Source organism: Anoplophora glabripennis, unplaced genomic scaffold (genome assembly GCF_000390285.2).
Source record: "Anoplophora glabripennis isolate ALB-LARVAE unplaced genomic scaffold, Agla_2.0 scaffold167, whole genome shotgun sequence".
NCBI classification, from domain to species: Eukaryota; Metazoa; Arthropoda; class Insecta; order Coleoptera; family Cerambycidae; genus Anoplophora; species Anoplophora glabripennis.
This window is the reverse complement of record NW_019416283.1, coordinates 668,312-740,400: the sequence shown is the minus strand read 5'-3', so window position 1 is coordinate 740,400 and position 72,089 is coordinate 668,312. Positions and strand designations below refer to the sequence as shown.

The following is a 72,089-nucleotide window of genomic DNA, read 5'->3' as shown; positions in this document are numbered from 1 at the left end:
ATTTTTCAACAGGACGGTGCTCCTCCGCATTATGCGTTAATTGTCCGTCAGTATTTGGACCAACGTTTTCTACGGAATTGGATTGGGAGAAGAGGCAGCATTGAGTGGCCTCCACGATCACCGGATTTATCGCCCCTTGATTTCTTTTTGTGGGGATACCTAAAAAGTAAAATCTATAAAACACAGCCAGCGTCGCTAGAAGATTTGCGTCAAAGAATCGTCGACGAATGCCGTCGAATCACTCCGGAAATGCTTCGGAATGTGCGCGAACGTTTCGAACAAAATCTTTATTCTTGTATGGAAGTGGGCGGTCATCAGTTTGAACATTTAATCAACTAAGTAAGTAAGCAACTAAACATAATTTAAATTTTAAAATGTAATTTTTTTTCAAAGTATTGGGCGGAATTATAAAATTTAAAGTCTGCTTTATAGAGAATAGTAAGAGCTTTCAAAAGAAATATTACTCAACCCCCAATGCCATTTAAATATTTTGGGGTGATGCTTACCCTTGCTTGGGGGTAAAAGTGACGAAGTCAAAAATACCAGCAAAGAATGTCCCCCTTTATTCTAAAATCGATGGGTCTGAGCGTTTTTCTACAATTTTGACGCTGTTCCAGAAAATGGCTCTGTTTCGTTTTCATTTGGCCACCCTGTACAACTAACCTACAAATTATAGTTGTTGCCATTTTTTGCCTATTATCAATAGGATTGGTTCGTTTTTGGTCATTTATTCTGAATTCCAGTATTCTTGCAATTTTGTATTCAGGACGCAAGTAATTATGGATACTTTTTCTCTATTCAAACCTAACCCTAGCTAATTATTCATCAAAAAATATAACTTTGAGGTTATGTAGTTCGAATATTATCGAAACAGTGCCATAGAAAATAGTACCATTATTTTTACGAGAGAAATCGCGCAATTTAGAAGTTCCGACGCCTATGGAGACACCGCGTCTCGCAGAGACACCGCACTTGGCGATCGCGAGCGGGACTCGTCGACCCGTCCGCGCCCAGCCCGCGACTGCCTGCTGCGTTCACTCTCTTTTACAATGAAGCAAACTAGTAACGGTGACTTGACGAGAACTCACCGAGGCCGGCACCGAGCCGAACCGAGATAGCGGGCACTCAGCGGTGGGTGGGCACGAACAGAGCGGAGCGGGAGCCCGCGCGATATCGCCGTGCAATTATCATGTCGCTGACGGAAAGCCTGATAGAATGTGTAAAAACTCGGCCGATCTTATACGATTTAAATCATCCGGAATATAAAAATGTCAGGAAGAAAGAGAACGTGTGGAACGACATTGGAAGAGAACTGAACCAAAATGGTAAGCAAAATGTATCCTTCTTTATTATGTGATTATTTATTGTTTTTCGTTTTTATGTACAATTAATTAGTAGACCCCGGATGTCGTGTCCGATATGATGTAAATAACAGAGTCGTACTTAATAGATCGAAGATAAAAGCATGTAATTCAATTTTAACTTTAATTGAATTATTTTTTTATACACAAACAGTAGTACGGTTTGCAGCAAAAGATATAAATGAAGTTTTTTATGAGCGACCAAGTGGACAAGTCCACGAACGCAAGAAGCATTTTCCTTGATTTAGAAGTGTTATTTTTTCTAGCGATACATAATCGTACATTCAATTTAATTTAGAATGAACTATAACATATTTGTTTAGTTGTTCTACTCAACACTACATGCGTTTTAGCCAAAATTGCCGCTTCTGCATAGAATATATTATATTTTAGTTTTTTAAATATTTTTTTTGTTGGTACCCTATTTTGCTTATTTAAAGCACGCCCCAGAGTGTTTAAATCCAACTTTAAAAAAAGCGCGCGTTTTAAAGTTACCATGGCAACATCAAGAACCCGAGAAACGTCAAGTCTAAATGTCACCTTTTTAATTATCACAGCCACACAGAAAAAAAAATTGGGTATACTTTTTATGCGACATATATTTTTCGTAGTAATTTGGCCTCCTGAACACGAATCTGGGGTCAGAATTGGCCCATCACGTCACAATTTTTTCCTAACCTCAAAAAACTTGTGAAAAATAGTGAAAATTGATGAAAATTTACTGGGAAAATTTGGAAAAAAATTTATTTCCACATCAAATAGTACATTTTTATGTAAAAGACTCTGCTGAATTCAAATCCACTGTCAGAATTGAGCTAGAACGTGTGGTTTTTTTTCTAACCTCAAAAAACCGAGCAGGAATCGCTATTTTCAAATTCTGAGCGGATTTTGACCAGATTTTGTATAAAGGGGTTTTTTGGGTCGCTGATTACGAATATGAATTCACATTGTAAAAATTCAAGATGGCTGATCCAATATGGCGGGTGTACTTTTTTGAAATCCACCGATTTCAGTAAAATTTGGCATCATAAGGATTGCTGGTTGATCTCACCTTCATTAATCACACATCTGGAGCCAGATTTTCATAAATCAAGGTAAAAGATGTAGGCAGAGTCATAATTTTAGGCCGAGTAGGCGGCATTTTTTCGGCAAAGTCACATTTTTAGATTGAAGGCATAAGCAGATGCAGTGATGTGCTGTGTGGCAGTAATGTGTCCTTTTCCTTGAACTTTAAAATTATTAAGAAATAAAAGCATCTAAATGCCATAGGAAAACTGCATAGTAGTTAAAAAAATCTGATTGGAAAACCATAAGCCCATGCACGACTAAATAAATGAAAGAATAAAGTAGAAACTTTTTTGTCTTGTCCCATGGAAACAAGCACATCACACTACACATCATTACATGTGTAGAGTCCTTAAGTCATTTTTTTAAGCGAAGTCACATTTTTAGACGGAGTGGAATCTTTTACCTTGATTTATGAAAATCTGGCTCCAGATGTGTGATTAATGAAGGTGAGATCAACCAGCAATCCTTATGATGCCAAATTTTACTGAAATCGGTGGATTTCAAAAAAGTACACCCGCCATATTGGATTAGCCATCTTGAATTTTTACAATGTGAATTCATATTCGTAATCAGCGACCCAAAAAACCCCTTTATACAAAATCTGGTCAAAATCCGCTCAGAATTTGAAAATAGCGATTCCTGCTCGGTTTTTTGAGGTTAGAAAAAAAACCACACGTTCTAGCTCAATTCTGACAGTGGATTTGAATTCAGCAGAGTCTTTTACATAAAAATGTACTATTTGATGTGGAAATAAATTTTTTTCCAAATTTTCCCAGTAAATTTTCATCAATTTTCACTATTTTTCACAAGTTTTTTGAGGTTAGGAAAAAATTGTGACGCGATGGGCCAATTCTGACCCCAGATTCGTGTTCAGGAGGCCAAATTACTACGAAAAATATATGTCGCATAAAAAGTATACCCAACTTTTTTTTTTCTGTGTGGCTGTGTTATTGATCTGAGAGAAGTACCTTGTAACGTCAAATAAAATATTGCTAACAAATGTTTCAAAAGCTTTATTCAACACTTAACATCTTAATCATTTAAATGAATGTGAAATGTGCAGTTGGTATTGTTTGAAATTTTAATATTCGGTTTTTTAAATCAAATGAAATGCTGTTCAAATTAATACAGCTAACATTTTCGGAAGTCGATGATGTTGCAGTGGTTGCACTTCCATTAATGGCACTCCCAATAATGTTTGAAACATTTTTCTTATTGCTAATGCTCTTCAACGTAACCAGTCGCCACAGCTGCCGATTTCCGCCCTACTTGTCGTTGGATTTGATCTATTGTCATGCCACTATTCGCCATAATGGTAGCTGACGTACGACGAAACGCGTGTCGCGTGTATTTCTCAGGATTGTCCAATTTAAGATAACGTGCAATTTGCAAGGGACATGATCCAAATGTATTAATACCGACCACTTGATTGGTGCACTTCCCCTTATCATTCTGTAAGAAAACTCGGTCTGTACTTACATTTTGGGGACGCAATGATAAATATTGCTTCATCAAACGCACGTAACCAATTGCTTCACTGTCGGCAACAGTAAATCGTCGAGCTTTCACTGTCTTAGGTGGTCGGATAGTAATAAGCAATATGCTTCCTTCTTCCTTGCTGGTATGTAAGCGTAAGTCGCACAATTCACATCTTCTACAAGAGCCAAAAATACCGCAAATGGATACCACCTTCAAAAATAAATACGCAATATCCGGTGCATACGTGAAAAACTTCCTCAAATCATATTCCTTGAATACATATGCCTTCTTCGCTACGTCATTCTTGCTAATTGCATGCACTTTTGTAAATGATTTTAAATCGACTCCTTTGTTTATCCTCAACATACTTTGTAATTTCGAATGGATAGCCCACATAGTCGACGCTTTGTACTGCTCTGACATTTTCTGAAAATAAGCAAGCACAACTCGTTCATCTGTATTTGTTACGTTTTGCTCTTCCATCCATTTGATGAACTTGTCGTATTCTTTTCTATAAGCGTTTTCCGACTTTTGCGGTGGTATTAATCGCGATTCTGCTTTACTATTTAAGTAATCAATGTTAGAAGTCATTTTTAAACAATATACAACTAGTAATAACTGTGGTGACAGCAATTAATCTTATGTGACAGTACAGTTACAAATTAATTTTTGTTTTCTCGTTTTCATGACAACGAAAGGTATACTGATGTAACATCACAAATTCAACCATTTGACATTATTCTTATTCTTATTTCCATTTTTTGTAGTATTAATACAATATTTATGATTTCAACGTGTACCAATAAATAGCGTAAAGTATTCGTGGATAACAGGTCTAGCTCTATTTCGAGCATATCCACTTACTATTTACGCATATATACGTATAAAATATGTTTCGTTGAAACTATGTTAACTGGTAGCAAAGTTCGTGCAAAGAAGGGTGTCAATTTTGGGCCCAATACGTCCATCTTAGAAAAGTGTACTTTTCTACGTTTTTTAGTATGCTGAGTGGAGCTAAACTGAGATCAGATTTGGGTTTGCGGACCAAAATACATGGAACTACAATGCATTATTCTGCATGATTTTTTTCATTTGTGGATCAGTGTAATTTTTAAACCTCAAAAGTTTTGAAAACAAATATCTTAGAAATCGCTCAAGTTTGGGGGTTACGGCCATTGCCTTTTTTCCTAGACCAGGTACTACAACTTTCCAAAGGAAATTATGGAAAATGGCTTTCGGCTAATTTTCTTGAAATTTTGCGGGTTGATAGTTCTCAATCTGTAGATCAAAAGTCTCAATGGGCACGAAGCCCTATAACCCCTCCTTCATCCCAAAAATCCACCCCCAAGGGGCTAGGGAGACATAACTAATTTCTGAGTCTTAAATCCATCCTCAAGGGGTTTGCTGGTCGGTGGTGGTGGGAGGGGAGGGGTTAGATGGTTTGTGGTTGAAGGGTCACAGGGGTGGTTGGTTGTGGTAGCCGTTGGCTGGACTGCAAGAACAAAAATAATTTCACATTCAGAAATCAGTTACATCCCCCTAGCCGCTTGGGGGTAATTTTTTGGAGGGAAGGAGGGGTTATAAGGCTTCGTGCCCATTAAGACTTCTGAGAATCTACATATTGAGAACTATCAACCTACAAAATTTCAAGAAAATTAGCCCAAAGCCATTTTCCATAAAAAAAAGTGCGAGGTCCTTTGGACTAAAGTCCCATAAGACTTTGACACCCTTCTTTAGTTAGTGTAATATTTAATTCTGAAAATTATAAAACACCTCGCACTAACCTACTGGAACTTGGTTCCAGTTCAAATTAGCAGAAATTCTACTATATTGTTCTTTTTTGGTGTTCTGGTCACCAGGTCTGAATATGACTATGACCTGATTAACTAAGCTAGATGTACTAAAGTCATAAAACAAATCAACTTAGTTGAAATGAGTCCAGTTGAGTTGAGTTGGATTGAGATGAATTGGATCGATTTGAGTTGGGTTGTGTTGTTCTAGTAACAAACAGTTACTCGTGATTACCAATATTGACTGGAAATAAGGAACAATGGCCGGAAGTAAGCAACAATAACTGGAGTTAACAGGGTTGACGACTAATAAATTATAATTATTAATTATTGTGAATATTGACCACTACACCACACTGTAAACAAATCGGTGTGAGTGGAAGCAATAAAGGTTCGCAGTGAATCCACTGACTGAAATTATTGAGTACATTTTCAATCATTATTGGGCATTTCGATCATTCAAAAGTCAACTCTAAATTAATTTTATATACTCAGAATAGAGTCAAAAGTCACTCAATTGATAGTTAGCAGTAACTCGGATTTGAGTAAAATTCACTAATTTCTGATGCAATAGTTTCACTCAGTTGTACTCATACTAATACAGTGAAAATTGAACTCAATCGGGTGTGGAAAGAAATTGATACATTATTGAGTAAAATTGAGTGAAATTTGTGTGAATTTTTTACAGTGTAATAACTGATAATGACCGGTGTCAACCAGATTTGACGTCTAATAAGTAATAATTACCAATATTGATCACTAAATCGGTGATATAATAATAATATTTACGTTTCATACACCTACCACATTTGACTACTAAGTTTGTTTCATGACTTTAAAACGCTAGCCTAGTGAATCAGGAGATAGCCACATTCCGAAACTTTTACACTCTTTATCTCGAAATATATTGAATATACTAGAGTTTTTGTTTATTGAACAAATTGTACAACACAAACCACCATTATTTTCATTGTTCGGAAATTTCAAATCAATGTTACCAATATTATTAGTAGATTAAGTTTATTCCAAACGTGGAGTCTTATGGATCAGACCAGTGCATTCTATAGTACCTACTTTATCCCACTGAACTGGAATCTGAAGTCATATTTTCCCGATCAGTTCGTATTTTGAGCCTAACCTACTTACCGTAAGACACTTCTCTAGAAATCGGTTTTAATAATAATATACCCCTCATTCTAATCGCAAGGATTAACCCAGAAGTTGGAGACTTGTGCGGAAGAGGGGGCGGTATATTATTACTCAATAGACCGCATATACGCCCAGCAACGACTTATGTTAGTAAGGCATAACCATCATTCAGAGTATTCAGTGCAGGAATGAGGGGAAGAAAAACATCATCAATCTCTCACACTGACCCAAGAAAACCAATATGTGTTGTATTTTACTGATATCGAAGCGACACAGAATAGTAGATCCAAAGCAACAAGGGCTTTAGTAGTTTTAACAGTCCTTCAAAGTGTGGCAAAAGAATATTTTTGTTGTGGACTTTCTTGATGCCTTGAATTTTACACCATTCATCCAACATGTTATGTCTTATCGTACCTCAGTATTACCTTTTCTGGATGAAGTGAAGCAACAACATTTTTGGTGGCTGCGAAATTCTTGTTCAAAAATAATTAATTTTGTAAATGTTTCATTATTATTTAACAACTTACAATCATCACAACATTTTCTTATTGTAATGTTGTATTGTAATATTGTAATTTAACATAATCAGCATTCTAATTAAAAATTCTTAATATGAAGAGCTCAATACTCAATAAAAGATATTGTTTCTGACCCACCAACCAGGAGCGCTTAAATTTTTAAACAAATCAATACATATATTATTTTTATGTTAGATTCATAAAACTTCCAAATGTCACCATATGGTATTCAGTTATTCTAATTTGCAGTCATCAACTTTAACAATTTATAAAATGTTACGTGTCATTATAGTCACCTATAAAATATTGAAAAATAACCTACGTACATATAACTCTAAATACGTTTCTGCTGTTCACGTCATAACTAACCTAAGGACATCACGGCTCTAGTTATAGATGTATCCACAAGGGTTACCTTGAATGATAATGGCAGATGAATCATCCGATGTAAAGTGAATTCTTTCTGAAATCATTTTATTGCATTGAAAGTGAAATATTACTATTCGGCTACACTTTCCCGTAAAACTTTGTCTTCTAAAACTGTAACTTCGTATTATTCTGCTTTGTTACTCCAAAGGGCTGCTTGTTTCTGGAGCAATGTTAAAATTTTTAGTAGATGATCACATTTCCACTTAAAAATGTTCCTTAAAATAGTATTAATTTCACAAAGACAGAAACTTTGTTTTACATTTAATACAGTCATCCAATCGTTGCAATGATATTTAATCAAGATAGTTCCACCTACAATCCATTGTGCACAATTATATGCGTTACTTCCTGTATTTACATTTATTTTAAAGTTACTAATACCATAAAAAATTTGTTCATTGTTGCACCTGCATTATCCTGAAGGCACTGATATAATATTGTTTTCCTGATTGCAGGGGACGACCTAAAGAAGAAATGGAAGAACATCAAGGACTGTTACCAGAAATACCTCAGAACCGTGAATACCAAAAGCGGCCAAGTTGTCAAACGTAGCTACAAGAACTGGCAGTGGGCGCAACTAATGGAATTTTTAAGACCACAAGCCGAATCGACTATAAACGATATAGATAATTGCAAAAACGAAACTGTGCATTCCCTAAACGAAGACAGCGAGAGCCTCGAAGAAAATTCCTTACAAGATAGTACACCTTGCAATCGGAATAGTCGGAAGAGAGTGGCAAGGGAAATTCCAGCCGCTCCATCTATGGATTACCTCCAGTCAAAGAAGCAACAAGTAACTTCGTCCGACGCTACCGATTTAATTTTCTTAGGTTACTCGAACACTGTTAAAACTTTCTCGCCCATGAGGCAAGCCATTGTGAAAATGAGGATCGCGCAGATCATAATGGAAGAGGAACTTAATAATTTGGAAGAAACCACGCAAGCGACAGCCTCTAGCAAATCTTCCCCGGTGCCACAAGAAACTGCTGCTTATGACAACCAACCCTGCTCTTCAACTACGTTTTCCATGAAGATAGAAGAACCTGAACCATACTAAAGAACTTGTTTCTTAATTTTGGAACAGGGAAACTTGTGTAAATTTTTTTCTGTATTAGGTATAGTGAAATTAAAATATTTTTTTAAAATGCTGTTTTTAAATTTCCCTTAACATTAATTTAACACGAATTGAAGCTTCCGATATAATACATAGTAACATTTTTAATTAAGAATCACATATGGCTGTAGTTAATTTTAAAATTACCTAAACTAAATATTAAAAAAGGTTTTCCAAAAACTCGATATGTTAGAACCAAGTTTAACATACATTTAGCCCAAACATTCATTCTGTTGCGGCCTAATCTTAAATTTGCAGAAATTGTTACCTGGAAAAAAATATGACTGCAAATTAAATTTTAAATTGAATGGCCAAAAAAATTAACATATTTGCAAAAAAAGGTTTTTCTTAAATAACTAAAAAAACTATAGCTCCGATCAGAAATGAGGAAGTTATCCGCGGTCAGAATTCTAACCTAAAAAAACGGATCAATTAAGGTGAGATAAACAGATTCTCGCCAAATTTGGTATACGGGGGTTTTTGGGGTCGCTAATCACGGATCCGAGGTCAGTTTTACAAAATTCAAGATGGCTGATCCAAGATGACAGACCAAATTTTCAAAAAATAACACATTCGCGCCAAATTTAGTATACGCGAGTTTTTGGGATCCAACTGTCAATGCCGCGTTAATTTGTGACGTCATTTAGTGCGATCAAGAATCAAAAAGAATGTCAGATACATTGCAGCATTTAAAAAAATATTTTTAAACACTGTTAGTTGTTGTCGGCTACAGACGCATCAATTTAAGAGTGACTAATATGACATTACACAGAGCAACGTAAGTTTTAGATCAATTACTTTCGTAATTGGTCTTCCACAAAATTCGACCGAATGAACTGAAATTTTGTTATGAGTGGTTTCTGGGGATGCTGAATGCTCTGTAGTTATTAATTTTTGGCTATATCATACAGGGTGTTCAGTACAGTACTCCGCGGGAACATTTTAGGTCCTAAATTTTTTGAGGTTAATCTTTTTGCCCCTTTTGTCACTTACTGTTATGGAAAATTTTATTCTAAACAAAAAAGGTGCTCTTGTAAGAAGTGCTAAAATTTGCCCGTTTTCGAGAAAAACCAGGCATTGACCGCCAAAGTTCATCAGCTAGTGTCCCAAATTGTTGTTTTTTATTTCAAGTAGGCTTTGGCACCTAGTTACTATTATTATTAGTTCCATTAATAAAACTCAGAATCAAAGTTATTATTTTAATGGTAATGATAAAAATAGTTTATTTCTGGAAATGTTAACACATACTGATACAATTGAAAAAAGGAAAACAACAAGAATAGCTAATTATTATTAACAGAAAATTAAATTTTAATCAGAATAAGTGTTCAAAATGTCCTTCATTTTCACGAATACAAAAACGAATTCTTTTCTGCAATGAAAACAATGTATTTTTCAAAGATTCTGAATCGTCTTTTAGATGGTTGAAAACATCAACAATCTTTTGTCTCAGATGTTCTGCTAAATTTATTTCTGTTTCATATACTTTTTGTTTGGCATAGCTCCAAACTATATAATCAAGAGGATTAAGGTCTGGTGACCATGGAGGCCAGTGAATTGGAGCATATGCACGTCGACCAATCCATCGCTCAAGAAAATTGTTATGAACCCACTCTCTGCATACTCGAGTAAAATGTGGTGGAGCGGCATCATGCATGAAATAATTATTATTTCTTGCTAATAGTGGAATATCATCTTCAATAATTTTGAACAGACTATTTCTTAAAAAATCTATATATTTGGTGCCATTTAAATTACCATCCAGAATGCGGTATCCTATTACAAGCCTACTTGAAATAAAAAACAATAATTTGGGACACTATCTGCTTGACTTTGGCGCACTATGCCTGGTTTTTCTCGAAAACTGTCAAATTTTAGCACTTCTTACAAGAGTACCTTTTTTGTTTAGAATAAAATTTGCCATAACATCAAGTGACAGAAGAGGCAAAAAGATTAACCTCAAAAAACCTAAAATGTTTCCCCGGAGTACTGCACTAAACACCCTGTATGATATAGCCAAAAATTAATAACTCTAGAGCATTTAGCATCCCCAGAAATCCCACATAACAAAATTTCAGTTCATTCGGTCAAATTTTGTGGAAGATAGGACCCTGAATTTATGTCAGTGTTTTTCAGAACACCCCGTAGACAACCCTTTTTTTGATATTTTATTGACTTTGAGAAAAATCTCCGTTCCTTCCTACGTACTTCGGCATTGTTGTGACTCTTCTTATTTTAATCCCAGGATTATAGAACAAAATACGGAAATATGTTTTTTAGAATTACCCTAAAATTAAAACATCGCACCTACACCTCTGCGTACAGTCTGATCTAGTTACTTAATTAAATATTTTTTATTTGTTTTCCCAGCCGGCATTTCCTTAATTAAAAAACACACGCGTAAATATTTGGAATGAAACGGCCATAAAGTGATGCAACCGGTACAACATATTTCCGAAAAATATAAATAAAAACAAATAACCCTATATCTCATCCTATTTTACGCGTGTTAACGTCCTCCTTAACGCCGTGATTGGGACATGTGTGAGGTGATTATTTAGTTTATTGTATAATTAACTCGGCTGGAATTAGACATAAACGTGGGACCAGTGCTCCCCTAGTGTCTATTAAGTGCAGTGGGATCCTGCAATTTCGATGCACACATGCAGGCATCTAATAAGTTTATTCAAAACATTGTAAGATTATTAGTTTTTATACTCCTAAGAACAAGAATAATAGTAATTATTCAAGTTATCGAAATCGCATCAGGAAACTTTTTGTGAAAATGGGATTTTGGTGGATCAAAATTAGAAACAACCCAAACTTCGTTGGAGGAACCCGAAATCTGATTCAGTCGCTCCGTCAGATTCGATACTTGATACACAGCGCCACAAAAAAAAGTACCTGGTTCGAAAGACGAGACCATGATGTCTTTGAAGCCGATGATTCCGAATATGCAATCTGTTTAACCCAATCAGATCAGGGTCAAGGTAAATCCAAGGTCATATCGCGAAAAAAAATTAATGCAAGTTAATGTGTCTGATTGCCATGCCACCATATAAAATTGTTAAACGCTGTTAGCTGTTAACTTCTGTCAATAGTAGTCATAACTATATTTCTTAATTTTTGCGCTGCGTTTGTGCCATATCATATATATTTTAGGTATTGTCATATTTGTATTATTTTGTTTAGAAATTAAAGCAAATTGTTCTCTTATTGCGTTCAGCAACAAACTACCACATCTGTGTAGCGCATGAGCTCCCCTTCTCCACTGAGTACTAGCGATGAATACCTTGTTACCTTCCCTAGATGGTTACAATTTAGTAGATTTGTTCCGTTTTTTTTCTTTTTTTTTTTTGTCTTTTCTCTTCGGAGGGTGACAATATATTCACCTATAATTGATAAAAACAAAGAAACGAAGGAAGCAAGTACCAGCAATTTTACGTAAAGAAAGGAAGTAGACGATAGTTTAGAAAAAATGAAATAATTTTTTAATAAATGAGTCAGTGAAAGACAATAGTCAGAATGAAAGTATCGTTGACAGTTCAAGCAATACTAGGACGACGACTACATTCCTTATAGTAATAATAACAATATCCCAAGAAAAAGTAAATGATTTCGTTGGGTTTACCAAAAGACGGCTCGGAATTCCTTGCAGCATGGCTAAACAAAATATTAAGCAGGCTGGTAGAGTACTATCGTGATAGAGATAAGGAATTTTGAAAATATTTCTCTTTCGTAATGATATTACTAGTTTAATGAATCACATGAAAAACAGATGTTATAAATCTGAAGAGTGGAGGTTACTTATTGATTCATCAAATAGTAGTTTAAAACCTGTTCTACTGCATAATACAAGTGTTTATGCAGCTATTTCTATATCAGATTCGGTATTAATGAAAGACTTCTGGATCTAAAATATAATAACCGAGCCCCTAATTAGCCCTCATTAAAAGTCCTTTTTCCGCCACTTCATATCAAGTGAAGCAATGGGTGAAAGCTCTAAAGAATGCTTTAAATATTTGGGAGAGCAGTTTTCACAATTGAGTGGAAAGAATTTTTGATGGGCCTCAAATCCGTAAGATGTTGAGAGATCCTGTTTTTGTTACAAAAATGAATTACAGCGAGAAAGCAGCTTGGTTTTGTTTCAAGGATATCATCGAAAATTTTCTAGGAAATAACAAGAGTCCAAACTATAAAGAAATAGTGTCAAATTTGGTAGAAAGTTTTAAGAACCTAAGTAGGTAGTTTAATGAATCTTAAATTACATTTTTTACATTCTCATGTGGACTATTTCCCAGAGAATTTGGGATATTGCAGTGAGGAGCAGGGAGAAAGACTTCATCAAGACATTAAGGAAATTGTGCGTAGATACCAAAGCAGATGGGATATAAATATGATGGCCGATTACTTCTGGAATTAAAAAGAGATTTATCCGCTAAATCAAATAAACGTTAGAGGAATCCAATCCGTAGATCTTTTGATAATAAAATTGTTCGACATCATACAAGTGAGGTTGTAATGAGGATTTACATCCAGTAGGCCCACAAACGTATAAGGATCGTCTCTTTCTCCGCTCACGCGGTTTTTCTCTATTTAACCTTGAAATGGTCTTAAAACTGACGTGATAGAGTGAAAAAGTCATCGGATTCGAGATCAGTAACCCCAAAAATTCTTTTAACCATAAAATCTTTTTGTAATAACTGTATTCGTTGCAAGCATAAAACAAAAAAATACCTGTAATAGAATCATATTCGATGCAAAGTAATAAATCATTGCCTGTCAAGGGATCCAGTGCAATACGGTTTTAAGGGGTTTAGAAATTGAATAATTTCTAAACCTCTTAAAACAATTCGTTGAGCTTATAGTATTTCATACAGTTGTATGAAAACAAGGATAATAATTAAAATATCAACATTATATGACAGTTTTCGAGAAAGGTAATTTTCATTAATTCCAGAAATAAAGCGGCTATAAAACAAATGTATTCAAAATCACTTATATAGAAAAAAGCTATTATATTTGATGTTGCCAGTACAGAGGATGAAGATTCTTTATAGTGGTGTAGAACTGATTATACGTCCAAATTGTACATTTATTTCTCTTTGTGGTAAGTATTACTATTGCTATCATCGCCATCAGCTCCTTTGGAACTCAAGTTTACCGTTTCCCAGTTATATTTCCATCTCATTGTTATTTCCGCCGCGTGGCAGAGTTGAAAAAGCAAGGCCGCGAGAGGCGCGGAGTTAATCATTCAGTCTTCCCGAACAATTTCCTCGCCGGGAATATTTTCCTTTATGAAACCTCAAGCGAATTCCCAATTACCACCGGATACAATTAAATTTTAATAAACCCTCTTCCCTGCTCCCCGAGCATTGATTGAAATGGGCTGTTAATAAGACTTCGTCCCCCGAACCCTCGCCGCCGGGCCCTTTCAACACCAGGCAACAAATTATAGAATCTAACACAATCGTCCGATCCGAACTCTATTATTCAATGTATTAGATTGAAATTTCTAGTTGGGATTCGGAGCGACTCGGTTCGGGGCATTCCTGGGGCGGCCGGTCTCTGACTGCTCGGTATTTGGCTTTAATTAATAATGTATCAAACGGGGCGGCGGGCTTTGATAAGCGAAAGTTGCTAGGTTTCATCCCTTGTATCAATAAATGAATAGTTCCGGGTGCCCTTTACGGAAAATTGCTTATGGAACTGCGAAAGCAGCGGAAGTAGGGAGCATAATTTCCTGCCAATCCTTGTTCACCTCCAAATTTTCTTCAAGAATGACTAGCAATTTTTTCTAAAGAATAAGGATGTCAGTATCGCATCTCGTCCTCTCCATTGATCCTTCTCCTAGTAGTAGTCGCTACTGCGGATTCCTTCAAGTTGTTTAGTATTAGTAGACTTTCATTCAAACTAGCATAAATGATAAAGTTACACAAAGTTACAGTACAAAGTTATGCAAATGCAGAAGGACACTGGCTAAAAATTCAAAAGAAACAAAATTTAAACACAAAAGTGATAAAATATACGGAATAAACATGTTATAAGTTCTCAGTTAGTTCATATACCGAGAAATCCAGAATGTTTGATGACGTTTGATCTGCTTACAAATATTTTGTGTGCCGCTCTGCTATTATTTTCACTCTTCGTAGTTGGCAACACTAACCGTGATTTACTTCGTTCAGTGGCGGGTTCAGTGCAGTGGCAATAGGGTCACATATTCATTTTAATCACAAAAATACAACACAAAAAACAGAATGTTGGCATTCATTAATTTAAAGGGTTTACTAATTTGTTAAAGAAATGGATTAAATAAAAATGACTTGGATATTATTGTTATTAACCTCAAAACTAACATAAGAATCGATTTTTAACAATTATTTATCTATCTTGTTTTTTTACGTGAACTTTAAAATAAAAGCAACAATTTTTAAATGAATTTAGGTTTACTTTCCTCATTTAGAAATGCAAATAAAAACGATTTAAAATTTCTTAAATTCTAACTTAAAAAGAACATGTTGTTATCTAGGTATAAGAAAATTTAAAATAATAGTTGATTTATTGGTTTAAAGTTAAAAAAGAGTGAATATGTACTTTTAATTTTGACCAAAATCATGTCCCTATCAGTAATAATAATATTTGTAATTAATTTGTTACAATTGCTAACAACTATGCAATCCTAAGGAACCAAAAGTCGCCAAAAACGTCTCAGGATCGAACCATATCATCTCTAGAGTTGCAGCAAAAACTAGAAACGAGGTAGTGAAATACCTGTGAAAGCCGACGAAAAGTAAATTCGGGTTCTTACTTTTGCTCGAAAGTCTCATATTGGTAAGGTTTTAATCAGCTTAAAGTCGTATTATTACCTTGATATTTAGAGAGTATGAAAACTTTTTACTGAGGCTTTCTGTTGAGTCTTTTTGCACCGTTTTTTTAGTTCTATTTGCTTTTTGTATTCTTTCATGTCTTTGTTTTGGGTTAATACTAAATGAAGCCTGAAAGATTTGTGCGCTATAAAGTTCTAGTTCTTTGCCTGAGCCTGAGCTGAGAGCAATTTGATACTTTATGTAAAAAGTTTAATTGGTATAATTGATAATCAGGATATTTGATACTTGGTCGTGGCACATACATACCTAAGATTTGGTTACATGCAGTAGGACACCTATAATGAAAATAGTGAATGAGGAGTTTTTATAAATTGCCGTGGTTAATTAACAGCAGAAAACCAAAGTAGACCTCTTGATAACATTGAACTCTGTGAACATCACCTGCTTTGGTTAATGTGCCTGTTCCTCAGACAGCTTCAGCGGTTGGATTTGAAACATCGATGAAAACGAATTGATCAATACTGGGTGACTGTGTGACGAGCTATTTTGCTAAAGTGCTTTTTTACGCTTTACGGACGATATACATACAAAAAAATTACCGTTACATAAAAACTTAAGCTGTAAGCTCACCTGCAAAAACAGTATGGGCGAAGGTGAGGATTATAAATGTATATAAATTTATCAGGACCATTATAGATTTTTGACACATTATTAAGAAAAATGCACTGCAATATTTGTCTACTACATTTTTTGCAAAATTAATAAAAATGAATATGCAGAACAATAAACTTGATAGAAACAACTGGATAGAAGCAAAGTGTATTGCTCTTAGGTATTTTATTATTTAATTTTCAATTTTAGTCTGTAAATATGTTTTAAATTTTATTCTGTTCAAAATATACAGTGTGTCCAAGATAAGAATGGGGTTCTAGGAAACGGTAAGAGATGCCTCAAATTAGAAAAAAGTTGTGTTTTTTTATACTTAACAATATATCGTTTAGAAAATTTTAAAATTCCGGGTAGTTAAAGAGATATTCGGAAAAATCCGAACTTTTCCAAAAAAATTGTTTTTTTTTCAGGTTTTATTTGAAATTTTAATAATAATATTAGTAAAATAATTCTGAAATTGCAATTTTAATTAATATTTCGTTTAACAATAATTTTTGCGACATTTTTGTAAATTAAAAACAATTAAGTATAAAAGATGCATTTTTGTGGGGTTCAGGGCTATTCTACGAATTTGTAAATATGCCCATTGTTATTTTTTCGTCGAGCTGTCCCAGTTTAAAAAAAAATAATTTTCTACGACGAATAGAAGCCAAGATATTGCAAAATTTACAGCGCGCATCAATTTGAACATTTTCAATGCAATTCACGGGAAATCGTAGTGTAAACTTTATTTTGCGAAAAATCCAAGTCTTAATATTTATAAACAATTGCGCTACAATTTTTTTTTTAATTCTTTTCTTGGCTTCTGTTGGTCGTAGAGGGTGCTTTTTTTTTAAATTTGTATTTTTTGCCAGCTATCCATTGTATCTATTTTCGGTGAGGTAGCATAAATAGCAACAATTTTATTAAATTTGTTTATAAGCGAAAAACGCACGGTTTTTTAATGCACAATTTGAGAATGTTAATGTCAAAAAAACGGTGATATTTTTTAATAGGTCGCTTAATTACGTCTTTAAGATTACAATGACGCTTTCAGAATCATGTTTGGTTGAAAATTAACGCCTGTACAGAGGCTTAAAGTTCATAACTTTTGGAGCCTCCGTTATAAACAAATTGAATTGTGCGAAAACTATTGCACCTACAGCGCCCACTTTTGGCACACTTTTAAAGTATGACAAAACCCTCAACTTGTCATAGGTTTTATAAAATTTTAACAATAAATGCGATAGTTATAAACAAATTAAAAAATGGGCACTTTTCTTGTTTTTTTGCAATAACTTTTTTGTTTATTAACCGATTTTAATTTAACAAGTCTCATTTTGTAGATAATTGATGGTTTTCCCTGCAAAGTGAAAAAACTGTTTTCCTCACTTATTTGTTTAAATAGAAAAGTTAACTAATAAAAGTTTTTGACTCACGAGATGAGAGATGTCTTGTATTATGTTCCTTTAGACAATTTTACAATAATCTCACGGATAGGATTTTTCCGAGTTTCTCTTTTATTTTCGATAATTTTCCTGGTACTTACCTAATCGCTTAAAAGGATTTTAGCTTGTTTTAGCTATCATTTAAAATTTTTCTTCAGTACGTCTCTGAACGCTTCCAAAATATCTAATGGAGGAAGTCATAATAGTATAAAAGTCAATACAGCACAAAACATCCAACTTTTTTTTTCGATAATTTAAAAAAGTTGTACCTAATAAAAAAAATAACACGAATTTATGAAATGTTTTATTATTTCTAATTAGTATTGCAAATAGTAGTAAAAAAATGTTGGATATTTTGTGTGTATTTAGTTTTATACTGTTGTGACGTCCTTCAATAGATATTTTGAAAGCGTTCAGAGCCGTACAGTGACTCGAGATAATGTAATTACTTATTATTCCTTGATTTAATGAACAAGATACATTTTGTATACATTTTAGTTGGATAGTTTCATTAATACAACTTCCCAGGTAACTTATTTTATTAATAAAATTTAAGTAGGTATCTAAATAATTAATAAAAAAATATACCACAAAAAATTATTTAATATTTACTTTATATTCATGAACGCTTTCAGGAAAAGCGGTGTATTCAGTTTTGTTCGGGAAATTCCCCGTTTTTAACGCATAGAAAGATTACCCTGGGCCAACCCTCCTGAGAATCCTCCCTCGCTGTATACATGAGAGATACAATAAAACTCTTATAAAAATATATTTCTTCGCCGAAAACCGTGACTTAAATTATTACCGACATCAGCGAGAAAACGAGGGGAACAAGCAGTGTTGGATTATGTCATCGCGACACCAGAACATTTCTCATAGGGTGTAGGGGTAAATAGTTGTCATTTGTTAATATTTATTACAACAGTACTGAGGATATTTTTTATCTCGAGCGGGCTAAACACTGATGTCATAAGATAGGATTTTAATAAACTTTAATCGGTTTTCGTTCTTGCAAAACATCCACTAGAATTAACTAGAAAAACAGGAATTGGTTCTTCGCATCGATCAATTTATTCGGTACGTATCTAGCGGCACCATAATGCCTGCCCTGTCGTCCTAGTATACCTTTGAAAAGTGCTATGCCTACTGATAATACATTTGGCATGGTAAACATATTAAATCTTTTTTTTTCACACTATTTTAAATTAAACTGTGTTAAACATTTTATTTTTTAAGTCGGAGCAATAATTGTGTTTTTTATGTATTTCTTTAATGTCGCAAGAAAATTTGCTACAACTTTCAACCTTACCATTTTTTTTTTTTTAGAGAGAGAGAGAGAGATAAAAAAGTATCCCCTATACAAAGATATTGTGATGTCTGACAGCAGTATATTGCACCGTATTTTGATAATATACTTGAGCGCTTTAAGGATGAATTTGATTTGATGTACTTAAAATTGATTCTAACAAATCCGCCTCTGCCAAGCCAGTAGTCTGATATTACTCGTTACACGGGCCCCTCACGTCACTGTCGAAGACTTGCACTCACCAGAGACTCCACGTAGTGCAGACCGGCGCTCCAGGGGACCTAAATGGAACTTTTATCCTCTCCTCGCGCTCTGGAAGCTGCCACTTGTGTTCGATAATAATTCTTTTCCGATTTCAAGTTTTTCAAGTGAGTCGGGAACTTTTCCCGTCGAGCGTCTGAATAATGGATGTCTCTAATTGCTTCTGCTTTATTATTTATAGAAACTGCCGCTAATGGGTCGGTTAAGGAGTGGTCCGTCTAACAGTAACCGAGTCGGAGATTGTTAGTAACGGGGAGAATTTTTTAATTTATGTGCATAATTGTTTGAGAGCTGCGCGAGTCTTTCCATCGTAGGAGATTTAAGGACGTGTTGGGCACTCGTCTTTGTGTAAATTAATTTATGTGTCGGACGTCGGACGTAATTTACAGTGGTGTTGTAAATCTAACAAGGCAATCGGTACAATCACGATCATTTGGTTACTTTGAGGTCTTATTAATTAATTGAACGGTTAATTTTCTAAAATAGCTCTTAAATTCTGGGGGTTTTGGTGTATCCACAGTAAATCTGGTGAAAGTCTACATCTACATTTTTTTTATAGTACATATACAGGGTGGTCGCGATGTAATGGGCCGAAATTCATGACTAGATTCCTGACGTGAAAATATTGCGATTTAGACAAACTCACGTTATTCCAAAAGTTGATACTTACAGAGATACAGGGTGTTTAATGCAAAATATTATTTTAGTTTTTTCTTATTTATTTCATAATAAATGCTCATATCGAGATGAAATTTTGGTGTTAGGGGTTTTCTGGGGCGAGAGATTGAAATATATCCATGGTTTGCTTGTAGCTCATAGAGAGCGCCACCTGCGCTAGGTCGAATGCGTTGAAAACGACAGAACTTTTTTATCTTTCAAAAATCTAATTCTCAGGTAGCAAATTCTGATTTTACAACTTCTTTTACACAAAAAAGCTATACTTTTTGATAGTCGCTATCTGGCACCGTTCTCGTAAAATTTGCCATTGAAAATTCCAATGTATTTGCATTCAATTACAAATCGGCAAAAATTTTCAAGTAGGCTTATGTTAAAATCCAATTTTGACATTTTCCACTTATCTTAGTGCTGTCAGTAATATTACAGTATTATTCGTGCCTTATTAAAAGTATTCTTTACTTTATGATCTAAATCGTAGTGCGAGATAACATGCCACGCCATAATTTATTTTCAAATGGAGAAATGCGCGATATGGTTTGCGTTTATGCGCAATCAGATTATGTTGGACGTCGAGCGCTTCGTCGGTATTCAGAGTTGTATCCGAATAGAAGGCAACCAAATCGGAAACTATTTCAAGAACTTTTTAATAGACTTGGAGAAACTGGTAGTTTTCGTCCTAAAAGAGACAACGCAGGGCGTACTGTTACAGTTCACCAAGAAGAAGAAATTTTAGTAAGAGTGGNTTTTTTCACGAAATTTGGTGAAAACTTACCTATTTATGTCCCAAACACGCTGTAATTTTTTTGATTTGAAATATTTATTTTTTCACCTTATTTTTACTTAATATCGAAAAAGCACCCTAATTTTCAATCGAAAATTCTCACGTCAAAATATCTGCTTTTTTAAAAACGTCGGTGGGCTTTTTCTTCGTTGAAATCTCTACTTTCTGACGGTGTAAAAAAAATATATACATTACTATGGTAAGTTTTCTCAGGAAATGCAAAGGGTTGAGGTTATGTGAAAAAAGTGTAAATACAAAAGTTAACTTTGCTATTTAATTAATTTTATTTTATTTAGATAAACCGTTTTTTACCCTTAAAAACTCACCCCCTTCCCCTTCCCGACCTCAGATCGCCCGTAAATTATTTTTCTTTTCATTTCTGTTATATTCTCTTCCTTTTCCAATGGGTTTCATCCTACTATAATTTTTTTTCACTTTTTACCATTTTTGAAGGCTTAAGCACTGGTCTAATATTGTAATAAATTCTTGTGAGATGAATATTTTCATACCTTTATTTGCTTATACTGCTTTGCTTCTTCTTTGTATTCTATTTTTTGTTTGGGAGCCAGCTCACATTAGCATATGGTTGTAATTTAGTTTAAATTGTATTTGCTAGATTTATAAAGTCTGTTAAAAAAAAATTAAATTAATATACAAGCAAATTTTTTTTAACAGGAGCAATCTTACCTCAGGGTGATGTTCTGAGGAGGTTTGTATTTTAATTTTAAAATATTATATTGACCAACAAATTTAGATAATTGATCTTGAGAACGAAAAAAAAAATTGTATTCGAATTTTAATTGACCACAGTTATTTTATTTCTGGTAAAAAGAATTTCTAACTCATTTAACTACTCTGATCCACTATATTTTAAATTAAAATAAAAAAAAAATATGTGATTAGCCAACACTTAATTTATTTTCTATTATTCCAACACCAAAATTTGTTAATCTTCTGTAAATATAAGTATCCTTGACCTACCCTACGCCAATTCTTATCCTATAACTTAAAATTAAACAATAATCTCCAAAATATGGATATTCAATATTAAATTTTTCACAAGTCTGTATAACTTTAGTTGGTTGTTCCTTGGTCTCCTCTAGTTCTTTTAGGTATCCTCTAGCACAAATACTGTTCCTTACTTGACATCTGTCATATTCTTCCTTGTTGTTTTGTCTTTTTCATTATACCGCCAATCCCTGCTAGTGATTTGGGTTAGTATAATCTAAAAAATATTGGCAGACGGTAAATTTTTATTTATAAATTAGAACAGTCCTTAAATATGTCCTGTCTGTATAAGAAATTGATAAAAATCCAGAGAAAATCGGGTTGGGACCTACAGATTGTTATTAATTCCAAATCCAAACTGGAAGGAAACAAATTGAAAATATTAAATTAAAATGCAATTTCCCCTTAAAATTTTTCTAAGTTATAAAAATAGAAATTGGCCTAGTTTCCGTCTAATCTTGTTATTGGATATAGGTATTTGGTAAATAATATAAATCATCTCAAAATAACTAAATGTAAGCAATGTTATTGATTAGATCTCTATCAGAAATATGGTTACTGGTTGTTTCATGTTAAAAAAACATTAGCCTAAAAATATTTCTTGTGTTGGTTAGCAATATTTCGTAATTTATTTTTAGTGAGATTTTCCCTCATATGGCACAAATTAAAAGGTAATATTTATTAAATAATTATAATCGACACCATTATAATAGTATAAGAAGGAGAGAAATAAATTGATAACTTAAATACAGGCTGTCTACTATAAGAGGGCCGCTCCTATGTATCTCGCTTAATATACGACGCACGTCAAAAATCTTTATATGTTTTTTGTTCCATTTTTTGAGACCTTTATGTTCATAAAAACAAATTTGAGATCCATGGCCAACTTTGTGAGTAATCATAAAAAAATCGGAAAATTACCGAAAGTTTAGGGTCGTCTAACTTTTTTATTTTAAGATATAGAGAAAACTTATTTTAATAAAATTTCATGGCAAAATTGATATCTTTCACCTGGAATACAGATTTTGGAACTATAGTCTGTAAATTGCAGCGCCCTCTACGCGGGCAAAAAAAAATGTCATCGAAGTAGGCTATATGTCCACAAAATAATTGCTTGTTCTTTCCTCTTTCATGCGATATACTACATGTCGCCTTTATCTTTTGTATTTATTATATTTTTTATAATTTTCATATCAAAAAATTTAAAAATTTTCGTGTTGCTTATGTTAATGTAAAAATTTGTGTTAAACATAATAACTACAAAAGAATTAATAAATATAATGTACTTCTTTTAAGCGAAATATAGATTTTCTTATTACTTTATTATAGTATTGGTTTCTGCCGAGGTTTCTGCATTAGAGAGAATTAAGCCTTCAACATTGTTCTTTCACAGAGAAAGTAGCTTACGCTAAATCTGGCAAGCTGTAAAAATAAATGTGTTACCCCTTTGACCCCATTGAATATTTGGCAAATTGTTTATTGTTATAGTTTATACATAACTGTTGGCTTGAAAACTGTTACAGTTTATTTTTATTTGAAAAACCATCATTTTGAAGGTATTATAAAATAAAAAAGTGTATGTTTGAGGAAGAGGAAACCTCTAATTCTGTAAGTAGTTGTAATTATTATTTTTTTTATATTTGGCGCGTTTAAAACAATTTCTACATTAACATAAGCAGCACGAAAATTTTTATATTTTTTATATCAAAATTATAAAAAATGTTATAAATATAAAAGATAAAGGCGACATGTAGTATATCGCATGAAAGAGGAAAGAACAAGCAATTATTTTGTGGACGTAGCCTACTTCGATGACAATTTTTTTTCTGCCCCGCGTAGAGGGCGCTGCAATTTACAGACGATAGTTCAAAAATCTGTTTATACCAGGTGAAAGATATCAATTTTGCCATGAAATTTTATTAAAATAAGTTTTCTCTATCTCTTAAAATAAAAAAGTTAGACGACCTTAAACTTTCGGTACTTTTCCGTTTATTTTATGGTTACTCACAAAGTTGGCTATGGATCTCAAATTTGTTTGTTATGAGCATAAAGGTCTCAAAAAATGGAACAAAAAACATACAAAGATTTTTGACGTGCGTCGTATATTAAGCGAGATATATAGGAGGGGCCCTCTTATAGTAGACAGCCTGTATATTTTTTAATTATTTCGAGTTAAAGAATGAAAGATCAAAATATTTTAAATAACGTTGTAATCTTTCTCTTACAATTTCAAATTATTAAGATCTCTTCAGCAGACTTTGTTAGTATCAAACCACACAAACTTTTCATTAAAATTTCCTTTGAAATAATGAACGATATTTCCACAAAAAAATTATTTTAATCAATGAACGCGCAAAATTATTTATTGACATAATTAAGTGTGCCATGAATTTGATGCATCGTTGAAAAAATAGAAGGGATACTGAATTGTATCGAGAAAAAATTGATTAAAAAAAAAATCTTGTGTGTAGTTTGACACTTCGAAGTGCAAGTCAATTGTTTCTTTATCTTTACGATTTTTTCCTAGTGTAAAAAAACATAGGGGAAGAATAAAATGCTAAAATCCATGCTAATATTACACACCTATTAAATATATTTCTATCGCAGTATCTTTATCCTAATAAAAGGTTTTTAGTTCGTATGCTTTTATTTCGTATTATTGTAATTATTCCATAGTTGTTAAACAAAATATGAATTTCATTAACTACTAGGTATAGTGTGTAGAAGCCATAATCACAACCATTTTCGAAACAAAAAAAAAAGCAAATATTGGCTTTCTGCACCTAGATACACCGACCTAGGCGAATAACAATTTTAAATATCACACCTCTAATGGAAATAATGAACTGAATAATATTTAATTTAAAAGTTGGGTACACAGCAGAATTAGCACCGGTTTTAAAGCTTAAGACAGCCATTATTCACTCGGGCGACTGTATTTGTGTACGTAAACAAGTTCCAGTGGCGTATCAGATATACCGTGTATTCTTAAAAGAGCAATATATCGCTACAGAACATAAAGTCTCTGATACTTATTTTGGATTCTATGAGAAAGTAAATAAATATTACATATGATTTTAGCAACATAAACTATACGTTTTCATTACTTTGGAACGTGTATTTTCCTTCTGTTCTTCATTTGTTTTGTTGTTGTTTTAAAAGTGATAAAAGTAATTATAGTCCAATATCTTTGCTCTCTATAACAGATAAATTGTTGGCAGTGATTATATGTTAAATAATTCTGCTTCAATTTACGTCAAAGTTACATCAGGTATACCTCAGGGATCTCATTTGGGACCTTTACTCTTTCCTTGGCAGGGTTGAATATCTTCTTCGAGTATTGCAACTGCAATAGATTGTTTTTAAATATAAATAAATACAACTTTACTAAATTAACACGTCGGAGAAACAATTTTCATTATGCATGTTGTGTCAATACTGTTCCTTTAAAAAACATGGAATATATCAAAGATTTACGAGTACATTTTTTCGAGGTTTCTGAGTTAAATTGTCATTTAAAAGTGAAATAAATTATATTGCAGGAAAAGCTCTACTTAACTTGAGAATTGTGCTACGTATTTCCAAATATATTGATCGCATTTAGAAAATTAAGAAAAAATTTGCTCAACAACTTAATTATTATCGATTCAATCAAACCATACAATTTCAAAGTTATAATAGAAGACTTAACAACGATAATGTGAAAAACAGTCAAGATACCTTTTCTCTTTCAAATTTAACAAGGAATTGAAAAATAATTTTTATTTTAAGAAAAATCAGTGACGTATAATTTTTTTCTTTAAAAATATCCATAGACGGGCCTGTGCGCACGCCACTGATGAAACTAAAAACAATATTTTTATCGTAAAACATGCATTGTTGTTAATTGTTAAAGTTTGTAAAATTTCATTAAAATATTCTGAGCCGTTTCCGCAATATTTATAAATTTGCATTTTTTTATTAAAACTTTATCATCCTGTAGATCAGAAAACAAGCGTTTTCGGAATATGGTATATTAAGGAAATATATCACAAATCACTTGTACTATAACCTCCTGCAAGGAATGCATCCACTTACCAAACACCCTGTATGTATTCTTAATCTTAATGTCTTTATATTTTGTAAAAAAAACTTTTCTTGTAATCAATAATTGTTTATCTCCAGATATTTTTTGCTGCAAAGCACTCTATGTAAAATTAATTGAATTAATTATAGATCGACACAAATAAGCTTGCGTCTGAGATAGCTCCGCCCACCATTGTCAAACGCGTTCATTCACAATCTGTGCAGCTCTGTGTAAGGCAGAAACTTATTTCTGTCGGTTTATACTTACTTTTTAGCCTTAATGTAGCTTAAAATTTTGCTATTCATGACCACTATTTTTTAATACTATATCTTTTATATTGCATATTGTTTGTAAGCATTATGTTGTGTTGTTGTGCTACGGCAAGAGAATTAAGCTTTTTATTTCTCTGTTTGTTGCAATCAAGTAAAGTAGCATCATACCCTTAATTTTTTTTAACTTTCTAAATTCCTTTTGAGCACCTAAAAATTCCGGACGAAAACAGTAAACAGAGTTTTTACCGTACTTCCGCAATTTAAAAAATTGTGTGGGACAAGCCCAATCCACTTAAAAATTGCTGCATTGACGTACCAATGAATTTTTCATAACTCTTGAAATAAACAAGATACTGGAAAGTTATTTCAATATTGTATTTACATGTGTATATTTTTGCCATGGCCTAGATAACAGCGCCTACTACAAGGTACATGCACAAAAAATAAACGAGTCAACCCCTTACCGTTAGGAAAAAATTAAAAACAATTTTTTCGACTACCAAGACCGCGCTCCGCATTCTATCGAATTTAGAACCTAATCGGGAATTCATTCTGCTTGATAAGTCAATAAATCCAGCATACCAGCAAGACCTCCGATTCCCTTATAGCTCAAGCACGAATAAAGAATATTAATTCGTTTATACATTAGTAATTCATTTTTCCAGCACGTTTCACACGACATCCGTCACTCAGCTGTGTTTCGTTGGAGCCGCTGACAAGTAACAACAATCGTAAAACACGGAGCCAGGTCTGTGTTTACCTTTAGAAGACCGAGCAGCGCTCGAGGAGGAAGGCGAGTCTAATAAATAGACCGGGAGGGTGACAGGGCACGGTCTCTGGATCTCCCGCTGAGATGGAGATTGGAGATAGAAGGAGAGGGACCATGGGCGGGTGCCTCAGATGTTTTCTAGTTCTTTTAGGGTAAAGGACCAGTGATAATTGTAAAAAAAATGACACAAATTATCTTAGAACGCAAAGTGTTCGATGTGTTTATAGTGTAACATTCACTATCTGTATAGTGTGAATGTCACTATTTATTTTAACTATATTTCAACAATTAAACAGCTTCTTGAGATCTTGATATAAAATTCAACTTTGTTATTACTATTAGTTAGTTTTGTTTCCACCTGTATACTGCTGTATTGTTGTTACATCATATAAATCTTTTTCATACCCTGCAATTAGTTATAGAACACCAATGTAATAAACTATGTGCAATAAATGTTTACTATTTACCTGTTATTAACATGGAGAATTCTGTTGTATGAATTGTAATAGTTCTGTTATTGTATAATTTTAACTGTACCGTTTTTTATTTGTATTATTTCCTTTTAGTATTGTTATTTGTAAACCGAACCTGGAGCCACAACAATTAGGTTACTCGGTTGTCATACATTGAAGGTTATTGTATTTAGTTCTATCACCATCGACCCAAAGACACACAGAGTGGACTGGATAGTTTGTGTTTGGACATAGGCTATGGTCAGTCGTAGAACCCGTTCAGTGGTGATTAAATAGCAGTTGCCCAGTCTGAAATGTATTTCGTTTAACCGGCCAATCACGTCGATTGAGTTTTTTTAGATTTGAATCAATAAAACGTTTGCCGGAGCGATTTAAAGCCTCTTTCATTTTTGCTACTGGTAAAAGCAACTAGCTCGCGTGTGATTTATAATTAAACCGATTAGTTTAACTTAGATTAATCACCAGTGAACGTCGAAGTACATCAAAGATAATTAATTAAATATTAAATTTCTAGTTTTCTCTTAAATTCGATCCAGCAGATTTTAGCCTAGTTAACCATTAGGATTTTGCTCATGTTTTTTGTATGACCTTCAATGCTGTGCAACCACGTGCTAATTGAAATTTGTTTCTTCCTTTTTCTCTCACCAAAGCTTACCAGAAAAGTTTTAAGAAAAGTTTTATAAGTTTTAAGTTTTATGTTTCAATTTAAAAAAGTTTAACGTAGCTTGAAAAGTTTAACGTTGCTTGAAAAGTTTTAAAGTTTTGAAAGGTCTAAAAGGTTCTTTGTTTTTTTTAGAAAAGTCTCAAATTCTTAAGTTCGTTAAAGTTTGACGAATATTGATTAAGATTTATGGTAACTAGCCTCCTAGTTATTCACGTAAAGTGATAATTTAGCGAAAACTCAGTAGCTAAGAAATTACTATAGTCACTATAATTTTAAGTCACGCAATTAAACTAACTTTATGATAAACCTAGAAGAGATTAGGTCAACCTTGGGCTCCAGATTTGAGTCTTCAGTCCGGGACACCAGGACATCTGTAGACCTTGTATTCCGCCGAACATGCGATAAAAGCCAGAACTAGTGTGAGAAATATATTAGTGAATTTTACTTGTGCCATTTTTATTTTTTCTGCAAATCCCTACCTACAGGGTGAGGAAATCGTTACGGAGTTGTTTTAGCTTCTTTATTTGTAGGTTGGCGCCCTTTTAACATCTTTATTGTCCCCCCATAACGTTTTCCTCATGCTGGCAAATTTATATGCTGTAATCACAAAAATTAGAACCGACCCATTTCTTCTGCCGCCGCTATAAGAGTTGCCATTCGCATTTGTCATTTGAACTCTTTTAAAATAAACTTATCAAAGTTATTGACGCGACAATAGTAAATTGTACATAAATAAACGTATCAAAGTTATTGACGCGACAATAGTAAATTGTACATACATACTTAACAAATTTATCTAAACTTGACTTTAATATATCTAAATGAAACTTTAAAAAAAATTTAAACAGTATTTTAGATTATCTACAAACTGTGATCACGAAGTGATTCGCATGGTAAGTAAGTATACAAAACTATGATGCACTTCTGTGAATACAAATATTGCTTATAAGACTTAAGCGTTTAAAGCGATTGCATTTAGGAAAGTATAATACAATGGGGTCATACAGCAAATTTTCAAAAACGTTCTTATTTTATATACACAACATATTGCTCATGATTAGGCAATCCTGAAAATTTCAACTCAATCCGTTGAGCGTGTTTCAAATATTTATTTCAACCGTGGCATTTGCAATGACTTCACCGCATGGAACTATCAGCCGGCTTGGCGCTACTTCCAGATGAATTTCTGCATCTATAAAATGTTTAGCGTTTATGCATATTAAATTTAAAAAATTTAAGCAAATTTCGTAAATGCAGATTCTTCTAATTTGCCAGAAGTTTTGTTGCTTTCAAAATAAATCATTTTGACTATTGATTTTAGATCCACACGACAAAATTATGGACACATTATTATTTTCTTAGGCGTCTTCACACTAGTGCTCACACACTGGGGAACAATATAATATTTGTAATTTTTTTCTGTTCTGTGTCTTCCATATTGCTAACAAAATTCGGTATCTTAATGTACTCAATCGAAACTTAACAGGCAACTAAAACCCGACTACCCGACTGACTGACAACACACGCAAGCATGCGGTATCGGTTTCCCATGCGGTGACGTCACACCCGTCAGTTCAGGGGATACTAAACGCGCCAGTTTATGATTTTTTTTTGGATAACTTCGACAATATAAAATTCAAATTTTTTGCAGAGAATTGCAATATCTTTTTTTTTTTTAAAATAATTGCAGAATGAGCCCATTCGATATATGTAGTATTATACTATGATACAATGTTAATGCCATCCAAGATATTCTAATAAATATACTGAAATTATTGGAATATTAATTTAAAATTAAAAATGTCATAATTTATCAGATTGCATAAGATTGTTATATGCGCTGTGTTTTTTACTTCTTGTATTGAAAGTTTATCGTACTTTATAAATAACCAAAAATTTCAAAAAACATACTTCTTTTGAAAATTTCCCCTTTTATTTTAATATTCCAAATAACATTACACATTGCAACAAAACTGAATTACACAAATAACCGCAAGTTGAATGTAATTTATTTCTAACATTATTAACATCTAGACGCTCCAGATGTGTTTTGTTCTTTTCTAATTGTAAGAGATGAAAAGACAAAGAGATATATCTAGAGCATCTAGGTGTCAATACCGAACTTGCCTATACTCTATTGCACTGTTACCGTAAAGCCAGGTCCAGCCGTTAGGTTTTGCACGTTTTACTTGCGCAGTCTCAAAACGGAATGAAAACGTGGCAAATCAAGAGTGTCCACACAGTGCAGATATGTCTATTTGAAAATAATATTCACAGAATTTCATTAGGCATTGCAAAAATAATATATAATACGAAATACACTGCATTTTTTTGTTGCACCCGACCCTTCTTTAATATTTTAAGCAAATCTTTTAAAAATGATTGTACATAATGAAAAGAAATATAAGCTACGAAATATCACTGACGTCCAGCCGTATCTGGCATTAATTTAGAAAGTATCCAGATTCATACCTACTGTGTAAATATTATCGAAATACATACTCATAGCTAAAAGCCGGAACAGCGAACTTTTCCATGATCAAGCCAGTCAAATACCATAGAAAAGTCCATGTAGATAACATTCGTTTCTAATTATGTATCAATAGACCCAGCAATAATATTCTATGACAGATAATAAATTAGACACCGCTGATCGATCTTTCGTGAATCGTTTGTCGATATGTTGAAACTTTACCACTGACATTATAATGGATGGTGTCGTGCAGTCGTGACTACTGAAATTATATAAAATAGTACTTGATAATTAATTAAAAAGCAGCCAGTAATCAAATGCGAGAAATACGCGCCGGTAGTTAATTAGGAAAATATTTCGTGAAAAATGCACGCAAGGGGCTTCCGTTACTGGAGGAATTTATAAAAGTGAAAATAAAAAAGTTACGTGTAAGTATCGTGCCTGCAAATTGCTTCATTATGAAAAAGCCATATTGTTCTGTAAAAACAGTATACAGTTAAGGCTTTTGAGTTAAACATTCGGATACCATATTACGAGGACAACATAAATTAAAAGTACATATACGAAATGGAAGTACATAATTGTTTATTAGGATCGTAGACGATGGAAAATTGAAACACAGGAAATATTCCCCTGGCATTTAATTTAAAAGTGAGGAGTATTAAAGGGAACAAGCCGAATTTAATTTATAATCTACCACAATCCATTGAGCGCCCGGAAATTTTGTAGTTAAATAAAAAGAGTTCCTATCAGGAGCACGAAAATAAGGAATTCTTCGTCATTCACTGTGTTCTTAAAAACAGTTTCCAATAAACACACGCAATCGCAATTTGATTCTGAACAATGAATTTTGAACCGTCTGGACTGTTTTAGATTGCTCTAGAAATAAAGTTATTATTAAGAGGACAGCGAAAGCGAATGTTTATGAAACCTTCAACTATTAAAAAGATGTGTAAAATTTATAAGTACGGTACTGTATAAGAAATATAAGTGGTATGTAATAAAATACTAATTATATAATAACGAAATAATCTTAAATTGGAATATAGCAAAGAATCAACGACATGACGAAATGGGTATAAATCTGATTTTATTTTATTTTTTTTATGGTAACAAAATAAGAGGTAAAATATGGCAGTTGTATAAAACAGGCATATAAAAAAGTTTTTTTTCATATAGTGTTTAACAGAGTATAATATCTCTGTATTTTGAAAACTATGGAGCCATCAGAAATACTCCATCACATCAGAATTTTTTCCTAACAATAGCTCCAGCTCCTAGCTAATAGCTCCAGGAATGTCCATATTTGAAAATTAGTGCTTGTTAATTGGACCAAAATAAAAACTTTTTATTCTTGAACTTTTTTCTCTAAAATGTACCCTTCAAAAGCTGCAAGCATTTTAATAATGCTCAAAACTGGTTGAAAATAGTTGTAACCACACAAGGAAACATATTAGAGAAAAAAATGCAGGAATACAAGTTTTTGTTTTGACTCTATGTACTTTAATTTCAAAATCTTAAGTATTACGAAAAATCGAAATTTCCACTGATTTTGAGCTATTTTTGAGGCTAGAGAAAAATCCTGATGCGATGGAACATTTCTGATGGCTCCATCGTCTTCAGCGGGTCAAAGTACAGGGGGTATCATACTCTGTTAAAAAGTATATATGAAGAAAGTTATTATGAAAAAGATGCAAAAATAAAGTAGAGGTGGTGTGCTCTATGGGCAATTTGGAAATCTAAAACTGCTATCCTATTCCAAGCGCGCTCTGGTGCGTTAGCTATTTTGTCTGTGGAAGGTCGGGTAAGATGGGGCAGGATTAACAGTCAATTATTCATAGGGTTTAGTAGTTTTAGAATCGTCGTTATTCTTATTCAGTCATTTTATTATCAGCCATTAATAATTACATGAAATCAGGAACGTTTAACCATTACATTGATAATTAAATAACAATATTTAGAAAATTAGATAATACTGGTGGTGGTGTTAGTGAACCACTGGTGTGGTCAAGATGGGGTACACTCATCTTCTTTTTGTGAATATAGTAGTCTGGGCCCCAATTGTACCTTAGGGTTCTCTATTTCATTACTGTTTTCACGAGCCTTTATTACTTTTCTCTCTAATGTGGTTTGTGGGACTGAAGAGGACTTAACAGGTAATAAACGGTCCAAAACATCTTCTACCGCCTTTTTCGTTGCCTCTCTACGATTTTCTTTTATAATTATACAGGGTGTTTGAAAATGTTGGTATAAAATTTAAGGAGGTGAACGCTTTGGATATTAAAAAAAAAAAATTTGTAACTTTCTTTCTGATTAAGATAATGGAATGAAAATTGTAGGTAAAAATCACACCATTAAGGTCTTTAACTACTTCAAAATCTGTTATAAATAAGGATAGTTTTCTAACTTCCCTTAACAGAAATGTTTAGAATTTTTTTTATTCCTTTGAATTGTCAAGCAAATAATATTATTTTTTAATGAATTTCTTTTTTTGCGTGTATAAGAAATATAAGAGGTATGTAGTAAAAAATTAATTATACTAAAAGGAAATAATCTGAAATCAGCATAAAGTAGATAATCAACGCTACCTGTGAAATTAATTTAAGCATTGTACTAGAAATTCAGAAAATAGAGAAAGTATTATCACAAACAAATTTTTTTGTTTCAACTGCTTTATACAACCCAAATCAACAGATCAAGTACTAAATTATTACTTTGTTATTATTTATGCATATGCAACTTATTTTTCGTTTTCAGTTTCATTTGAATTAATATGAGCAATTAACCATTATCATTTCCAGAAATTTCTGTACTTGGAAAACAACTTTTTCCATGTAATAAACGTACAGACACTTTTCTTCGATAATTCTTTCTCGCTACTAAATCTTCTATACAGGCTTCTGGTACTGAAAATGACTTCCTTCTCTCTATATGCTTGACTGGTATCAGATCAGCACCAAAGCATCGTGGATGAAGAGGGGAGCAAATATGTCTTAAACATCTCATGACATTAATTGGTTTTCCGAGACCTTCGAGATTTTAAGTTTGTAACCAATAAGTTAAATTCTTAAGCAGTGTAATCAATTAGTCAGTTTGTTGTATCTGAAAACATTAAGAAGCGTTACTTGATGGAGACGGTAACTGTATTTTTTAATGTTTTTATTTTAAAAATTCAATGACAGAAACTTTTCGCTCGTCGATAAAAGAATATTTATTATGAAAAGTTTTAATTCCGTCTACAGTCTAGTACAATAAATAACTATGAAAAAATACATGTCATTGCTATTTTCTTGTAAAATGAAGTAAAAACATTTCTTTTATTTATTAAGAAAATTAGGATTAGGAGTGTATAAATGCGAGTACCTACTTTTGTACGCTAATGAACTTTCTTTTGCGCGTGCAAAGATAAAGTTTGCTTGGCCACACAGTAAGTAACACTGGGGATCGAGTTTCTCCAAAATTATTCTCGGTTTATTTTAAATACTTACTTTTGCTTTGAACTGGCGACCACCCGCACGCTTCAAGAACAATAAACTTTTTTATGGTTCTACACCAAACTTGTAACCGTATATCAAACTGCGGGTACATGCACTTTGGTATATTTTAAGACGTTGGCCTTTACAATGGAGAATATATGTATTATCTACTCGATCACCCCGAATAACTGTTGCAGGATAACCTTCAACTGAACAATTTTCAGAACAAAATAGTAAGTTTTAAAAAGGCCATACGATAAGACAAACTTTGAGGTCGTTTGGAAGTCAACTTCTGCATTTCAAATGGAAACCCCAGTTGTTTTATCCAGAAATGGGAAGAGTTGGAAATTCTACGTTCAGACATGTATATTTGATCTTGGGTCAGATTGACCCCTAGGGGCCATCTGAAGGTCAAATCAACCGCATCAAAAATTGCGAATTCCATTTTAACATGAACCATCCTATATTATATTATCTTCTAATCCTTAAAATAAAGGTGTAGAGTGATGACACATCTGACTGATGACTTATCTAATTAAAGGTAAAAATCCACTAGATCCGTATATGAATCTCCAAGAAACCTAGAAATTCGACGCCACTGTATATTCAGGAAATTCGAATACTACTTTTAATTTACGTTACGGCCAGTTTTACAGTCGTTGGTTATCTCCTTGACCCAAGAATTAACTTGTGGTTAAAAAATTCAACTGGTTCACAAAAGCTATTACGTCTTCAAGTAAGCCAACCTGGGGTTAAGCTAATTTTTAGTGTTATTACGAATTTATTCCAATGGACAAGTGACAAAATTTAGAAGAAGAGGAAGAAATAGCCTGTAGTGTCAAATTTTGTGACTTATTTCTGTGAGAAAGTAAGTTTTCAGGCTTGTCGAATTTGATTGATTTCTTCACCTTCTGGCATTTTTATATATTGTGGTCACAAGCCTGCTATTGCTAAACTTACTCTTTTCACCACCTTATTTGCTGTAGCTATATTAACTCCACATAAATCTGCAGAGGTTTTTAGAAAACCACCATTGACAAAGAAATATAATGCCAAAAATAGCTGTTCTCTGTTATTTCTACATAAGAAAGTAATAATTGTTTCCAAAATTTCAACCAATACTTGTGTAACTTTGATCATTAGAAACATTTTTCGCGATCCATCTGAATTTTGTTCATGTCCCTAACATGGCCTGCCTGTCCCTGTTATACAGGGTGATTCATTAACAATAAATAATACTCAAATAAACATTCACTGTGTGTTAAATTGACAACAATAAACTGGTGACAAATTAGGTGCTTTTTTTGAAGTTCCACTAAAAATTTCACAGCCATCCTCCATCCATAGGTTTAGAGAATCATTATACCATTCGAAAGAGAACAAAATTGTTCATCAGGTTGTACAAAAATATACAGGGTGTTCCATTAAAAAAAAAATAAGTTAAGATGGTTTAAAGTTGACTAAATTCGGCATTAAATTTCTACCACCCTGTATGAAACGAAGTCATTTTGAAATTATGGCAGGGAAGCTTAGAGTTTTAGTTATGTCCCCTATAAATTTTATCGCTATTTTTTTAACTTTATTATTGTAAACTACACATCTTTCTGAATAAGGCAGTGCTTTTTTAATTTTTTAAATAAAAATTAAATATACCGGGTGATTCAGTTTGGTATTCAGTTTTGTATCTCTGTTAATTTAACGAATAGCTATAACAAACCCTAAATATTTTCAAATCGCCTTTCAAACTCTATCAAATGACATTATTAGATCGTCTCCATGGTAACATATGTCAAAATTGCTATAGTCAACTGTTTTTGTTCAAATAGCAAACTATATATTTTTTTATCAATTCTGGAAAATATTTTTTTTCTGCGTCCAACTATGTAAGGAAGTCTATAGTTTCATTAGAAATATTGCTAGAAAAACAGCAAAAAAGATGTACCCTACTTTTCATAGCTTTATTATGAAAAATGATAACCAGCTGCGAAAACAAGTTACTATGTTTTTTAAAGTAACATATTTTATTTTTAATGCGATAATAAGATAACAATTTAAAAGAATACTTATTTCAAATGTTCAAAATGACCCCCATTTGCATCCAAACACAGAATAGCTCTGTTTATCACTCCCTCTCTACAAACACATTCTAGTGTTTCTTCATTTAATCTCCGACATTCTACTCTTATTCTGTTTTTAAGGTCGTCAATATCATTTAAAGGCGAAGAGTAAACTTTTTCTTTTAGGTAAGGCCAAAGAAAGAAATCTATAGGAATGAGATCCGGAGATCTATAGCANCAAGCTTTTTTAGTTCACTTACCATGTTTGTTTCTACGACAGTAGGATGCGCTTACTGGTTGCTAAGGCTAACAAAACGGTAAGTAATTCACTTACCGTTCTAGAACGGTAAGTGAATAACTGTCAAAATAGACATTTTCAACATCGCATTGATTTGGAATGAGTTTTCTAGAATTCAGTTTTAAATGTGGGTAATTGATATAAAAGAAAGATGTATTTTAAATCTATTTATTAATGTTGAAATTAAATGTACAGTTTGTACAATTGCTTACAGAAATTGGAGCAGTACATGTTTTTTCAATTTCTATTCTATTCTAGAACTGTCAATTTCGTCAATTAAGAAAGCCGTGACAACAATAAACATCAGTAGATTTAAAAAAACCTGCTTCGCAAATTTATTCAGAAACGTCATTTTTGACGTTACATAAAAAAATAAATACGTATATATAATTCCGTTTTCATTTATTGCGATCGTGCAAAAAATAATATAAGCATCACGAACGTTCAGAGTTATACCGTTCTCAGACAAAATTGGAGGCTTCGCTTCGCTCAGCCTCCAAACATTGTCTTCGAACGGTAAATTACCCTTACCGTTCTTAATGCTTAATATACTATATCGAATGTTCTTCATCTCTTACTCTTCTGAGTTTGAAAACTCTTCTTTTCTGTTGAAAACCAACTGCTGCCAAATTCCTGGCTAACTTTCCGAAAATTTTATCTAATGGAAGTTGTCTCTGCGGAAAACGATGTTGGTATACATGCCTGACAGCTTTAGCGTTCTTTTAGCACTCTCCATAAATTAAAATCATATCTAGTTTTTCTTGGTTATTATAAGTAATAATAATTAATAGATAGAATAGGTAGGTACAAAATGTCAATTACTTTGAATAACCGTTATTTAGAAACGTCACAATTCAGTTGTTTCCGCAGCTGCCTATCATTTTTCAGAATAAAGCTACTGAAAGTAGGGTTCATCTTTTTTGCTGTTTTTCTAGCAGTATTTCTAATGAAACTATATACTTCTTTATATAGCTGAATGCTGAAAAAAAAATATCTTCCAGAATTGATAAAAAAATATATAGTGTGGCATTTGACAGTTGACTATAGCAATTTTAACATATGTTACTATGGAGATGGCAAACATAATCCTTATCCCAAAACCCAACAAAGATCACACCATCCCATCCAACTACCGGCCCATTAGCCTGCTCCCGGCTATGAGCAAAGTGGTAGAAAAAATTATCCTAACCCGTCTAAGAACCCACTCCCAAGAACTGCAAGTCATTCCAGACGAGCAGTTCGCCTTCCGACCCAATCACTCCACTGAACTCCAAATCCTTCGCCTTACCGAGCACATCACGGCGGCCTTCAACAGGGGACAGTACACTGGTGCTGTCTTCCTGGACGTCGCAAAGGCCTTCGATACGGTTTGGCATGAAGGCCTACTGATGAAAATGCTCACCAACCAATATCCCATATCCTTTACCAAACTCATAAAATCCTACCTACACCACCGAAAATTCCGCATCCAAATCCAAGATTCCCTTTCCACCACCCGTCCCATGGAGGCCGGTGTCCCCCAGGGCACCGTCCTGTCCCNAATCCTACATAAAAAATAGACTTCCCAAATTTTTCGCTTTGTGCTTTAACTTACACAAAATAAAATTTCAAATGAAAGTAAAAAAATTACTGATTTCCGTTTTCCTTGCACTTGAAGAAAACTACCCCATTATTAAAAAATAATACTCTACACTCTTCTAGAAAAATGCTATTACTTCAGCCATCATGCATTTACAAGACACAAGCGGCAAAAAACATACAAGGAGTGATTGTGGTTCCGATTTGTGACCATTTTATTTTCAACACTAATCACAGAGTAAGCATTACTATGTATTGTGTATTAATGATCATAGTAATTGTATTTATTAGTGTAAATTAGAGGATTGTCTCAAAAAATACTTAACACCCACTGACAGTGGTGTGCTGTCACCATCACTTCAGTATTTTAGCCATAACATGTTCTCAACGATCATTGCAGTGTGTAACAAAATTACTGCAAATTACAATTAAACTTTCTACAAAACGTACTAATAAATGTATAATCTCTATCGATTACTTTCCTTACATTTTCTGATATAACTAATACATGGATATTTTATTATAGAAATAACAAAAATTCAGCAAATGGGAAGGCCACCAGCAAAGGAGCAAAAGTATGTGGATATTTACAGAGAAAAGCCTATTAAAGTCACAGTTAAAGTACTGGTACCTGTTCGGGAACACCCCAAGGTAATGTTATCAAAAATTGATAATTCTGTCTGTATATATGTAATTAGAGAATACATGACCTTAACTTCATTTGCGATTTATTATTTAGAAAACAAATTTTTAGTTCAATTTTGTTGGGAAACTTCTGGGTCCAAAAGGCAACTCCATGAAGCGACTTCAGGAGGAGACCATGTGCAAGATGGCTGTTCTCGGAAGAGGTTCGATGAAAGACCGTCAAAAAGAGGAAGAGTGCCGCAATTCCCTCGACCCGAAATACAGTCACTTATCCGATGACCTGCACGTTGAAATTTCCGCTTTAGGCCCACCAGCTGAGGCACACGCTCGAGTCGCGTATGCCCTCGCCGAAGTGAGGAAATATTTGATCCCAGTCAACAACGATAATATCAGACAGGAACAAATGAGAGAGATGGAGATTAGAGATGAGGCAGGATAAAGAGGGATAATCCCCCTCGATCCCAAATCATTGAGGCCAATTTCTAGCCATGGAATAATGGCGCACTATGGAGACGATCTAACAATGTCATTTGATAGAGTTTGAGCGGCGATTTAAAAATATATAGGGTTTGTCATAACTATTTGGTAAAACAAAAGAGATACGAGGCCGCAAATATCAAACTGAATCACGCGGTATATATATCAAAACTTTAAGAATTAAACCTTTATGAAAGTTCACCTAAAAATTGACGTAGAATGCAACATTGCATTAATATACAGGGTGTTCCAATTAAAATAACGAAGATGATGCTAACTTTCGGTATAACCGGAAGCGTTAGGTGGACGCCATTATTTTAGTTGAGAAGGACATGTCCGAAAACACTATTGCCCAAATTTTCATTAAAATCGAACTAGTCTCTGAAATATATCTAATGTTTCGTGACCGTGGGACACTCTGTATATAAATATCCATCGTATCTAAGAGAACGAATAGGAAACAGTTAAACCCACAAGCGTTCGTTTGTTTATGTCGGCTCGGACTGGGCAAAGGGATTTCTGGAAAAACGTTATCAGTCAAAATGATAAAAGCTGTATGCAGTTCCGAACGCGACGTGAGTTCACTGACCGCGAAATCATAAAAATAAACCGCGGACCATTTAATCTTACACGCTAGATTAAATGTGACCCATATTCAGCCGGAATACAGTGAAATAAATAACCTTTTTGATACGGTGATGCCGTGATAGGTCGGTGGAAATGAGATATTCGCGTAATGCTGATTTGAAGTAGTATAGTTGAATTGAAATCTTATTAAAGCTTTCCACCTTTACTTTTATTGAAAAATTATTTATTCTTCTATTATCAGGCATAAATTTGTTGCAAACTATGAGTTATGGATTCTTACGGCTTCAAGCAGCGACCGACCCTGGCGTAGTTTATCGTTGTTTGGGTTAAGCTGGAATCCGCTGACTCAATTCGAGGACCATCATGTGGGGTTATTCGATTCATATACATTCGTAGTTTTGCTCGCAAAGGAGCGTTACCTTTTGTACCCGGTGTATTCAACTAATTGTAAAATAAAATCATTGTAAAATTTGAGTTTGTGATTTGTTTACAACAAATTTATGTTTTTTTTTGTAAAACTAAAATATTTACATTTTTTTAAATCACTGATAAAAATAATTGTGGAAATTCACATTAGATTTTTACATATTTGTAATGATTTTTATATACAAAAAATGTACGAGTATATGAACTTAACATACATGATACATTGTGTAGAATTAGACGTTTGAGTATATACACAGGGTGTCCGGAAAGGTCATGTCAAAAATGAAGGGGTATACAGGGCAGCTCAAAATAGTTGTAGTACTTCATAAAAAATGTTTTCCTGTCGGGCTTCGTTGCGGAGTTATTCGCTTTCAAAGAAAGAAGTTTGTAAAACAAATTCCAATAGGGTTGTCCACTATAAAAACAAACCATCTACAAATTGTTGTTGAGTCAAAGATTTTATATAAAAGAACCTGCTTGTATAGTCAAATTTTAAATATATGACAAATTAGTGGTAGAAATCATTTATGAATTTTTGCCTTACTTAAAAACTAGTCTAACGTCATAAGGGGCAATTGAACAAGAAGCTAGTAGCGATCCTATTGCATAATTTTGAAGAAGAAGAAAATATGTCAAAATTGTTCATCAAACCCTGCTGCCCTGTTTCCTGTTTTTTAAATAAAAGTGACACTAGTGACAGCAGTCTATCAATTAAGAGTATTTGTGATAGTTATTATTAATTTACTGATTGTAATGGATTCAACAAAATTTAAGTGGTGTTTTGTTCCACATTCCACATTCCACATAGCCAATTGCATTATCTCCATAAGACTCCCGAACTGCACTATAAATTTCCATAAATAAATAGGTATTTTATATAAATAAACACAATAATATCATTCGTTATATATGTTGATCCTTACCTGACTGCTTTTATACCTCTGATTTCGCCAATAATAAAACGCTCGTCTCTTTTTAAAAATTCGATTCATGATCATAAAAATATCAATTTTCGGTAAAGGTTTCGAAGTACCTTTCACAAATCCCGATTCACACAATCTGTTTTAATTATATGGGAAACTATTAAATGATTATTACTAAATAATAATTTTACTTAATAAAGGAATTTGAAGATTAAGGAAAATAACTCAGAAACTTGAAAATATTTTATACGACAGTGTCAGTGACAGCGTGACACTACTGACAGTGTTGACAGAGCGTCTTCTTCCAATTTTTTTCCTTTACGCAATCATTTACATATAATTTCACTACAAGGTGCCCCTTATGACGTCACAGCCGTTTTGAAATGTTATAAAAAAATCAGTTTTAAATAATTATTTTAAAACTGTTCTGACGCATTTCTCAATCTCTAATTGCGTATACATTAGTTAGTACGTGCAGAATTATATTATCTACTTTTTGAAATTTGGTCAACAACCCTATTATAACTTCTAAGTCGTTACCACGATAACAATGAAATTTGGGCAATATAAGTAACTCATGGTAATGTTCATGTCCATAAACTGATATTCAATATGCCTGGATTATCCAGGAGCAGGCAAAATTGTTCATTTAAACTTATACATCTTTGACAGCGTTGGTATTTTTCTTTCATAGTTCGATTCCTCTCTCACTTTGCTACAAAAATGTATACCGTATATCAGTCGATATCTGGTACCGTCGAATCGTATCGAATTTTATTAACAACATACATGTATTGTATCAAAAATACGATATTAACATTTTTGCAAAAATCTTGGAAATTGAGATGACTGTCACCAAGTATGTATAATTAACAGTTAGATATTTGTCATTAATCATTTTGACACCCTTTGTTAATTCAATAACATGGAGGATTTTAGCTATGAACAATTTGCAGATATTAATATAACAGTACGAACTTGCAGAATGTAATGCTTCTGAAGCTGTTCGGATTTACGCCAACCGCTTTCCAAATAGAATTTGCATATTTGAAGTGACGATGCTATTATTCAGACAAAACATTAACAAAAATTTATCGCTAATGTATGGATGGGAATAATTGGAAACTATTTAGTGGGATCACATATCATTGATGACGTTTTAAATGGAGGTAAATACCTACATTTATTGCAAGAACACCTTAACCCGTTATTGGAAGACGTCCCTTTAAATATTCGAAATAACATGTGGCTTATGCCCGATGGTGCACCACCCCATTTTAGCAAGGCAGTGAGGGCTTATTTAAATACCACATTTTCCGATCGATGGGGTCAGTCGAGGTAGTCCTTTTCCATGGCTGCCTCGGTCTCCCGATCTTAATCCTCTCGATTTTTTTCTTTGGTGCCGTCTTAAAAGTCTTGTTTATCAAACTCCTATAAATAGTAGGGAAGAATTATAAAATCGCATAATTACATACGCCGACATAATTAGAAATGATCACCACATGTTATTTTATAATAATATACTGAAAACTATCATTTTAATTTCAAATTTACAACCTGGAAATTTTTTTAATTTTTTTTATTCTTAGTTGCAAAATGAAAAATACGACGCACGCACATGATATAGTTATATATTATTCGGAAAGCTTATGAAAAGAGCTTTAAGTTAAAAAAAAAGTCGTCAACATTTGTTGAAAAACAACGGAGTTACAGACTGTCAAAGTTGACGGCTTATTGTTAAACAAATTAGGTTGGTAGCGGCAAAAAAAATACTGTCATAACTGTCAACCCGAGTACTTTCCCAGGTAAAAATATTTTATTTGTGGAAGTATGTTAAGTGCATAAGAAATATTGTTAAAAGTCAGAGGGTCGCTTGATTTTTCGGCGAGCCGTGGCGCGGCGGAAGGGTGGGGGAAGCGAACGACAGCGAGTCCGAAAAAAATGACGATAATATTCATAGTCCTGCCGTTAAAAATGCGAAATTCGCTTGAAAATAATATATTTGACAGTCCGTAACTCCGTTGTTTTTCAACGAATCTTAACGATTTTTTTTAACTTAAAGCTCTTTTCATAAGTTTTCCGAATTTGTAATATTATATAACTATATCACGCGCGTGCGTCGTATACTTCATTTTGCAACTAAGGCTAAAAAATAAAAAAAATTTCCTGGTTGCAAATTTGAAATTTAAAAAAAAATGATAGATTTCAATGTTTTATTATGAAATCTACCATGAAAAAAATCAGTGCGATTGTAGATGCTCGGGATCGTCCAGACTAATAATTGGTTAATTTGTTTATAAGGTCATAACTTGTAAACTATTCAACTTACCGATTCCAGATTTCGTGTGAGTTATTAGACAGTGATAAGGAATGAGAGGATGCAATGCCAAAACGTTCTGGTAATAATAACGCAGTTTATAAATGTTTAATTCGAAAGGCATAAATAAACTTCTTCTGTTTATAACTTTTGATCTAATCAATATTTTTGACGCTCGAGGGCTAGTTTTGTAGGTCTTTTGAAGACGAAAAAAAAATAATGTACTGTTTTCTCGTGGAAATGAACGGAAAAAAGTTATAAGCGAAAAACGTGAATTTACGTAAAAATTTACAATTAACCAGCCTTTTTATGACTGTAGAAACTAATATGTTGTTGTACAATAAGAAGTGGATCTTATTTGTGGAAGGGCGAAATGGGCGGTGACCATTAGACGCCTTCATTATAGCCATATTTCTCTATCGCACGGATTTCTATGACTTTCTTTATCGCTCTTACGTAACGGCCGATGAATCATAGGGACTTTCCGACCCTGTATAGTGATAAATTCAGCCTGTCGAAACAAAAAGTCGCGTCCAACTCTATATTTCCTGGCCTAAATTAACTAAAGTATCATTTTAACAGAAGACGTAACTAAATTGTTAACATTTTATGACAGTTTTCGAAAAAATGTATTTTCATCCAGGAGTACAATTTTGGAGAGCGACTAACGGGGCAGGGTTCGTTAGAGACAGGCCGACGATGCGAGCCTCTGTAATGCCGAGATGAAAGGTTATGGATCTATTTCGTTTGGTCGGAGAGCGGCCAGATCATTAATCTAATGGTTGTGATTGAAAAGAGAGGAAGATTAAAAGGGAACGTGCTCCATTTCGCAAGTGCCAGTTCCGGACGGGGTGATATGATGTCTCTGCCCGTTTCTCCGGCTGTCCCCGGGGGAACCGGCTACGTCGTCCATTAGAGCGGAAAAATCAACTTTGACTTTTTTGTATCCGGCAGCCGAAAAACTGATGTGGGTTCGGGTAAGGAAGGGAAAATAAGTTTCGGTTCGGTCGACGCAGGACGGTGGAAATTTCCTCGCAAGAAAAATTATAGAAGAATGTTATTTATGTGCCAAAAGATATCTGTTTCGAGTTCTTGGAGCGAATGTAGGTCGTGCTGTAACTTAATAACGAAAGAGAAGCGGGCATATTTCTAAGAATATATTGTTTGTAAATTCTTGGAACGTTTTTGAACTCTTTCGACAAACATTTCAGAAAGCATAAGCTGTATTTCATTCTAATTAATTGTATTAAAATAAACAGACATTGAAATTCAAGTTACTCATAGACTGTAAAAAAATTTCACTCAAATTTCACTCAATTTTACTCAATAATGTATCAATGTCCGTACACACCCGATTGAGTGAAATTTTCACTCACAGTATGAGTACAACTGAGTGAAACTATTGCATCAGAAATGAGCGAGTTTTACTCAAATCCGAGTTACTGCTAACTATCAATTGAGTGACTTTTGACTATTCTGAGTATATAAAACCAATTTAGAGTTGATTTTTCTCTAATATGATTTAAGTTTAACTATTATAGAGTCACTTTTTATTCAGACTTGGTTTTTAATTAACTAAATATTGAGTGCAAAAATAAATAACTTATAAATGATTAATTAGGATATACAGTGTTGAAATTAATTCACTTCGCGTGGCCTCCTTCTGTTCTGGCTGAGACCCGCCAGCTGAGACCTACCGCCGCCGGCTAAAGCCTGTTCTCCTGGCGATCACGCTTTTCTGGAGCATCTAACGGGCCCCTGTCAACTGTGGTCGAGATTGTAGAAGCATTATGTAAATGGTGCCATCTTCACGGTGTCATTCAAGTTACTCGAAATTAATATACATTTAAACTCACTCAGTAATGAGGACATTTACTCTAATTTAGGTACAAATAAATCAAATACGGTTTACGTGAAGAATTTATTTAAGGAGGACCTATATTTGAGTAAAAGTACTCAGTTTTAGTTTAAATATAAACACAAATGAGTAAAATGATCAAAATGACCAATATTGAGTGTAAATGCACTCAGTAATTTTACTTTTACTTCGAACCTTTATTGCTTTCATTCACACGGATTTTTTTACAGTGTATGTTTTTACTTTATTGCAAACAGTGTTAATTCAAATAAATTTATAGAAATGTTTCCTCACTATAAAAGAATTCACTCAAATTCACTCAAGTTTACACAATTGCCCACACCCAATTGAGTGAAATTTTCACTGTATTAGTACGAGTACAACTAAATTTTATGAGTGAAACTGTTGCAACTGAAATGAGTGAATTTTACTCAAATTCGAGTTTCTGCTAATAATCAAGTGAGTGACTTTCCTCTCTACTCTATTCTGAGTATGCAACATCAATTAAGAATTGACTTTTTCTCTATTATGATTTAAATTTGACTATTATTATTGAGTAATTTTGTACTATCAAAAATTTCCCAAGGGAGTGGGGCCTCAGAGCCCCCCGCACCAGCAGTCCCTTCTTCCATTTCATTAATTTAAATATCATTATCTTAAACTACTAAGCTGCCACAGGGGTTTCTACACAGATCACTTTTAGATACAATATTTTAGATATCGATTAAAGGAATTAGTTATGATCTTTTCGATCTCAATTGAAAACCAAAGGGCTAGACAGTATGTACCAGGATCGGTCGCTGACGCAGCAACTCGGCATTGAAATATTTGAAAAACTTGTTCCTATATTTATTTAGCCATACCCATATACAGATCTGGTCGAACTAAACGTAGAGGTGGTAGAAATGTATACAACCAGTTGAAGAACGCGCGCGCTTGCAAACGCCACACTGGGCGACTGGGCCACAAATTTCAATTGTTGACAAATTGCCTAGCAGTGCAGTACAGCAATGCGGAATTATTTTATTGATGATTATTTTTATTTAATAACTTTATAACCTAAACTAACAACCTTTCCTCATCCTTTCCTGGCAAGGATATCTTCATACCTTCCTGTTGGTTCTTGGCGAGCAGTAATATATTTTAATGAAAATATAAATGTTTTTTGAAATGTCATAACCAAAATTTACCATCAATATAATAAAATTGTTTGAAGACATAAATAATTAACATTGTTGTTGGCTAAATTAACATATAATAGAAATTTTCTACACATTACATAGAAATTAATATTATTTTTTACCATTAGCAGAAAACTGTTTTAAGGACGCCTATATTAAATTTTATTGCTAGGCGTTTTTATACATGTTCAACCTATATTGTACCTTACAGATACGTAAGTAAGTATAGGTAACAAGTTAACCATCCATTTATTTAACCAAGTATTAATCGAGACTCAATATATTATTGTTTTTAATTATTTTAATCAAACCACTGCATTTAAACATATATGTATTTTCACCAAAATAACCGGACTAACGAACACTTTCCAGCACTACACGCCATACACCACGCCACGAGATGACCTAATGAGGACGATAGGAATAGACAAAGACAACGCACGACAACCGTAATTCAATAATGAAGACATTTACTCCGATTTAAATACAAGTACATCAAATACGAGTTTATCTGCAGAATTTTTTCATTCACACCGATTTTTTTTACAGTGTAATAGTACTATTACTTTTCTAAAGTACTACTTACTAGATCTACTAAAACTTTTATAATTATTTTCTGTATGCGAAAATATCGTTCAAAATCTCAATAATTTACTTTGTAAATGCGAATAATAATTGGCATGGCATACACCGCATTTACTTTTTTCGTTGGTATAATTCACGTCGCCATTTTATCGACACCGACTACGTTTTTTTCAAAAAATAAAATGCAGTTTTTCATAAAAACGAGGTATTACACAAAACTATTTATTTACTTTAGGTATAAGGAATGCTGTAGTTGTAGAAAATTTAACTCTGCTTCCCATACTATAAAAATATACTATATTCTAAAAAAATATTTTTTCAAAAACTAAGACAATACACAAGTTTCTAGATAAACAAAGGTATCCTAAAATAATGTAAAATAATAAAAAAAGTTTGTAGAAAAAACATGAATGGAGTAGTTTATTTCACCCTCTTATAGCAAGCCAGGAAAATAGAAAATATGATTCTATAAGTACCTACTGTACCAAATTTTGTTTGCTTATATTCAACGGTTTTTGAGAAAAATTGAAAACCCACTTTAATGAAATGTACCTTTTCAGGGGACGCCCCAATTTAAAAAAAAATTATAAAAGACCCCCTTAAAATTTTGCAAGGAATGCAGTCCTGAATTTTTTGTACACACTGATGTAACACCCTGTATATTTTTTTCTGTTAATGTTTATAATTCCATACGAGAAACAATCCCAAGTGAAATGTGTAAACAAAAAGGTCTCTTATGTGCTTAGTCTTGGGTGATAACAGGATATTTCTTTATTATTCAACAATTTCAATATATCAAATATGTGTTTTTGTATGTAAAAATATTTTTTCACAAAAAAACTATAAATTACATGCCCTAGACCCTAGACAGTAAACTGTACTACACTTTCAAATATATGAATGCATTTCAAGTTCACCCTGTATACGTATTACCGAGTCCATGGCGAAAGAGAGGAATCACCCGTTTATCCCACAAAGCAAATAATGAAACGTCTGTCTTTTGTCTACCGCAACAAATGACGAATTACACGCACTGAAACTCGGTTTCTGCTCTACCTGGCACACTGAAAACCTTTTTAGATGTTGGCCGTACATGGTAATTACGATGATTAATATTTATAGAGGATACACGGGCAAATGTTATACATTCATCTCGACCGGTGGAAAAAGTGTAAATGTGGGTCAGTGTGCATGTCCATCGGATCAAGATTAGATCGGTATCTATACGACATCGTTGCACATTGCACGAGCAATGAATTCGGAACGAAATATGGGCCATTCCGGCGAAAATATGTTTAATTTATACAAATTATAAGAATGCTCAGTGTATAAGGTACTGGGCTATTTAATGTACACATATACGGGTGTTTCGATTAAAACTTCCCACCTGGAAAATATCGGAATTAAAAAAAAAAACAAAAAACCTGAGACACGTCGATTTTCTTTTCAAGGGGGCACGTGATGGCGTAAGTTTTGGTGCCTTGGAAACTTTACATGGCACCCTATGTTGAGTGATACCTCATTTTAAAGTTTTTTCAAATCTGTTCACGAGGACATACGAGTTTTTAAACTTTGGTTTGGATATAACAATAAAATCATAACTTAAAGAATAAGAATCAATTAATGTAAGAATGCTGTTCTATTAAATGTTCAAATTGGTTTCCCTCCGCTTCCATACAATAATAAAATCTTTGCTGCACCTCCGACCAAACATCGAAGCATTCTTCATATTTTCCAGGTGGGAAGTTTTAATTGGAACACCCTGTACACAATATGTCCACGGTTAGAGTGGAAAAGAGGGAAAATATTTTTATTTTTCATTTTACGAGAAAAAGTCATTCTGGATAAAAATTTTTGCTTGTTTTTAAAATGGAGCTGGCATGGAGAACTTTCATATTGCATGTACATACAGGATTATCCGAAAATCGGTAAATATAAAAATCATTCAAGAATAAACTGCCTTTGTTTTTAACAATACAGAAATATGTTATTAAGGAAAGTTGCTTAGAATTGATATTTATGTTATAATTTCAATTTGTGTATGAATCTGCCTACTTTGATAGAAACGGACAGTAAAACATTTTTGTTGTTCATTTTACAGGAAAAAGGCATTCTTGGTTAAAATTTTTGCCTGTCTTTAAAATGCGGTTGGCATGGAGAACTTTCGTCTTGCATGTACAGGGTGACTAGAAAATCGGCAAATATAAAAATCGTTCAAGAATAAACTGTCTTTTGCTCATCAATCAAACACATAATAATTGGCAAGAAGAACTTTATTTAGTAATTTTGCCAAAATATTGAATTAGTTATTTTTTTCTTACAACGTAAGCATGTAAGAATAACTGTCACTATTAGATACTCAAAAGACCTGTTACTTTTCATTATGACGCATTTTAAAGACAAGCAAAAATTTTAATCAAGAATGCCCTTTTCTCATAAAATAAGCAAATGTTTTACTGTCCGTATCTATCAAAGTAGGCCGATTCATACACAAATTGAAATCGTAATATAAATTTCAATTCTAAACAACTTTCCTTAATAACATATTTCTGTATTGTTAAAAACAAAGGCAGTTTATTCTTGAACGATTTTTATATTTACCGATTTTCTGATCACCCTGTACATGCAAGTTGAAAGTTCTCCATGCCAACCGCATTTTAAAGACAAGCAAACATTTTAATCAAGAATGTCTTTTTCTCGTAAAATGAAAAATAAAAATATTTTCCCTCATCCACTCTAAGATGTAAATATTGTTATATTTATATGAATTAATCAGTATAGTCCGTCTAGATATTATTTATAATATAAAAAGTATGAACAAAATCAAAGATAAGTCAGATTTAACAAAGTCGTCAATAAAAACCACCACTAATAAGTACGAAATCGGTATATGTCTGGTGGTTCTAACGACGAATATTCGTAGCTGTTTATTAGATATCGCGAGTGCTTGTCGAAGCAACAATCTGCAAAGTACTTAATTGTTTCGCACAAAATCGTGTTAAAGATCAAGGACGTTAGAGTAAAATCAAAACTATCAAGGTGTCAATCTTAATTTTATGTTGCATATTTAACCTTCTTTTTATAAATAAGAATGTTTTTGTTACCTCTTTCACTTTGTGTTAATTCTAAATAAATATAAATATATTAAATTTTCCTAAGCACTCATCAAATATTACATGTTAATTAAATAAGTCCAGATAGTCAAACTGGTAAATAATTATCAGAAAAGGAAAACTAAAGATACCCTGTCTAAATTGTGCTAATAAAAAACGCAGTTTTTTTATCAGTGCAATTTGAATAGATTATGTGTAAATTTTATTTATCCATTTGGGGCTGAATGAAGCAAAACGTTTACGAAGTGGAATTTATGGAACGATTAACTGAAATTGTCAGAGAAGCTGCAGAGGAAATAAAAAGTAGCGTTTTGGTTGAACAAGGTTCATAAACAAATTAATTTGAGTCTAAAAATATTTAAATGAAAATGGCAAGTCCTTTTGAACAGTTTCATTTTTTGTTTTATTTTTAAAATAATTGATTCAAATGAAAATACTGAATAACTGCGGTGGTGTAGTAAATTCAGTAAATTTAATGAAACTGTGATATGACAGGACCTCCTTTACTTTAGTTTAAAAGCTTTATCTGTAGTTGTTAATTAACACATATTATGGCGGTTCAACCAAGTACAATGTGTACCAATGTTCTATTCCATAGCTCCATCAATTAAGAAAATATAAAAAATAATATTTTTTAACTTTAACAGACTGTATCTCAAAAACGAAGCATTTTTGAGGAAAAATTCATGAGCAGTTCCGCAGGACCGTTGGTAACACCTAGGGGATGAAACCAAAGGTAATCATGGGACACTGCCATAGTAAGACCAATGTTTACCTACGGAGCTGTTGTCTGGTGGCCAAAAATCCAATAGACAGCAGCTAAACAGAAGCTCAGCCAGGCGCAAAGAATAGCTTGTCTGAGCGTTACAAGAGCTATGCGAACAACATCAACGTTAACAATGGAGGTGATGCTATGTGTCTGACATCCTTAGATATTTATCTGAAGGAGGTGGCTCTGACAGTTATGCTTAGCTTCAAGAATGTTGATGTTAAACCATTCGTCAGGAAGATGCCTTTTCTGCAGGCAAACACTGACAGCATTTCTCCTCAATTTGTGTTTGACAGACCTTACACAGTACTCATCAAAAATGATGAGGAAACCGCCAGTGAGGGTGCAATTAACATCTTCATTGACGGATCAAAAAAGAAAGAAGGTACAGGATGTGGGATCTATTTTAGAAAACTACACATCCGATATCAGTGGGCTATGGATGTACGTGCCACCGTGATACAAGCAGAACTGGTAGGTACAACCATAGCTGCTAAAGAAATTGCCCGCAGGCAGATAACGGGCAAAGGTATTAGAATCTACACAGATTGTAGACAATCAGTACTGATCTTACATAATCGGAAGATAATGTCCAGATCGGTATGGGAATGCCACCAAGTGCTGGTGATGGCCTCAGCTACCAACAGCATATCTGTATGCTGGGTTAAGGAACACGAGCGGTGCAATGGTAACAAAGAAGCTGACAAGCTAGCTAGTAGGGTATTGGGTCTTACTATTTTGAACCTGGTCCCTCCAGTGTGTTCTCGTTGTCAGCACTTTTTGAAATGATTAAGGAAAACACCCACAAAGAGTTTAGAACATGGTGGGACGAAATAAATAGCTGTTGATTTGCTAAGGAGTTCTAAAGATACCCCAGCAAAGACACAGCCAAAAAGTACCTGGCTATGTCCATGTACTTTTTGTACCTGGACATAGCCGCCATCTGGTGACGAGTATTCAGACCGGACACTGTTGGCTAAGGAAGCACCTTTACAATATGAGGAAGTTCGAAAGTCTCTGTAGAGGTTATGAGCAGGAAAACGAGACAGTTTTCCATGTACTCTCGTCAACGAGAGAACGGTGACCTTAAGCAACGTCATCACCTTTTTCTCCTTGATAGGTTGGTTGACGGCTCAGGAGAGCTGATATCTCGCTGGAGGATGCACAAGGAGCCCAACGGGGCCTAAGTGCTGTAACTCAGTATACTGAGTTACCTCTCCAAATAATTCCAGAATCCAGAGGAAAAATTCATATGAAAAACCCACTATCGGTATTCTCGGATCACCCGATGTTAAACCTGACTCACTCTGTATATAAATGTACAACTGCATTACATGTGCCACAACTCGAAACTGAACAAGAAAAGTGTTTTGTTTTCGATAGAACCTTGTTCTGTTTAGATACGAATAAAATGTCTGGGGTTAATAGCCTCTAGTGATTACAATATTATTGGGAGTGTTTTTACGACATTGCGTGGGTCTTAAAAAACTTTTAATTGTCTAAAGAAAAGGATAATTTATTTAAACAACAAATAAACGTCGCATAAATAATATCCTTCATCTGATAAAGTGAATGAAAATTAGCTCATGGGAGACATTTTGTCGGTTTTGAGAAAATTACACCAATTTTTTTGTCTATTTTCTAATAATGACATGCATCATTCGACGGGATAGTGAAATATTACCTGCAGAAACCGGCACCTACGGAAATTGTTGAAATATATTGATGTATTTACCCACATATAATTCTAAGCCGATGCCAACACGATTTGGCAAGGGCCTTATTAACGGATATGACTCCGTTAATGAGAAAATCTATTCTTGGGCAGACCAGCTGTCTGCGTCAACGAAAAAAACCACCGGGATTATTTTGATCTCTTCATATTTATATTTACAAGTGACATAACCGTTTAAAATATATGTTTTTCGGTGAAATCGAAGTTAACGATCTGACCAATTATCTAACGTGTTTTTCTCTGTGACTAGACTAAATATATAATGGTGTTGTTGCTATGCTAAGTGAGGCTAGGTAAACATCGTTCTGTTTCTATGCAAGATTTTCCCAATAATGCGCAACTTCGATCGCACGACAAAATACGTTTTGTTTAATATTGATGCGCTTGCCATTGTGACGGATTTGAATTAGTTTTTATAAAAAATTGTAGCAAATAATAAAACTTTTACAAGTTTATAAATGTATAAATAAACCGAAAATAAAATAACTGCCAAAAATATGATTTGTTTTTGACGAAAAGGGGTTTTCAACGTCAACCATATTAATAACTAGCTATGACGATTTCATGTTTCTTTAGTTCATTTTTCTTGCAGAAGTATATGTTTTTCTTACATAATGGATGTTGTAGCTTCCCAATTACCTGACCCAATTAAAACTAAACTAAGAGTTGACTCATTAAAGTTACGGGTATATTAAACAAACATTGATCAACATTTAGTCTTTTTTTTAATATTTATATCAAACTTGCCTATATGTACACAAAGTTACACCCCTAAGGAGTTATTAGCCCCCAAAGTGGGACCCTAAATTTCGAAAAAAATGTATATCTCTGCAACACTTTACCGCAGAAATTAATTGAAGCACTACAAGATGTTCATTAGGGAACTTTATGGTTTTCGAAAAACACCGTATTAACTGACGCAAGATTTTAAGAGTGTTTATTTGAAAATAATCGAAAAGTCAGTGGTAGCTTTATCTTTCAAATTTGACTATTGGCCAAATAAATTTTACTTCACTTCTCTTCTAATTCTACAAAAAGAAAACAAGTACCTAGGTAGTTTTTAAATAAGCCAATATTATATTAAGTAAAAAACAAATAAATAATAAAAATAATAATTGGAAGCATCGGGATAGACACAATTACTTTGAAGAATGTTAAGTACAATACAATGCAGTTTGAAAAAATATGTAATAATAATTAAAACTAAGGAAATAATTGTTCAAAATGGGCACCATTTTGCCTTACATAAATTTATTCTTCGCCGAAAATTGAAACTCTCTCTAACAAATGATGATCATTTCTTATAAAGTTACATTAAATTTTCAACTGGCGAAGAATAAACAAAATCCTTCAATGTTCCCCAAAGGAAATAATCACATTTGTTGAGGTCTGCTGATCGTGGTGACCAATTTTGAGAACATTTAATTATTTCCTAGTCCTATCCATTTATTTGGAAACTTAAGATTCAAAAAATCTCTAACAGTAGCACTAAAATGAGGCGGTGCTCCATCATGCATAAACCAAAGCTGTAGTCTAAGTTGCAACGGTAAATCTTCCATTAGATCAGGGAAGGTATTTTGTAGAAATTCCAAATAACTTTCGCCATTTAGTCGATTTGGCAAAATGACTAGTCCAACCAAATAACGATCAATAATACCGGCCCAAATATTTATCTTAAATTAGCGTTGAAAATGTCGAGGAGTTATTGCATAAGGGTTTACATCGGAATATTCATGAAAGTTATGAACATTTGTAATTCCTCGACGAGTAAAACAAGCCTCATCAGTAAAAAGAATTTTCTTGTGCAAAACAAACTCACAAAACGTCACTCGTCGATCCAAGTCTTGAGGCAACAACTCTTCCACTTTTTGGACACGATATGGATGTAGTAGATTACGTTTAAGAATTCAGTTTACAGAAGTTCTTGATAACCCAGTCTGTCGAGATAAACGTCTAGTACTTACTTGCGATTCATCTTCAATTGTTTGCAAATTAATTTCTTCATCTTGTACCCCTATTACATTAGAACGTTCTCGCATGTTGCTGAAAAACTTTCCTGTCCCTCGAGCTCGTCTTTCAACATTAGAAAATGTTTCTCTATGAGGAACCACACGATTAGGAAATCTCCTACAATATTGTTCCACACTTCATTTACAGTTTCCTTCGCAGAAACCCAGCACAAGTAGCATATTAATTTGTTCGCTAAATGTAAATTTTCTGTCATCTTCAACAACAATCAGAGGCAATTGTCGAAATAAAATAATTTTATTACTAACTGACAAGTTTGGAAGATAAATTCATTGCCTACTACTGACTTTTAGATGATTTTCTAATGAACACTGTTAAAATCTTATGTCAGTTAATACGGTTTTTCTTGAAAACCATAAAGTTTTTTTTAAATTTAACAAGTGTAAAAAAAATTATAAATTAAATTCTGCTGTGAATTAATATTACTAATTTTCAATTCGGTCAATGAAAGTTCTGAACAATTTTAGGGGTGAGTCATCCTCAATGAACACCTTGTACTGCTTCAATTAACTTTAAATCATTGTCAATGAAGACCAGTAATAAACCTAAATCATGTACCAAATTTGGTTCTTCTACGCACGGTAAAGTGTTGCAGAGATATTAATTTTTTTCGAAATTTAAGCCCCCACTTTGGGGGCTAATAACTGTTTATAACAGTTACTGTTTTGTATTGAAATGTTATTATTTTTTAATTTATTAATTAAATTTTAAATAAATTTCAAAAAAAAATTACAAATTATTTTGACTTTTGTATTATGTTTTAGAACGAAAAAGACTTTGGCGTTCTATGACATAAAAGTATTTTGCAGCTAAGTGACAAAAAAGACTCACTTTGTCAATTGAAAATTTAACGAAAATGTTGCCTTGTTTTTCAAAAACATATTGTAATACTAGCTGTCGTATTTTTACTTAATTGTAAATATATTAAGCTAATTCAAACAAATTCAAAATCTTTGTAAAAAAAATTATACAATAATTGTTAGTTTTTAATTTAGTAAAAATATCGAATATTGGTTGATCGTTTAAAATGTTACATTTTTCTAAATTTCAGTGTTTTGTTGATCATTTTCTTTATTTAATAATAAACCTATGCCATTTAAAATATCTAAAACTATTCCCCCTCCCATTGCTCTTCTCTAAAAAATAAATCCTATAACTATTTTTCATAAAACGAATAGTTTTATGTAAGGTTAAATCTATTATTTTGTAGACTTATTTTCAGTTACAAAAAAATTATAATAAAACGAAGTCATTTAAAAAAAAATTAAAGACACCGGAACGAACTTGTGGTCCAACCAAAATATGATTTCCTATTTGTTTAAACAAAAACGATACATTTCTAATTGTGATTTATTTTTCGTTTATAAATTGCGAAGCAATAACTTGAAATACTAAAAAAATTGTACTTCTTTCGTATACAGGGTGTTATTTAAGTACGTGGCTAAACTTCAAGAGGTGATTCTTTGAGTGATTTTAAGACTTTAGATATTATATAAACATAGGTCCGGTAATGCTTCATTTTCAAGATTCAGGGTGTCGAAATTTTTTAAAAAAATCGTTTTTTCGTAAAAATCTTAAAAATCCTTTAACCGATTTTATTGAAATTTGGCAGTGTTATTTATGATAGAAAATAGGCTAACTTAACTCTACAAAAAAATGTGCGCCACTGATTTTTTAAAAAGGTGGATCACTACTAAAAAAATATTTTTATGCTAATATATTTTTAAACTTTGATAACAACATTGTATTTAAATCGCACTTATAACAAAATAATTTATAGATTTTTTATGTGGAATTAATAATTTTAGAGGGTTTCTCGACTCTTTGACACAAAAAGGCCTTCTATCGGCTGCTAAAGTTTCACTACAAATTCTTGGCTCGCCCTATAAATTTGTCTAATGTTGCGGCATAAATATTTAGTTTCTCGTTTCCCATTTAACTTTGAGACAAACGAGAACGATTTTGGAATCCGCATAGAAACCAGTTATTAAACCAATGTTAAAATTCAATTTATATAGCGGCACGGAAATTCAGGATCGAAGTTGACACCCGTGACAAGTGCAACTTGCAATTATTCAATTAGGAACGACAAGCTCGTCAAATAAAACGCAAACCTAATTATATACTTTGACGTAAGACAGTAATTAAAACCCGTATAAATTACTTAACATGCCGTTTTCGCAAACCAGCCATGCAAAGCGATACGCTTTGATATTGCCATGGAGACAGGGTATGAAAATTTATACGCTTCTCTACACGATGGAAAATCGGTGAGGGTAATTTTTTTTGCTCACCGATAGCTAGGAGTGAGATTTTCTACAAGTGACGTTTTGACCTGCATTTACTTTAATATTAAATACAGGGTGGTCCGAATTTTATGCAGGAAACATCGAGGACAGATAGATCTCTTTAAAATAATAGGAGTTTGCCTTATAAACATAGGTCTGGAACGGCCTCGTTTTAGAGATACAGGGTGTTGAAGTTGTTAAAAAAAAAATTTTTTTGTTTATATCTCAGGAATCTATTAACCAATCTCAATAAAATTTGGTACAAATAATGTACGACAGTAGGCCTTGCATTCCCTAAAATATGAGCTCTAAAGGTTTAACCAGTGGTGTACAACTGGACAGGGGTCACCCCTTTTTACAAAAAAAAAAAACGTACGCCACTGTATTTTTACAAGTTATTGTAACGAATTTATATTCTAATACACTAAATACGTAGAAAAGGTAACTTGAATTTTTTCCCTAAGGTTCACCATTTTCAAGTTATTCATACAAATACAATCCCCTTGTGACAGACTCTTCAAATCTAATATTACAAAAATATTTATGTTTATGCTTAAAAGTAAGTGCAATTTGTAAGCACATCAACAAAATTCTTTCCACATCACTTGTGAGGTCACTACCTCACAAGTGATGTGTTTTAGTTTTCTCGGGAGGCATTATCTTTACAAATAAGAACAATTTAAATCAAAATAATATTAAAAATACATTTACCAAGCAACAACAACTAAACAAGAAACAAAATTAACGTTACGTATTTACAGCAATTGTTTTAAATGTTAAATGCGAACCACCCACATCGATATATTTCTGACATCTTCATGTGGTGGTTTTCTTTTAATTCATTACACTCGTCTTCTATTCGCTGGAGTAATTGTGGTCTAATATCTATTGGAGTAGAGTAAACTTTTCAGGTAGGTTACCCCCATAGAAGTCTAGGAAGTTTAGATCTGGCGATCTGGCTGGCCAAAACACTGGACCCTCTGCACCATTATGGTTGACATTGGCATTTGGTCTTCTACCTATCCATCATCTCATATAATTTTCATTAAGCCATTCTTGTATTATTCTCCTAAAACGCGCAGGAGCACCTTCCATTTGTATCCAGCTAGTTTGTCATATATTTAATGGAACATCCTCTAATAATTCAAATAGTTGGTTTTCTAGAAAGTTTAGAAACGACTCCGAATTTCATGAGGATTTTCTTGTGACCAAATATCCAGATTGTGGTCGGTCCAAAGTATTTCTAGGAATAATTCAAATAACCACTGATAAAAATTCAGACGTCTCTCTGCATCTCCTGGAAGTAAATTTTGCACAGGTTGTAAATGGTACGGATTTCTGCCATTCTTACGTAGAACTTTTAAAATTTTCGATTTACTCACCCCAAGTTCTTCGTGTACCTACTTAGCCGAGGATCGTCGTCAAATGCTTTTAAAATTTCATTTCTGTGCCTTTCGTTCCTTTGTCGTGATTTTCCAAATATTGCTTCAATCCAAAAAGATGAAAGCTATGAGTTTAAAGAATTTTGTTGATGTGCTTACAAATTGCACTTTCTTTTAAGCATAAACATAAGTATTCTTGTAATATTATGGTTAGAAGTGTCTGCCACAAGGAGATTGTATTGGTATGAATAACTTGAGAACGGTGAACTTTAGGGAAAAAATTCAAGTTACCTTTTTTATGTATTTTGTGCATTAGAATACAAATTCGTTACAATAACTTGTAAAAAATACAGTGGCGTAGGTTTTTTTTATAAAAAAGAGGATGACCCTGTCCAGTTGTACACCACTTGTTGAATCTTTAGAGCTTATATTTTAGGGAATACAAGACCTACTATCATACATTATCTGTACTAAATTTTATTGAAATCGGTCGTTGGATTCCGGAGATATAAACAAAAAATATTTTTTTTTAACAACTTCAACATCCTGTATCTCTAAAACGAGGCCGTTCCAGACCTATATTTATAAGGCAAACACCTATTATTTTAAAGAGATCTATCTGCCCTCGAAGTTTCCTGCATAAAATTCGGACCACCCTGTATACGGGGTATACAGGGTGAGTCATTAATAATGGTACACAGCTTATTGGCATATTGTTAACGTCAAAATATAGTGATTAAGCCAAACATGCCTTAAGCAATTATTGCTCCTTTTCGTTCTACAGGGTGTTAAAGTCGAAAAAATATTTTCCTTTTTTATCTATATTTTAAGTATGTATGGACCGATTGTTTTGAAAATTTGTAGTTTTACGTTTATTGAGGAGGCAAATACGAATATGCAAACAGTGTTGGGGTCACGTCTTGAGGGCGCTAGTTATACTGCCCTATCAATGTAAAAATCTGTCTAAGTTTCTGTATTTTGCAATTTTGAATTTTTTAACTACAAATTATTGAACTACGTTCAATTCTAGATAAAACAGGTGTACTAGTTACAAATCGATAAACTAAACGGTTTTCGAGATACAGACGTTTTAATTTTTTGATATTCGGCGGGAATTAAATTAGAAAATTAGGTCATAAGATGCCAAGTCTGAATTAAGAATTAAGACAAACATTACGGCAATTAAAGATTTTATTATGCTTATCTTAACAAATTATTAATTACCAGCAACTTCAATTCACTTTCTTAGCCTTTTATTAAGATATTTTCTTCTCTAAAAAATAACGATAAGGAAAAAACTACTTCTTAATTAAATTGAGTAGAAAACAATATGGTATTGTAGTGACAGCTGTCAATTTATTATGTCTATGCCCACTACTTTGGAAAAAATACTCGTAATTTTCTAATATAATTCCCGTCGAATCTCAAAAACATAAAATGTCTGTATCTCGAAAACAGTTGAGTTTATCGATTTGTAACAAGTATTCAACTTTAACACCCTGTAGAACGAAAATGAGCAATAATTGATTAAGGCATGTTTGGCTCAATTGCTATATTTTGACGTTACAATCTGCCATTAAGCTGTGTACCATTATTCATGACTCACCTTTGGCTGGGGGTTGAAAAAAAATTACTGTCACTTATTGTTATAATATACCTCAAACTAACTCATATCAAAAATTCATGTAAGTTGACCAAAATTTCGATTTAAAGGCTTATTTAATTGGACTAAAATGTATACTCCATAACTAGGTATTTTTAAAATATTACAATTGTCAACCCGACACTTTAGTTGTATCATAACAAGTAATAGAAACCATAGTAACGCTATGTGCAGATATTTTTCAAACTCACTTGATTAATCTGTTATGATACGACATCTTTTATACTCCGCGGCCGAAATTATGTAGAGTGATTCATACATAATATAGAAACAGTATTACCGTAAACTGTATAAAACTTAAAATGATTTTTATAACGGTTCAATATTATTTGCTTATGTTAAATGATGTGCCGTTCTCTTTGTACATCGATAGAATCTATAACAGTCATAGACTGAGTTACATTGAACGCGATTTATTTCCTATCTCTGTCTATCGCACTTATTACAGATAGGGAAATGCTCTTTTTAGTGGGTGTAAACGGACGTACGTAGAATTCGAGTTAGCCGTAGTTAGAAACGTCAAACTATAAGCGCGCGCGAGGGTTTGCATATTCCGTGACTATAGTAAATTTATAAATTAAAAAAATACAATCGGGACGTTTTAAAACGTAGGAATAATAATTAAAATGGATCAAAGTGCCGGTTGTAGCAAACGGTCTGTTGCTCATAAACGCCCTAACCTATGCGATGCGGAATTAATAATGGTAAAAAACGTGTATAAAGGAATTCGGTCGCGAAATTCTAATACAAGTGTAAGTGAAGCTGTTGATATGTGTAGTTCGTTGACAAAAGTATCCGTTGCTACTGTTTATCGTGCCATAAAAAATAGTGTAGAAGTGAATCCAAAGAAGAAAAAAGTGGAAACACGAGGGAGGAAGAAAATAGAAGTCGACGTTGACGTGAAATACTCCATACGTAGGAAAATTCATGGATTTTTCTTTAGAAATGAAATACCAACGATAAAGAAAATTCAAGCTGCAATAGCTGAAGATGAGGATATTCCTAATTTCTCTGATAAGGTTCTTAGAAGAATAATGCGTGACATGAATTTTCGATATTTGAAACGGAATCGGAATAGTATGCTCGTTGAAAAAGACGAAATTGTGGTATGGCGAAGAGAATACTTAGAAAAAATAAGAGAACTTCGTGCATCTGGTAAGAAGATATATTACATGGATGAAACATGGGTAAACGAAGGTCATACTGTATCAAAAGTTTGGCAGGATGGTAATGTTAAGAGTAAGAGACAAGCATTTTTAGATGGATTTTCTACTGGATTAAAGGCACCTTCTGGAAAAGGACGAAGATTGATTATAACACATATTGGAAGCGATACGGGATTTTTAGAAAATGGTTTGCATGTATTTGAGTCACGAAAAACGGGAGATTATCATGAAGATATGAACAGCGACGTGTTTGAAAAATGGTTTGAATATGTTTTATCATATCTGGAGCCAGGAGCAGTTGTTGTGATGGATAACGCACCTTATCATAGTAGAAGAGTTGAAATGTTACCGACATCAGCATGGAGAAAAGGAAATATTATGGACTGGTTACAATCGAAAAATATTGAATATACAGAAACCATGCTAAAAGTACAATTATTAAAAATTGTCCAAAGAGAAAAAGGTCAATACATTAAGTATGTAGTGGATGAGATGGCCAAAGATCGAGGAATTCGTGTACTCCGTTTACCGCCATACCACTGTGAATTAAACCCAATTGAGTTGGTTTGGGCACAAATAAAGAATGAAATCGCACGAAAAAACACCACCTTTAAAATAAACGACGTGAAATTATTATTACAGGATGCTATTAATCACGTCACTGCTGAAACATGGTGTAAGTGTATTGGACATGCACAGAAAGAGGAACAACGTATGTGGGATCTTGATACAACGGTAGAAGTGTTCATAGAACCAGTCATTATTCATTTGGGTGAAGATGATTCTAGTGATAGTGATAGCAACAGTGATATGTGAAATATATAATGTGAATAATGTGATATGTAAGTATTTAAATATATTAATAGTGAAGTGATTATGTGGCAGTGAAGTGAAAGTGTGACAGTGATAATATTCGTGAGATAATTATTATAAAATATGTAAGTACCTACTTAAATAAATATATTAATAGTAAACATTACAATATTTTGCGGCGGCGTAAGCCGGGTGGTGGTGGGTTATCGATGCCCAAGAGGGCATCGTTTTATAGAAAACACTTAAAATTTAAAAACAAAATGTTACTAAAATATTTTTGAAGTTTTCTCGATAAAACCTCTAAAAATAATAGATGTTATGTTTTAGTATATTTTTTCCGTATTTTCTACATCTTGTTGCCTTTTACGTATACACGCCTATGGATTTTCGATCCCCGCACGCCTCATCCTCCTTACTAGTCCAAGAGCGAGCGATGAATCACTCTATAATTTCGGCCGCAGAGTATAATGCAGTTTAGGATTTTCCACCATGGCCAGGAAATAGAAAATAATATATTTTCAAATGATTTGACAAATTTTTACTTTCCCTTTAAGTTGTTTTTTTATAAAACTGTAAATAATTTTGTTAATACACTAGTTATTAAGTGGCATTAGTTTAATTTAAGAATAAAAAAGTCGCTTAAAAACGAAATGCATTGAAACCTGTATAAGCAAATATCTCGTTAACCAAAGGAGATATCTAAATCGAATAAGAGTAACTTTTTTATGAAACAAAGGACGTTCCTTCATATTTTAAATATACAATGTCCGTAATTCTAAAGGCAAAAAAGTTGTTTCCCTTTTTATCAAAGGAATAGGGCATAACTAACGCCCTGTACAAACAACCTCAAAATTAATTAAAACTTCTTATTTGTCATGTCAAAAAACATAATATTGCCAATTTTTTTGTTCATACTCTCACAGTTTTGGAAATTATTGAGGAATTTCAAAATAAAATTCAAACATTGAACGCCCTGTATCTTTGAGACCAGCAACATTTACATAAGGCTTATTTGACTCAATCGACTTATTTTTGTCACCAGTATCTCCAGCTTCGAGATTTCCCAACTTTTCGCAGACACCCTATATACACAGTGGATATTCTCGGTTATTAATAACTTTTAAAAAAACAGTATAGTAAATTTATCCCTTAATGCCGCTTTAGCTCCAATAAATATTAGCACCTTTTAGGCTATCTTCCCAAATTGTCTAAACATATCTAAATTTGTACCAATTCTCAAGAAAGGTAGCACTAACGATCTTCAAGAACTTTTGAATACGTTCTAGAACACAAACACGAATTATTCTAACCTATCTTCATAAAGAGAATCGATTTAATTGTAATTAAAATGTATATTGAAATTGTTAAATGATGTAATCTTTCAAAGAAGTATTTTGTAATTTTGGTGTTCCCTCATCATCACTACCCTCTGTAAAGTTTAGTGAAATCTACAATTCGCTGCATCAAAAGCGAAACCGTAATAGATACATATTATGAAATATGATTGGCAGGCAGATGGGAAGCGCACCCTCTCTCCCAGGGGTAGAGAATTTCTCGCTATGCGCTTAATACTTTCATTTTTTCAGAATATATTTCATCCCCCAAGGGACGCGGCGTTCTGGATGTCAATCATATGGTTTTCAAGTTTGCAGCGATGGCAAAAACGCGTTTTATTTTCCATTTCCTTTGAAATAAGTTTAAGTCGGAGAAGCCGAGCGGCCCGTCAACCACCCCCTAGTTTTTGGGGGATGTTATGTATGCATGCATTCCCGTAATTTGAATATGTTGCTCTAAAGCGCGTACTGGTTTTCTGTGTTCGCTTCTCCCGCGAAATGGGGTGGTGGGAAAGTGCCGTGATACGGAAAATTTGATTTCGGTAATTTTTGATGTTCCTCCCCTACATCTCCGTTCTTTGCCTCAGTATCTCATGGAAAACTTCCTCGTTTCTGGTGTAAATTATTGTAATTTTGATTATTGCTAACGTTAATATAAACTATCTTCTTTTGAAATTGTTCTCTGTTTCTGATGGTGGTCAATGTATAAATGTTACAAAACAGTTTAGATGCTATCAATGTCTGGTGTGATCTGAATTAACTACGCAGCCGCACAAAAAAATTGATCCTGAGGTCAGACCATGTTTATTATACGTTTTTGGGACTCTGAACCGATTCAGAGGTCCATTTAACCCCATCAGCTCAGGATTTTTCATAACCTCAAAAAAAAACGATATTCTGAACAATTAAACCACATAAACTTAAGACTCAAGCAACCAAATCCCATAAACATTTAACTCAATGATATCCCAACCTAACAAGCCCATGAACCCAAATCCAAATAACCCTATAACCCCATAACCCCATAACCCTATACCCAAGGGAATAAATCATAGGCAATCTGTAGTATACATCACGTAGCTGAGGACTCCTTGAAAACGCAAGTACTCAAACCCAAAAACTCCCATAATTCTATAACCCCATAACCCCATAAACTCATAGTTTTATTAATTAATTTGTAGTACGGTCTATCCTACAAATTACTTTTTTTTCAAAAGCTCTTATGAGAGCTATATGATGTACGAAATCCGATTGCGCAACCACCTCGTGGTTACCACATTATTACTTACTTATTATTACCACATTGGGTAATGCTAATGCCGACGGTGCTACCAATTAAAGTTATAAAAAAAAAAACTAGATCGATTGTAATACTCGGTTCTTTGGTGAATGGGATCAAAGTACAAGGTAATGAAGTTCTGGTTAGGGAATCGTGCGGGTACGAATTGCATGGGGGTTTTGAGCCTTGAGTCCATAGGTTTTTAAGAAATCCTCAACCACGTTAACGTTTAGCCATAATACAGATTGCTTATGATTTATTAATTATGGGGTTATGGGGTTATGTGAATTTTTGGGTTTTGTGTACTTGGGTTTTCAGCTATGTAATGTTTTGCAATAATACAGATTGCCTATGATTTATTCCCTTGGTTATGGGGTCATGGGGTTATAGGATTATGGGAGTTTTTGGGTTTGAGTAGTTGGGTTTTTCAAGGAGTGAGGACTCACATAGCTGAGGAGATATGTGATGTTTTGCAATAATACAGATTGCCTATGATTTATTCCATTGGTTATGGGGTTATGGGGTTATAGGATTATGGGAGTTTTTGGGTTTGAGTACTTGGGTTTTCAAGGAGTGAGGACTCATATAGCTGAGGAGCTATGGATTCTTTGAACACTGACTTTAAATCATTATTACGAATTTCATTTGTTTTATTGTTAATTGTTGTAATATCGTGAAGAAACACTTGGTTTGTTTCGTTTTTAATTTCTCGTATTATCAAAACATAGTGTTCGTTAAATCGATTTTTCTCGAAAACGGATCGAGATACCGAAATGAAACAAGAATACACAATTAATGGAAAAATGATTGCTCTTTCAGGTTTTGAATCAAGTCTCATGTTAGACATACAGGGTAAAAAGTTATTAACTAAATTTTCTTTAAAATTGTACGTAAGTGGCGCCCTCTATGAACAACGCTAAAATTACAACACGTGTCTTATTCGTCGCCCAAAAAAATGTAGTTTCACAAATTTTCAAGTTCCTAACCTATATATTTTCAGAATAATTGCGATTTAAAATTTTAACTTTCAACACCCTGTATTTCCGAAACTATCAATTTTCGGATAAGGCATGTTTGCGCCAATGGTCACCATTTCACGTGTAGTACCTTCAGCTTTCGACTTTCCCATTGTTAATGAATCACCCTGTAGAATAAGGAATATTTAGAAATATAAGTTAAAATTTTTGTAAATAAACTGGGATGTGATTGTAAAATTGTAAATTATAAAAGTGAAGATTCTTGACTAGTTACGAAAGATTTGTCAGAGAGAAGTAGTTGAAAAGAAATAGTGGGAAAACCCCATATAAATAGTAATAATTACAGTGAAAAATAGTAAGACAATCAAAGTTAGTATTCCAGTACAAAGAAAAATTAAAGTTGGACCAAATGGATTCAAAAGTCTCTTCAAAGGACTCCAATATCATATCCAGGACAGACCAGGATGATATTCCGGATATTCAATAGTAAGCAGCAGTTTCAGAGATCTTACAAATTCAAGAAAAACGAGAATTCCAGGACGTTATTCCAGTCTCACCAAAGACGATATTCCAGACACATCAAAGTGAGCGGCAGGTTCCAGCTATCCAGTCAATTTAGGAAAAGGAGCATTCCAGGGCGATATCCAGACCTAGTATAAGAGGGCAAGCAATTCGAAAATAAAAATCGACAAGATATACGTAGAGGTAACTTTGTGCACAAAGAATTACGAAATCTTATAAGATAAAGCTAGCTAGAAAAAGAGAATAATAAATACAATCTCAAGTCATAAAAAAAAACTATAGGTATTATAATAAAATTTAAAGTAGTCTTACCTAAAAATAAGTTTGAAATTAATACAAATTCTTCATACCTAATAAATAGTAGATAACTTTAACTTCACTATATTAACAATAATAAAAAGTGGTCATATTAAAATTTAGATAGATATTAAGTATAAAAGTAGGCAAAGTAACACATTGGGAAAGAAATTTTTAGATAAGTTTTATTGCCTTAAGTATAGGCAACCGTACACAATAACGAGTCAATTTGAATATCACTTTATGATAAGTTCCCAAGGTGTTACAAAATTGCTGTCATAATAAGATAATTCCAAATATTCCGAAATTGTGCCTGAACATTTCACGATTATTGTTGTTTAATAAAATTAAATTTTGAATAATATCTTTTGTTTAGTGTGGTGTATTGCTTGGGTTTCTACAAAGTTTAACCTCACTAGAACTCACTACTGGGAAGAGTCTAAAGCTAGCCAGGGTAGAATTGACAATAATCAAACCAAAGCATACCACCAACACACACACACACACTACTCATAACAATATATGTACATGTTATATAGTTGCTTTGATAGTTCGCACAACATTTGGTTTAATTAATGATCCTGTGCATAGTCAAGATTGCCATGGAATGCTTAGATATGTCTTCCATTGTTAAATTCACCAAATAAATCTTTTAAATTCCTTATCAAGAAAAAATATCTTATTATAAAAGGTGTTTTATAATACCTTCATCCTGTTTTCTACATTTCATTTATAGGTAATCAAATAAATCATTCAGAAATATCATAAAAAAATGTTTCAATCCCAAACTTTTTCTATATTTAGAACAAAATTGGTGATTGGTTCAATATTTAGCACAGATCGGAACGGATATGTTTGGATTCATGAATATTTTACTTTAATTATAACCTCTAAAATATTAACCAGTGGCCCCCGCTTTTCTAGAATTATTGGCCAACTTTTTCTTTAAATGCCCGATTTAATGTACGTGTTTACGATTTCACATACTCATTTTATTACTAGCATTCAAATTTGACCAAATTTCTTCGAATCAATGAACATTTTCATCGCTGAATGACATTTTAAGTACGCCATTGAAATTTGACCTGCCGACACAGCGAAAAAAAATCACATTTAGCAGAAACAAAGCCACCTTTGAAAAACTGGCATGTCCGATGAAGGCCCGCAATCGCGAGGATAACAGAATGCAAACCAGCAATATTCTTATCAGTCGACTCAATTTAATACAAAGCTCCCTCATAAAAAGCATCATAATAAACACACATTAGCACAATTATTATTGAGAAAGGGAACACGGCGTTCATGGCTAGATTGTTTTTTGTAGGTAATTGCAGTGCCAGCTCACGAAACAAAACATCGTTCATTGTTGTACGGGATGCGAGGTTGCCGCGTCGACCGCCCAGCAAATTTTTGTAAGGAGTAAAATACAGATATTTTTTCTAAATAGATCTGAGATAACAGGAGCTGTACATGGGCGAAACAATATTTTTTTGAAGAGGCAAATGATACCACGCAAAAAAGTAAACAAATTGCCAATATAAAAATGATATATAGTTCTACATACAGCTTCACGATTTATTTTCAAGCCACTTGACATGTCTTGACTTGTTACCAAATTGAAGTCGCGTAATTCTGGCTAAATATCAAGTGACGGCAGGCAGCTATACTTGTAATACTTGAAAATCAGGTATTTTTCGAGGCGTTTTAATTGTTTTTCAATTTCATCTGATATAAAGAAACAGCAAACTTACCAAAATGGCCGGTACAAAAACAAAACCTTTAATTTTAATCCTAATGTTTTTATATGACGATAGTATAGAAGAAAATGGGAGAAGAAGTAAAAATTTTAAACTATTTATGTCGATACTATCATAAAATTTAATTTGCAATTAAACAGGCCCATAATAGTTCAGACGGTATCTGTTTCAAAGAGTCCATATTTGGGTGAATCGTATATCCACGGAGATTTTTGGCTTTTTGGCTTTCAAATATCACTAGAAATGAAAATTTTTCTATGCGCATAAAAAAACATGGGCTTAACTTTTGGCAGCACAATATGTTAAAAAAGATGTCATGTTTTTCTTCCTATTTAATTATGTATCTTTTCAAGAGTTAATTTTAGCCGAAAATAGAAGAGGAAAAAAATGTTTGTAATTAAATTTTACAAAATATGACTAGTTACAAATCGAATGAATCATGATTATTATTGTAAAAATCGAAAAAATCGGCAAAAATAGGGTTAAAAACATTATTTTTTAGGGATTTTTTTGAGTTCTTTAAGTTGGGTATAGGACCTTAATACTTGGCTGAAGAAAAGTTCATGTTATGTAGAATCCCCACACCAAATTTCATCAAAATCGGTTCCATAGATTTTGCATAATAATTTTGCAATCCAGATTAAAAAAAAATTGCAAATTTTCAAAATTTTGCACAGCAAAAACTAAGGCCCTTAGATACTTGAAAATTTAATCACATATAGAAGGGCTCTCAAGCTTTCAAACGCTTTTTGAAAAATTCGAATCTGTCAATTACGAGAGCTCTGGCGCTTGTTTAAACATTGGTCGAATTTTTGTACTATAATTTTGTAATTTTGTAATATAGTGAGTTAATTTCTCATTTGATTATATTTTAAACAACAAATAATATTTGAATTATACTTTAATCACAAAAGAAATGATGATTAAATTAATAATTAATTAATTTTTTCGACATATTTTGAAAATAATTGTTGTTTAAACAATTTTAGAATATTTAAACAAATTTGTTTTTGATCCTTGATAAACAGGATATAAGTTTATGCACTTAGCTTTGATACAATAAAAAAAATAAAGTTGATAATTAAAGGAAGTTTAAAGATAAATAATTATCGGACTGTTAAAAGACCAATAATTATTAATGATAGACATTTGAAAATACGCTAATTGTTTTCTAATCGCAAGACATCGATTTAAAAGAAAAATCATCAAAATCGGACCTCTAGAAGCCGAGATATTAAAAATTTTTAAGCGCGTCGCGGTTTTGAACTCGCCGATTCAATTTCGAGCAGGCCGAAGCGGCCACCACCACCGCCCGTACGATTTTCTTGAATTTCTCGCTTGCATAAATAACTTTAAACGCGTTTTAAAGTAAGTTGCCAATGAAGAAAAGTATTGCAAACTTACACTTGGTACTCGGAATACCAAAGGTATTCGAAATATGTTCCAGTACATTTAGCGTAAATGACGGTTAACTTTTAAAACCAGCTTTAAAAAATTTGATTTGATTGAATATTCACAAAGTTATTCTAATTGTTTATAAATACAAAAATTCGACCAATGTTTAAACAAGCGCCAGAGCTCTCGTAATTGACAGATTCGAATTTTTCAAAAAGCGTTTGAAAGCTTGAGAGCCCTTCTATATGTGATTAAATTTTCAAGTATCTAAGGGCCTTAGTTTTTGCTGTGCTAAATTTTGAAAATTTGCATTTTTTTTTAATCTGGATTGCAAAATTATTATGCAAAATCTATGGAACCGATTTTGATGAAATTTGGTGTGGGGATTCTACATAACATGAACTTTTCTTCAGCCAAGTATTAAGGTCCTATACCCAACTTAAAGAACTCAAAAAAATCCCTAAAAAATAATGTTTTTAACCCTATTTTTGCCGATTTTTTCGATTTTTACAATAATAATCATGATTCATTCGATTTGTAACTAGTCATATTTTGTAAAATTTAATTACAAACGATTTTTTCCTTTTCCAATTTCGCCTAAAATCAACTCTTGAAAAGATACATAATTAAATAGGCAGAAAAACATGACATTTTTCGAATTTTTTTAACATATTGTGCGGCCAAAAGTTAAGCCCACATTTTTTTATGCGCATAGAAAAAATTTCATTCGTAGTCATATTTGAAAGCCAAAAAGCCAAAAATCTCCATGGATATACGTTTCACCCAAACCAAAACAGATACCGCCTAGTCTATAAATATTAATATCAATGCAAGATTTTGACATTTTTCTGTCTGAATTTGTTTACTTGTGGTATAGATTTACTTTTTTTACCAAATGGATGTCGAGTCAAGTCAAATCGAGTTCAAGTCTAAAATCATCTCGCTACATGACTTAATAAACCAAATAAATTCCTGGTGTTACAGGGTGGTAACAGATCGCATGCAAACTTGTACTATCTGCTAGTTCTTGATCAGAAAACATTTTATACGCCAGCTAAGTAGTACTGCAGCACACAACGCACGTGCACTAGATGCACAGGATCAGTGTTTATGGTCAATTTTCTTAATTCATTTTCTCGAAAACAGAAGCATTTATACCATCAGTTGTTTAATAAATGTTACTCCTTTTCGTGCCCTCTACCACCCTTTTCAAGAAATGTACTTATATTTTTCAGAATTACCCTGTATATGATTGCTATGTCTTCTTTACTATTAAAGAATAATTCAATGATTTTTTTATTCTTCTTATACAAAATATTCTTAGGAGAAGATGAAGAGGAATAATTCGAGAGAAGAATTTTTATGTTAGGTTTAAATTAAAACTCTTTTTGTGGTAGATTTTATTTCAAATTCAGTCTCACATTGTTGCACTACATAACGCCTCAAACGTATACGTTTTTCTGCATTTTATCACTTTTCCCTAGAACAGGGAAATCGCGTTCACAGTGGCAACGCAGCCGTGGAGGATGGCGAAAGAGAGCGCAGCGTTCTGTTGCTAGGCAGTTAGTTTGCGCTGCAAAAAATCACCTTTACGAGTTCGTTTCAAACCACGAAACTGTCAAATCGTATTTCATGGTTCATTTTGTTCTTCATCGACCAGGTGAGAGATGGATGGTGATGAGTCATCGCGCTTATCGTCAAATGCGGACTCCTAGGAGAGGGCCAGCGTGGAGCGTGGAGCTCGACACAGATTTTTTCGCTGTTTTTTTATTGCCGGTCGTGACGAGTAATCTGAATGGTAGATTAACGTTATGTAAACTTAAAACTACAAGATCTTATTTTATGTTGTAATGTAGAGTAAAGGGATTTGTCAGATGAAGTCGGCTAGCTTTATAGTCATGTCATACACAACAAATACATGCAACTTTTATCGTAAATATCTCTGACATTTTTTAACAACGTTTTAGATACAAACTTGAAGATTCCTTTACATTTTTTAACTAATCTTATTTATAAAGCAGTTATGTTCAGATAGGTAGGGTGCAAATGTTAATTATGCAGGGTGGCTTACATGTTCATATACAGGGTGTATCATAGTTAATAGTGCAAATAGTGCACCCGATCAAATTGCAGACGTAGGTTGGAAGCCTGCATTACCGTAGGAGGAGGCCATTTTCAACAACTGTTGTGATTTGTTATACAGGGTGTCTCATTAATATTGCGAAAAATTCAGGGGAGTTTCCTTGACCATATATAAGAAAAAATGTTCCTATAAACCTATGTCCGTAAATGCTTCGTTTCGGAGATACAGGATGTTGAAATTTAGAGAAAATACAAGGTTTTTACTAATATCTGGAGAACCCTAATTCCGATTTTTTTGAAATTCGGAATTGTCACGAAATTTACGTGGTGACAAAACCCTGGGTACGATTAATTAATACACTTTTTGATAATTAACTATTTATTAACTAATTACACCAACTAATTACGATTATCACTATACTGCACAATACTTCACTTTGCAACCGCTTTACTAATACTTCCAAACACTTTGAAATTTGGTATGTTTGTTTATAAAAA

At 33.2% G+C, this 72,089-nt stretch overlaps 2 protein-coding genes across 2 annotated transcripts; both read left to right on the top strand.

The window, feature by feature from the left end:
* The first annotated feature begins 1,162 nt into the window (after positions 1-1,162).
* LOC108904871 lies at positions 1,163-8,933 on the top strand. Its single transcript, XM_018707571.1, has 2 exons — positions 1,163-1,325; positions 8,250-8,933. Exons 1-2 carry the CDS (start codon positions 1,190-1,192, stop codon positions 8,849-8,851), a joined length of 738 nt encoding a protein of 245 aa, XP_018563087.1. The 5' UTR covers positions 1,163-1,189; the 3' UTR covers positions 8,852-8,933.
* Positions 8,934-38,521: 29,588 nt separating this feature from the next.
* LOC111693194 (KH domain-containing, RNA-binding, signal transduction-associated protein 2-like) lies at positions 38,522-39,126 on the top strand (the record flags this gene model as incomplete). Its single annotated transcript, XM_023457416.1, is given in 2 exon segments — positions 38,522-38,642; positions 38,746-39,126. Coding segments are annotated over 2 exon segments (486 nt in total), but the record flags the coding sequence as incomplete, so codon positions are not given.
* Between the last annotated feature and the right edge of the window lie 32,963 nt (positions 39,127-72,089).

Excerpts from the sequence above, each read along its gene's own strand:
- LOC108904871 (XM_018707571.1), top strand. The coding sequence starts at position 1,190 with ATGTCGCTGACGGAAAGCCTGATAGAATGTGTAAAAACTCGGCCGATC. Across the intron at positions 1,326-8,249 it reads AAGAGAACTGAACCAAAATG|GGGACGACCTAAAGAAGAAA; the intron begins GTAAGCAAAATG and ends TCCTGATTGCAG.